The following is a 72,089-nucleotide window of genomic DNA, read 5'->3' on the forward strand; positions in this document are numbered from 1 at the left end:
TTAGCTTAACTGAATATTTGAGTCTGCAGGTAAGAATAGAAATCAGAATTTAAGATACAAATGTGACAGTTATCTGTTTATAGATTGTATTCAAACTATGAAACTGGTTTATGTCATTTTAATGGGAACACAGGAAGAAAAATATGCCAATGACTGCATGTTTTCTGGCAGAAAATAAAAATTTCAAAGTAGTCATACCTCTTTTCAATAGTTTAAATATAGACTTAAATGCAATAATATTTTTTGAACAGTTGTATGGCCGTTTCCTTACATAGTCAGAGTCTAAAAAGTCATGTTGTTCCACTGCAATTCTCGTTCACCAAATTCTGTAATAGTTGAACAAAAGGGCACCCTAGGTAGCCTGAAAGCTGTGGTTATAAAACAACAAAAGTTAAGTACTAATTTACACAGCGGGCGGTAAGTTCATGAAACTTATTTCCCCAACTAGTGGAACAAGCCAAAAATATAGCTTTCTATAAATTTTTAGATGATACATTCATAATAGGTTTAAAGAAACTAGAATGTTTGGTATATAATACTAACTTTCTTGAAGTTGAAATTGTGAGGAACGAAATGGATTTCTGCCCCCACAAAAATCTGTATACCTATAAAAGAAAAATTATTGGGCTAAATAAACCATGGGCCTAAAGTATTGGTTCATTTCCCTCTTTTCTGATAATGCTTTACATTACAAATACATGCAAAGAAAAATATACAACATGAATATTAGTCATACTGTGCAAAATGCTATCACTTTATTTATATGACACTGCCTCTTTTGAATTAGTTTAAAATACATGCATACATAGCCTATCTATAAAAAAAGAGATGTGTATCTCAAATTTTCATAAAATAAAATAAAAATTGTTGACAAAAGAATGTGGTTTAGTGAACTTGGCATAGACAGAGAGCAATAGATTGTAATCTTTAAGATTCTTTTTTCACTCCTGAGAAAATCATGTTATCTAGACTTTTAAAAAGAGAAAATAATAACACATGTTGAAAATATAATTACCAACAACTGCTGATGAAATGGCAGATAAGGAGATGCAATTCCATATACTGCTTCAAAACAAAAAGGATGCTGGACACAGTGTAACAAATAGGAGTTAATACAGAGCCAAGACCAACAAACAAAGAACAACACAAAAGGGACATAAATTAAGAGGGCATTTAAACCAGAGCTCTAAGACTCAACAGACTCCACAGTAGTATGTTGGTTTACTAGAACCTGATACATGCACAACTCATTAGAGCTGTCCCTGCCTATGCAAGGACAGAATATAATTTTAGTCTGTGAAAAGCAAGAAACAATTATCAACACCATTATAAAATAAATAAATGAGTAAATAAATAAATTCCAAAATTTAAGAACCAGGATCTGTGAAGGCTGTTTTAATATATACAATGGCCAGCATTCCTTCAAAAATCATTAATAATTGGACCCAACAGCTATTAATAGTCTTTACTACTATATATGACAAACTTATATTTTCCATACAAATCAGCAAACAGAAAAAAATTAATTTTTGTAAAAAGACACCATTTCATTGCATAAAAAAATTGGTTTCCAAAATAATATATTTTAAATAAGATATATATAATCTCTACTCACAAAATATAAATTTATCAATAAAAATGAAAGGCCTAAATAAAGTGGCAATATACATGTTCCTTTGTTAGATAACTCAATGTCATAAACATATCAAATTTCCCCAAATGGATCTACAGATTTTAACATAATTCCAATCAAAATATCAAGAGATTTGGAACAAACTAATCAGAAACAGTCTAAGAGATAAAGAGAAAAACTGAGGGTTGCTAGATGGGAGGAGGGTGCGGATGAGGGAAAAGGTGAGGGAATTAGAAAGCACAATCAGTAACAACAACATTGCCATGGGATACAAAAGACAGTTTGGGGAATATAATCAATAATGTAAAGATTTTGTAGAGTATCCGATGGGCACTTGTCTTGTTAGGAAGACCACTTCAGGGACAGTGTAGATGCCTGACCACAGTGTACACCTGAGAGTGAAGCTGAATAACAATGAATGTCAACTATAATTTGAATATATATATATATGGTCACAGGATGTGGAGTACAGCATAGGGAATAGAGTCAATGGAATTGTAACAGCTATATAAGATGCCATAGGGGTAGTAGATTTGGGGGTGGGCAGTTATCACTGTGAGGGATGTAAATGTCTAACTATTACATTGTTTCCTACACCTCAAACTAATAAACAAATATCAAGAGATTTGTTAGAGGAAATTAACAATCTGATTCTACAATATACATGGAAATGTAAAGGGCAAAACAATAGCCAAGACTTTCTTAAGGAGGAACAAAATAAATTTACCCTACTAGTTATCAAGACAATTTAAAATCTACAGCCATTCAGATCTCTGGTATTGAAGTAAAAAAATGATAAATAGGCTAATGAAATAAAACAGAAGACAATACCTAGTCAGGAAGACATACCTAGTCAGGACGCTCTCCAGTGTACATGTGAACCCTTCATTTATGACAAAGATAGCTCCCAAGTGCAGTGCGTTAAGGTTGACCTTTCAGTAAATAGTGTTGAGTTGCTGGATTTATATACCATATATAAAAATTAATTCTCTTTGGGTTGTAAATGTAAATGTGACAACTAACATAGTGACATTTCTCAGTAATGAAGTTGGAGACTATCTTTATGACTTTGCAATAAATAAATATTTCTTAAACAGGATATACTAATTATAAAGGGAAAGATTAATACATTGATCTATATTAAAATAAAAATTAAGCACTGTTCATGAAACGTATGTAACATTAAGAGCAAAGGCAAGCATCAGGATAGGACAAGCTATTTATAACATACAATCAATAAAGATTTTACATTCAGAATATAGTGAAGAACTTATACCAATTAATAAGGAAAAATTGAAGATAATACGAATTTTAAAAATAGGCAAGATACTTGAATAGGCATATCATAAAAAGGACATTCAAATTGTGAATAGATATATTGAAAGGCGCTGTAACTCATGAGAAGTCAGGGAAACACAAATTGAAAATGCAATGGAACACTAGACATAACAAATTGGTCAAAATTATACAGACTGACAATAGCAAAACTGTTGTTAAATGATTTGAAATAACAGGAAAACAAATTGTCGATAGTGGAAGTTTAAATTAGTAAAAACACTTTGAAAAACACTTATTTTTTAGATCAGTTTTAGGTTTACAGAAAAAAAAATGAGCAGAAAGTACTGAAAGGTACTTCAGTAATTAAACTTTTTAGTTCTTTTGGTTGTCTTATACCATTAACTCAACTCAATGTATGTTGAACAGTAGTTAGGATAAATGGAATCTTTGTCTTGTCCTTGACTTTAAAGGAAGTGTTTCCAATCTCTCATCATCATCTTTTCTGTGGGTCTCTTATAGGTAGGTATACTTTGCCTTAAGACTATCATTTATCAGATAAAGGAATACCGGCTTTAGTCCTCCTTTGAAAATTCACATTAAGAATTGGTATTCTCTTTTCTTTTAAAAAGATTTTTATTAAAATATAGCTAACATATAATATTACATCAGTCCCAGGAGTACATCATAGTTATTCAACATTAATATACCTAAAGAATATTAAGGTATCTTAATATGGTGCTGGATCACCATAAGTCCAGCAACCACCTGATACCATACAACGCTATCACAATATTATTGACTATATTCCCTATGCTGCACATTATGTCCCCATGACTTATTTATTTTATACTTGGAAATTTAAACATCTTATTCCCCTTTACCTTTCACCCCTCCTTTTTTAATTTTTCAATTACAGTTGACATTCAGTATTATTTTATATTAATTTCAAGTGTATAGCCTAGTGGTTAGACATTTACATAATTTACTAAGTGATCCCCCTGACTAGTCTAGTATCCACGTGGCACTATACATAGTTATTACCATATTATTGACTATATTCTCTATGCTGTGCTTTATATCCTTTTGACTATTTCATAACAACCAATTTGTACTTCTTAATTTCTTCATCGTTTTTATCCAGCCACACCTCCGCCTCCCCCTCCCCACCACCTGCCTCTGATCTAGCACTCATTAGCTTGTTCCCTGCATCTATGAGTCTTTTTGTGTTTTATTTGTTCATTTATTTTGTTCTTTAGATTCTACATATAAGTTAGATCCTATGGTACTTGTCTTTTTCAGTCTCACTTATTTTACTTGGCATAATACCTTCCAGATCCATCCATATTGTTACAAATGGTAAGATGTCACTCTTTTTATGGCTGAGTAACATTCCATTGTACATGTGTACCACATTTTCTTTATCCAATTGTCTATTGATGGGTACTTAGGTTGCTCCATATGCTGGCTATTGTAAGTACTACTGCAGTGAACATAGGGGTACACATATTTTTTCAAATTAGTATTTTGGATTTCTTTGGATAAACATCCAGAAGTGAAATTGCTGGGTAATAAGGAAGTTCTATTTTTACTTTTCAAGGAACCTCTGTACTTTCCTCTTCCCCAGAAAAGCTCTACAATATATGTCATCAGAGAAATGCAATTTAAAAATAACAATGAGATACACTACAAACCAAAATCCAGAGAATTGACAATCCCTAATGCTGAGAAGGATGTGGAGCAACAGGAACTCCCACTCATTGTGTGGAAATGCAAAATGGCCCAGCCACCTTAAAGACAACGGGCAGTTTCTTACAAAACTAAGCATACTCTTACCATGAGATCCAGCAATAGCACTTCTTGGTATGTCTACACAAAAACCTGCACACAAATGTATATTGCAGCTATATTCATAATTGCCCAAACTTGGAAGCAACCAAAATGTCCTTCAGTAGGTGAATGCGTAAGTAAACCATGGTACATCCAGATGGTGGAATATTATTCAGTGTTAAAAAAGAAATAACTACCAAGCTCTGAAAATACATGGAAGGAATTTAATTACATATAACTAAATGAAAGAAGTCAGTCTGAAAATACTACGTACTATATGATTCCAACTATACAATATTCTGGAAAAGGCAAAACTATGGAGACAGTGGTTATGAGGGGTTAGGAGGGAGGGAAGGATAAATAGGCATAGCACAAAGGATTTTTTGGTAGTGAAAATACTCTACCATACTATTAAGATGGATACCTGTCATTGTTAGTTTGTCCAAACCCATAGAATGTACAATACAAAGAGTGAACCCTAATGTAAGTTATGAACTTATTGGATGGTAATAATGTGTCAATGTAGGTTCACTGATTGCAACAAATGCATCATTCTGGTGGAGGATGGTGATAATGGGGGATGATATGCATGTGTGGGGACAGAGGGTATAAGGGAAATCTCTATGCCTTCTGCTGAATTTTGCTGTGAACCTAGAACTGCTCTAAAAAAATAAAATTATTTTAAAAATAAAATAAAATAAAGAATTGGGGTTTTCTTTCCTACTGTTTTCAGAGTGAACATATACTTTTTTTCTTAATAAAATGTAACGCAGAAAATTGCTTTAAATTTTTCCTAAATTAATTTATTATTGCATTTATGAGACGTATGTGTCATTATATATCTCATAATATTATTTTACTATGTAGCTGGATTCTATTTGCTAGTATTTGATTTTTAGAATTTTACATCTGTTTGTTAATGGATTAGTCTATAGTTTCTACTTTTATTTTAAGAATTTTTTTTTCATTGTACCACAACAGCAAATGATATTTCTTTGCAGGAAAACTGTTTTTCCTCCCTAGACACCTTTGAGTTTTATTTTTATCCTTAATATTTTGACATTTTACCACATTTTGTCAGGATCTGTTTTCTTTCATTCATTTTATTGCATGTTCAACAAGATCTTTCACTAAAACTGTATGTATTTTCTCAGCCCTTTGAAATAACCTTTCATTATTCGATTATTCATATTTTCTCTTTTTTTACCTTTGTTCTTTACAATTTATTAAGTAGATGCTTAAACATCTGAATTCGCCATGTATGTCTCGATTTTACTCTATTTTTTAAAACTGTCCTATTGCATTGCATTCTGTGAAAATCTCCTTTTGTTTTCTTCCAATCCATCTTTAACTTTATACATTCCATCTTTTGAAAGGTTTAAAATTTCAGTTATCATTTTTAATTTCTAAGAATTTTATGGATACACAGTTCTCCCAAATTCATCTCAAACTATTCACTACACTTAGTTGAAACTATTCTACTCCTTCCTACTCTAATCCTGTTTCTCAGGAATTTGTTCTTTTTTTATTGATTTTGATACTACCATTTCATGGTTTGGGTTTCAATCAAACCTTGGTGATTGTCGAGCGCTTGCTTATCTTTGCATTTGCCAATGCCCCATAGGCCTTACGTGGATATGGTTCTGTTCATTGTAGGCTGTCTATGATGATTTGGGGATGGAGACATGATTTGCTGCATTGCAGTTGTTTGTATTTCTCCTTCAGTGTCAGGGAAGGGAATTCTTTTCATTTTTCTAGATCAGTACCTATCCATTGCTTTGCTCTAATTCTCTTTATCTTGTACAAATATTCATTAATTTAGTCTCAGTTCAAATACCGCAGAAGAAAAAGGAGTATAGCAGAAGAAAAAGGAAGATAGCAGAAGAAAAAGAAAGAATCAACACACCTAACTGCTCAAAATGCAATTCCACAGTTATTCATCATAAGGATTTGTCTGGCATTCCACTTCTGTGTCTCATATTCACTCTGAGAAGGCTGTTTCCCTACCAGCAATCCTTCCTTTGCAGCAGTTTTCGCTTACAAGCACCATTTTGTTCTCTTTTGTTCTAACTCAGGCTAATTTCTGCCTTTCAAGAATTTCTAAGTATATATGATATGATGGCATCCATTTTTAAAAATCTGCATATTGAAATATTAGTACTGGCTTTAGATCTTTCTTTTCAACTCATGGTATTCGGAGGAGGAAAAGCGGTAGATAAATTCATCCACTCTACCATTTTGTCCCTAATCTTACTAAAATTTTGGCTATTTCACTGGTATAAACTCGATAGTTTTTCATTTCTCAGAGACTACCAAAAAATAACTATACCACCTGTAAACAGCATTTGTTTATAACTGCTATCCCTTTTACTTCTTGATTTCATATTCTGCCATTTGACAACTGTAAATTATTGTGTGCTTTGATAATCATGTAGAGCCTACCAGTCACAAGACTCTTCTAAACTCTACATAAAACTAATTGCTTAAAAAACAAACCTTTCAAATTTTGAAGGAAATGTGACTCTCTTTTCAAGAAGGATAACCTTAAAGGAACTATCTAATAGCCTCTGTGAAAGTCTCAGACACTTTTACCGGGTGGGATCTTGAGCACTGAAAATTCTCAAATATACATGTTGTAGAGAACATATACACAGGGTATGCAGTCATGCAAAATACTTAGTACTCAGTATGTATGAGAAAAGAATGATTTCTCTATTCAAAGAGTAAATTCAATAAGCAAATTATATTTCCAGGATCTATATTTTATTGAAATATTATGCCAAATATTAAACCAATTACTTTCATTCTTTTTACCACAGAATACTGGTACCTTGCTGAGTTCGGTAAGACTACTTTACCATTCCAACACACCAAGTTGACTTTCTGGAGCTCTATTCTGTCAAGCATATTAAGCAATGTGTGATAAATATATACTACATGACATTCTAGATTATGAGGATTTTCTTAAAACAAGACATAATTTATCTGTAGATTTCTAAATCAGGTCTCTATATTATAAGTAGTAAGTAGTTTTAATATAACATTATTCATAGAGTACGGAATATATTGAATTATTAATATTTTTAAGTTAAGAATTATTTTAAATTTAGATTAAAAGTGGGCAGAATTTGGAGATATAAAGCCAAAGATAGACATTTTAATTAAATGTGGATTTCATTCAGAAAATGAAGGGTTTTCTTTTATTTGCAAAATATTATACGTATGCTTAGGCCGTGCTTCACTGCCCTTGGTATCCTACATCATCGTTCTACTTACTAGCTATAAAACCTGAGGAACACTGATTATCTTAAATAGTATATGCTTCATATGTCATATCATGAGACTTATGTCAGATAAAACTTGTTAGGCACTTAGAACCATGCCTGACATATGGTAAGCCCACAATAAATGTTAGCTATAATTATTTGCATTATGATTATTTCCCACTATTCTATCCAAGAATCCCAGATTGTAGAAAGCCATTTCTTCTGGGATAAATATTGTGAGTTCACAGTTATTTTCTAGTAAGACATAAGAAAATAAAAACGTAGTATTTTTGTTCATGTATATTGTGTGGTAATCACATTGAAACACACAAAATAGTCATTTCTTTTGTGTCAAAAGATGTATGGAAGCAATTTGCAAGCATTCACTTCAGGATCTGTGAAGTTTTATCATCAATAAATGTACCTTTACAATAAAGGTACTGCTTTAGTCAGACACACAGCATCAAATTTTACCAGCATTAACTAGTTGTGAGACATTAAACTGGCACTAGTAACAGATGAAACGTCAGCTTAAGAAAACTGGACTAAGGGAAAGGTAAAGCACAATGTATAATTCAGATGGCAAGTAAACCACTGGAGACAGTGGGGTTGCAGGGTGAACGTGGCCAGGGAAGAAGAAGTATCAGGAGAAATTCTGAATGTCCAACATCATAAAAGACCAAAATAAAACTCATAGACTATCATAGCTCTTGGAAACTACATCACACTCCCAGACTCACATAAAGACTTAGGGAGGAGGATTCTTTACATATTTGCCACCTGTGCTACCTCCTAGCATGTGCACTTTGCAACTAAAAACTAACAGATAATTGATAATGTTTAGAAAAACAAAATAATAAGTAATCTGAATATCTAAATCAATATATTGCTTCTATTGAAACAAAGAAATTGAAGGGAAGTTCCAATGCCTAGAATAAAGATTAACGTATGTCTATAAATCTGCCACATAATAGGCACTCAAAATAGATGAATGAATGAAAGGAATAAATGAGTAAATGATCAAAACGACCAGTGGCGAAAGTGCTGTAACCATTTCTTAAGTATCTGAATATATTATGTTATTACAGGACTCTAAGCATTGCTGCTACTTGAAACACAAATGCCAAATTCCATTTGTTTGCAGAGTCTTGCACTATTTGAGCTATTGTTCTTTAACACTGAATTTAAGCTACCTCTTTTGTGGGTCTATTTGGATTGCACTGTCATTGACTATTACCTACTGGTATCTACAAGATTTTGGAATTACCTCTTTAATATCTTTCTTGAAGCATTTGCAATTATTTATCTCACAGGCCAATCAGTATCGTCCTGTAATTTTAGCTCTAACAGCTGGAAACTGACATCCCAATTTCACTTACCTGTATACATCTAAATAATAATAATAAATAATAATAATAGCAGTAATTAGAGCATTATTATCTACTACTACATTTTCTGAGCACTTTACTGCTTAATCTCTCTGAATTTCTTGATTTGTACAGTTTGTTGTTCTGATTGCCCTCCTTCAGTCATGTTGACCCTGCTTTCTTGCTAGTGAACCACCTGATTCCTCTGGTTTAGGACTTTCACTCTGATATCCTGACTTTTTCAGCTGAGCAAGGATGTCTTTTACACTCTTCTTCCAGGATGACAAATTGAACATTACCCAGTGTCCCAGACTTGGATTTTTTTTCTAACTCAAACCTTTGAGCGCTGAGCTCTAGATTCTTTTTACCTGATTCTAATGTATCTTCCTCCCAATTTCCCACTTCTCATGGATGGCGAAGAAATTTCTACTTTCATACAAAATAGACCATAATAATATCTAACTCTACCAACTCTAAGATTGCAATTTAAAAATTCAACTGGATCAAAAATTTCCAGAGCTCATTTCTTTATTCCTTTAAAAAAAAAAAAAGTCTACTTTATTCCTTTAAACATAGCTTGCCCACTTACACATCATGCTACAAAGGTCTGGAATAATAACAGAATTAAATTTTTACCTGAATTCTGTGTGTATTGGGGGGGTAGATGGGTGCAAATGTGAATGCATGCCTCTATGTTGCATTAAGGCCCCACACATATTCCCAACTTTTATTAATGTAGGGCAGAAAAGCATCTGAAAAGCACCTGCCCTAGGTCGTCATTTATACTAATGGTTCTTATTCCTGGCTGGGCTTTAGAAGCCCCTTGGAAAAATACCAATGCCCATCCAGACCAATTGTATCAAAATCTCTGAATGTGAGGCCCAAGCTTCAGTATTTTTTAAAGGACCAAAACTGACTGTAACATATACCCATGGTTAAGGACTGCTGCTTTAAACACACTTTCAGTCTTCTCTCGCCTTCCCTATCATGCCTTCATATGACTTGCCCCATAATCTGTATTACTCTGACCTTACAATCACGTAATAAGTGAGATTATATAATAGTTAAGCTATTCTGAGCTTATAAAACTATAATGACAATAAATTCCAGTTGCCCTATGGGGGGACACAGGGAGATAGCTACAACTTCAGAGTTAGAACAGGCTTCGGATCAGAACCGGCCCCAGGGACCAGAATGGCTATAGAGCTGAAGACAAAGGTGGAAATGGGAAGGGTAGAATGAGAGTGGAGTTTCTACAAGAGAAGATTCGATATATCATAGATGGGTCTCATAAACCTGGGAACAGGTCCAAACTAAATTTATTTCACTTTCATTGCCAGCTTACTTAGTCTATTATAAGTGTTGTAGCTGAAAGAGAATGTGCCTTGGCACTAGAGACCTAAGCCACTTGTCAGCTATGTGACCATGACCTATTTTTCTCAGTTATAAAACGAAGGTGATGGAAAGCAGTAATGCCATAAAGGATTAGGGCTCCTGATAGAGTTCCAGGTACACAGAAGATGCTCACTAAATGGTAACTATAATTCTTTGTTGTAGCTGAAGTAAAGGAACTGGATCTTATGTATTATAGAGCTTGTCATTATAAGCCAATCTTTAATTAAACTTTTTTGTGTTTTAATATTTTTCATTTTGATATTTTTGCATTTTAATAGTTTGGTTTTCTTTTCCATTGCTACAACTTTCCTAATAGGTTTCAATTTTAAAAATGAATGGGTTCTTAGCTTAAGTTAAGGAGAAAAATAATTTGCTGTGAGAACCAGAGAGAGCGAAGTGACTTTAGAAGACAAATATGGGGTGGTGGATTTACTCTTACACACTATATTTGATATGTTTGAAGTCCCTTTTTTATTATGACTCTTTTAAAATAGAGTTGTGTTAGTATTAGTTTTTTAAGTCCTAATATTTTTCACCCAACTAGCCTATGCAATTCCTTTTTTGACAAGGATTTGGGTCACATACTTCAGCTCTCTAATATTAGATGTATATAATTAAAGGCACAATAAAATATGCTAAATGGACTTAATCTACACTTCAGTAAAAAATCAGTTTCCAGGAAATATTACAGCAAAGTGTAACAGAAAAATAAGTAGATGTGAGTTTATTTGCAAAAGCATAGTTTTTGAGGTCTTTTACTGCAGACAAAACTGGATAGCTAGGATAAGATGCAATTAGAAAACGACTCATCTGCCATTCAGAATGCAGTTGCCAAGTATATCCCAGCTGAAATGCATGCTGTGACCACTCTGGAAAGAGAATAAAGGAAAATAAGTGAGGCCACCTCCTCTTTATAAGGTTGAGAATTCAATCTCAAAAATAAAACAAAGCTTAACAAAAGAAGATGAAACACAAGAACAGCCAGAGCAGATGAGGACATACAGTGAGAAATGCTTTGAGACTCCTTAATGTCACCCAATAGACGCAAAATATGGGTGCTTTCAATAGTGAAGGAAGGAAATTTACAGGAAGGTTTGGGATTCCAGACATTGTTATGTTTGAATTCATCATTTTGTTTTCAAAGACAATGTCAGAACTAAAAAGAGTGTTGGGTTTAGCTATGGAAATTCAAGGGAGCTTTTCCCTTTCAGTTCGCTTATTGATGACCAATGAAGAACATTCTGAAGAGAGAACAAGAAATGTGGAGTTTGGCAGCGTGATATATTGTGATGACAAGAAAGTTGTGCAGTTAGATTCCCAGGGAATATATGCCTCATGTCTCCAAGTTCCTTATTCCCACCTGAAGCTTTCAATCCCTTGAGAGTGAAAAGCAGTGCAGTATGTCATCATTTTCTCCAGGAACTCTTCCAAAGGTTAAAAACTATGGAATCCAAGTCAGCTGGAGAAGCTCACTGATTCTCTGCTCTGATTACAAGGCCTTAAATCCAACTCTAACTTCCCTTTGTCTCAGGTAGGAGCTTTAAACACCTATTGACAGTTAAAAATTCACTTTCTACAAAAATGCAGACACACACACACACACACACACACACACACACACACACACGCACACTAAACCACACTGGATCTGTCCTATAAAGAGCCACATTGCAGAAACAAAGGAGGGGACATTGAGAGACATAGCAAAAACAGAAGACAAAAAGGAGAAAATATAATTAATAAAACTGTATCTCATATTCACCCTAATGTTCATTTTTCAAAATGTGAGGTTACCAGAGATAGTAATGATCTCTCAGTTGACCTGAGATGCTGTACATGGAATCAGTAACCACAGGACACTAGGTTCTTATTTGGTTGTTGTTTTCTGTTGAGTGTGAAAACATTTTACTTAGAAAGAGCTGATAAGAGCTTCAAAACAGAATTCAGGGTAGAAAAATAATGGCAGGGGGAAAAAAGAGTATCTTTTGATATAGCAGTTAGTAGATATACTAATAAAAGTGGTAAAACAGTATTTTGGCCCCAACCAGGAATTGTATTATTAAAAAACAAATCAATATTCTCATTTTAATAATGATTATATACTCGTATATTTATTGATTACCAGTATAGGAGACCCCATTAAAGGGAGAAAACACCGTTCATGTTTCTCTATAATGCACAAATTTGCAGACCTGAATATGTATAAATGATCTTCAGTAAGAATACCCATCTACAGAATCTGCTCCATACCTATACAGAATAAGCAAACCATGAAGACATCATTTATTTTCTAGAGGTAACAAATCGTTTTGACCTATGTCCATTACTCTGGATGACTTATTTAATGACCTGGCCAAGATTTGGGGCAAAATCTATACACTTATTAAACTCACCGTATTTATTTTATTCACTTTTGCCAACTTATCCAATTAAGTTAATTCATTGAAGAAATAAATACAAAGGTATTATGCCATAGCCTACAGCTGTGTAGTTGTAAAACTACTTGATGTGAAATAAAAAACATGTTATCATATATCAAATTATAATAGCAAAAGTTAAGAAATAATTCCCAACGGTATGCACAAAAATCTTAAAAAGTACATACTATCTTTAATACAAGATATTACAAACTTACAACATTCAGAGTAACAGAAAAGGATAAAAATAAATCAAAACTCAGGTAATTACGATACTAAACTGCAAATATATAAAATGTATTTACAAAAAAAGATATTAACATGCCAATTTTTATTTCAGTTTAAATTATAAACAAACTAGATCTCAAAATATTTAATAACTACCTTTGCCTCATGTGGGGACAAAACCCCAAAAAACAGTTTCCAGGCTCTCGGCCTCACATAGAAAGGTGCTGGCTCGGGTAGTAAATGGCCATCAACTGTGATCAGATAGCCAGCAGCTGTGGCTAGTTGGCCGTCAGCTGTAACCCGTAGGCCATTGGCCACTAATATAACGGCTGTGGCTATGCTAGCAGGAAAGGAATGGGGGCTAGCAAGAAGATGGTGGCTGGCAAGCGCGGACTGCTGTTAGGCAGATTATGTAGATCCTGCTTCCTGTGTCTCCAGCCCAGCCGCCAGCGAGAATATATTGGTTTGACTCCCCTACTTATGGCTCCATGGTTGTTCCTTTTTGGCCTTACCGTGTCCTGCGCTCTTGGGCGGGGAGTGGGAGCTGAGACCCTGCATGACACCTCATTATTACTGATAAGACTACATTTTATTTATTGTAGATATTGATGGAGGAATAAGTTTATGATAAAATCCCAATATCCAATATACAACTTGTAATTTTTTTTAGAAATCATGAAACAAATCAAGTCTTTTATTTTCATTATCTTAACAGTTTTCTTCAAATAATTAAAGAAAGTTAGATTCAAATAAAATCATAATAAGAATTTAATGATGTAAGGAGATGTAAGAAAAATAACAATTTTCTATTAATCATTTTATCATTTGTCTAGAGAAAAATTATATTTATATTTTCAAAATCTTGCTCTTATTTCTATGACAACCTAACAAAAAACTAAAATAAGCACATTGAAGTCATCTGGGTTCTGCTGCCAGGTTATCTGTGTGCCCTGATTTGTGCTTGTATTCACAATTCAAATGGCAGCATAAAGCACCATTTGGGTTGAAGGTCATGACAAAACGGTGGACTTAATTTTAAAAAAGGAAAGAAAGGGAAGGGAAAGAAGGAGGGCAGAAGGAGAGATGAGAGAGAGAGAGAGAAAGAGAGAGAGAGAAAGCATTTGCTCCATGTGATGTAACAGCACAAAATGAGAGAAACTGGTAAACTGAATTTAACAAAACCTACACCAATCCAGTCATTTCTACAACCACAATGGTTTCACCAATGTACTAATTTCAGGATCCAGTTACATTAAAATTATGTTGTTAGTTTTTATTGGTTTGGTATTGATATTATTTGCATTTTTTTTGTTTTATACTTGCATTAAGGTTTAAGCATATGAAGTTTATTAGGCTGGTTAATCTGTAAAAACTTAAGTGATATTGTATTATAATTTTAAAAAAAATATTGTTCAACACTGGTGATTCATGAGAAATCCTTTGTTTAAGTGAAGTTGCTGTATGTCCATCTCATATGTTTCAACCCAAATCAGAGAATATTTTTAATCTCAACAGGATCTTAATATAGTGCAATGTGGGAGGAGGTGTCTGTATGTACACATGTGTTTGTGTAGGTTTTACAGTACTAAAATAAACAACATGCAAATAAAAGTATTTGTTTAACCTGTTACTGGTATCATGAAAATAAAAAGCATCTAATATCTACAAGTAGAAATAACATTTTATGTTTTGGAGGTATTTTATTCATTTCTAGAAGCTTCCTTTTTTATAAGTATGGCTGCATGTACCAGAAATGAATCTTTGCTCTGTTACTTGGTGGAGCAGAAGATATTGAAAGAAGATGTGCCATCAGTGTGGGATTTTTTAGTTTTGTTTATTAAACTTTACTTTTTAGAGTACTTTTAGGTTCACAACAATGAGAAAAAGTACAAAGATTTCCAATATACCCTCTTCCCCCACCTACGCATTGCTTCTCTCATTATCAACTTCCTTCACCAGAGTAGTACATTTATCACAATTGATGAACCTACATTAATACATCATAATCACCTGAAGCCCCTAGTTTACATTAGGGTTCACTCCTGATGTTGGACATTCTATGAGTCTGTACAAATGTATCCATTATTTTATCCAAAGACAGAGTCTTTTCACTGCCTTATAGATCTTCTGTGTTCCTCCTATTCATCACTCCTCCCATCCCAAACCCCTGGCAAACACTGATCTTTTTACTATTTCCATCGTTTTGCCTTCTCCAGAATTTAAGAGAGTTAGAATTATACAGTATAGAGAGGGTGCCAAAAAAATGTATACACATTTTAAGAAAGGAAAAAACTGTGTTAAAATTGTAATACTCAATGTGCACCAATAACAAAAGATGTATACAAGTCACATGTATACATTTTTTGGCACCCCCAGTATAGCTCTTTTCAGGTTGAATTCCTTCACTTAATAATAATAAGGTGACTCTGTGTTTTTTCTTTTCTTTTTTTTTCTATTTAATATATATTTTTTTCAATTACTGTTGACATACAACTTTAACCTAGTGTCAGGTGTTTATAGACATTCATATAACTTACAAAGCTATCACCCTGATAAATCTAGTAGCCGTATGACACCATATACAGTTATTACAATATTAGTGACTATATTTTTTACACTATACTTTACATCCACAAGACTATTTTGTAACTACAAAGTTGAACTTCTTAATCCCTGCCCCTTTTTCACCCATCCCCCTAACCCTCCTTCCATCTGGCAACCATCAAAATGCTCTCTGTATCTATGAGTATTATCTGTTTTCATGTTTGTTTGTCTTGTTCTTTAGATTTCACATATAATTGAAATCATATGGCATTTGTGTTTCTTTGTCTGAATTAACTCCACTCAGCACAATACCCTCTGGGTTCACCCAGGTTGTTGCAGATGGCAAGATTTCATACTCTTTTGTGGCTGAGTAATATTCCACTGTGTATATATAGCACCTCTTCTTTATCCATTCACCCATTGATGGATATCCAGGTTCCCTCCATATATTGGCCATTGTAAACAATGCTGCAATGAACATATGGTTGATATGTCCCTTTGAAGTAGTGTTTTGGTTCTCTTCAGATAAATATCCATAAGTGGGATTACGGGGTTTTTCTTTGTCTCTTGTCATAGCCTTTGTTTTAAAGTTTATTTGTCTGGTATAAATATTGCTTCCTCAGGTTTTTTGTTGTTTTTCCTGTTTCCATTTTCATCAAATATCTTTTTCCATCCCTTTGCTTTCATTCTGTGTGTGTCAGTCTCTTGAAGTGAATCTCTTGTAGGGAGCATATGTAAGGGTCTTGATTTCTTATCCATTCAACACCCTCCCCCATGTTTTTTCAGTGGAGTATTCAATTTACTAATATTTAAAGTTATTGCTAATAGATATTAGTTATTGTCTTTTTATTATTCATACATTTTTATTTTTTATTTATTCTTCTTAAAGAAGTTCATTTAAAATTTCTTGTAGTACTTGTTTGGTGGTTATGAACTCCTTTAGTTCTTTTTCTTGTCTGGGAAGCTCTGTATCTGTCCTTTAACTCTAAATGATAGCTTTGCTAGATAGAGTAATCTTGATTGTAGGGTCTTGCTTTTCATCACTTTGAATATTTCATGCCAATCTCTTCTGACTTGCAAAATTTTGTTGAAAATCAGCTGACAGTTTTATGGGACCTCCATTATAGGTAACTATAATAACTGCATTTCTCTTGCTTTTAGTATTCTCTCATTGTCTTTAGCCTTTGGCATTTTAATTATGATGTGTCTTGGTGTGGGCCTCTTTGGGTTCATCTTATTTGGGACTTTCTGCTGTTGCTGGCTTGTGTGTCTATTTCTTTTGCGAGCTTAGAGAGGTTTTCCATCATTATTTCTCAAATAGGTTTTCAATTCTTTGCTCTCTCTCTTCTCCTTCTGGTACTCCTATGATGTGAATGTTGGTTCACTAGGTATTGTCCCAGATGCCCCTTAAACTCTCCTCATTTTGGGGGACTGTTTTTTTCTTTTTGCTGTTCTGATTGGGTGTTTTCCGCTACCTTACCTTCTAAATCACTGATTTGATCCTTTGCTTCATCTAATCTAATGTTGATTACCTCTAATGTACAATTAATTTCAGTTATTGTATTCTTTATTTCTGACTGTTTTTTTTTTCTTATGTTGTCTAACTCTTTTTTTATGTTTCCTATCTCTTTGTTAAAATTTTCACTGAGATCCTTGAGCAATCTTATAACCAGTGTTTTGAACTCTGCATCTGGTAAATTGTGTGTCTCCATTTTGTTTAGTTCCTTTTCTGGAACTTTGTTCTGTTCTTTCATTGGGACATGTTTCTTTGTCTTCTCATTTTGGTTCCATATCTGTGTTTGTTTATGTGTATTAGGTAGAGCTGCTATGCCTCCTGGTCTTAGTAGAGTAGCCTTATGTTGTAGGTATACTGTGGGGCCCAGTGGCACAGTCTCCCTGCTCATCTGAGCTGGGTGTGTCAGATGTGTCCCTTGTCTGGGTTTTGTGTGCTCTCCTGTTATTGTTCAGCCATGGTTGCTGTTTGCATATCAGTAGGAGGGATTGACCCTCAGGCTCATTAGTTGTGAGGACTGGCCCTGACTACAGTGGATGAGCTGCTATACAAGAGCTGACTCTATAGAGCAGGATTTGCTTTAGTGGGGCTCTGGTGACTGCCCAGTCTGCTCTCTGGGTTTGTGGTTCTTGGAGGTGGCCAGGTAATGCTCTGGCCCAGTCCAAAGCTGGCCACTGTGCCTGCCAGACCTGGGACCACCTGAGACGTGACCCACTGCAGACAAAGTTCAGCTGCAATTTGTACCCTGCCTGGGCCACTTGGCATGAGCCAGAAAGCAATCCAGATATGGCAATGCCCATGCTGTGGCCGAGATATCTTTCCTGATTTTTAACTGCCACATGTAGGTGTGGGACCATCCCATTCTGCATCTCTGCTCTCCTACCTATCTCCATGTGGCTTCTTCTGTATTTTCTATTTATAGGACTTCTGTTCAGTTAGAATTCAGGTGATTCTCAATGATGGTTGTTCTGTAGTTTAGTTGTAATTTTGATGTGGTCCTGAGAGGAGGTAAGCACAGCATTTACCTACTCCACCATCTTGACCAGAACTCTGATTCCTTGCATGTTCGTGGCTTGATAGTTCATTTATTTTTAGTGATAAATAATATCCCATTGCATGGATGTATCACAATTTATTAATGCATTCGCTGGCTAAAGGGCACATCGGTTGCTTCTAAATTTTAGCAATTATGAATAAAGCTGCTATGAACATCCAAGTTCAGGATTTGTCTCCTCATTCTCTTGACTTCGTCTTTCACAGAGCAGAGGTTTTTAATTTAATCAAGTCCAGCCTGTCAATTACATTTGTTCATGAATTGTGCCTTTGGTGTTATATCTAAAAAGTAATCACCATACCCACTGTCATTTAAGTTTTCTCCTATGTCAGCTTTGTGATTCATTTTGAATTACTTTCTGTGAAGAGTGTAAGGTCTCTGTGTTGATTTTGTAATTTAATTTAATTTAATTTAGTTTAGTTTAATTTAATTTACACGTGGCTATCTAGTTTTTCTAGCACCATTTGTTCAAAAGACTATCTTTGCTCCACTGGATTGCCCTGCTCCTTTTTCAAAATTCAGTTGACAATGTTAATGTGGACATATTCCTGGGCTATTTATTCTGTCTCATTTATTTAGTTGTCTATTCTTTTGTCAAAACTGTCAAAACCACACTCTCAATTACTATAGCTTTATAGTAAGTCTTGATGTTGTGTACTGTCTGTCTTCAACTTTGTTCTCCTTCAATATTGCATTGGCTATTCTGAGTTTTTTGCTTCTCTATGTGAACTGTAGAATCTGTGTGCTGAGATCCACACATAACCTGCTGGGATTTTGATTGAATTGCACCAAATCTATAGATCAACTTGTAAAGAAATGGCATCTTAAATTATCAAGTTTTCTATCCATGAATATGGCATATGGAATATCTCTCCATTTATTTAGTTCTTTTATTTCATTAATGAAAATTATGGAGTTTTCCTCATAATAGATCTTTACATATTTTCCATCAATATGTTTTTAAACATCTACCTAAAATTAGGACTCTTACATCCATAAAAAGTTTGCAAAATTGGAAAAGAAAGATACTGAGCTAAAGTAATAGTTATGACAATATTGGTCTGCAGAAGATTGGATACTAAGATCACCTTTAGACTTCTACTGATTAACCTGAACCAAATATTATCTTCTGATGTTGTACTTCAAGTTCTAAATAGTTCCATGTCAATCTTCATTTCATACGTAAATATTTCTTTCATATCACAAACCCACTATTATTTCACCTTCAAAATTTCCTAGATGACCATGCCACTCCCTCTGGACCCCTCCTTTTATAAAGAACTCTCCAAGCTCGTTTGTCCACTATGTCAATGTCTTTTGGATTTGTGTTTCTTCTTTATTTATAAAAGCAGGTCCAATGAAACATGTGACTAGGCATGGTATCTCCTTATAAACATTAAAGAAAAATCAAAACTTAAAATGAAAGAAGGAAGATAAAATACATGATAAGGGAGAATATACCATGAAATGGAAGTTCCACTTAACCATAAGTAGCACTGTACTAAGATTCTTATTCTTACTCAGCCATTAACCTGAATTACTCTAGTCTAGTCACACAACCTCTATTTTAGTGGTTGCAAAGAAAAGTGGAAGTAAATAATGTTTTATTATGGGTTAAGTTTTCTGAACTTGTGCTTCAAGTTATTACTTTATTCCCTTTTTAAATTTTATTTTAAGTAAAAAAATAAACATATTTTTTTTGCACAGAGTGAAAATTTAAAACTACAGAAGTTAGTCTCCTTCTAGGCCACAGGTTCAGTTCTCCTCTACAGAGATAAACAGAAATGTTAGTGCAATCTTCCATACATTTTTATTTATTTATTATTTTTTTTATTTTTTCAAGGGTTTTTTTATTTCATTCATTTTTATTTTATTTATTTTAATTTTTATTTTTATTTTTATTAGTTTCAGGTGTACAAAACAATGTAAGACATGTATCATTTATATCCCTCACACAGTAATAACCCCCTGCCCCCCATCTACTACCCCTCTGATATCGCATACAGCTATTACATTTCCACTGTCTCTATTCCTAACGCTGAACTTCACTTCTTGTAAAAATATACATATATATATATATATATATATATATATATATATATCTTGTAAATATATATATTTATATATAATATAAATCTTGTATATATATCTTTTATATATAAATATATATATAATTACAATAAGTATATATATGTGTGTGTGTATATATATAATTGTAGCTGACATTCATTAACAGACATATGAAAAAATGCTCAACCTCAATAATTATTAGAGAAAGGCAAATAAAAACCACAATGGGATACCACCTCACTCCAGTCAGAAAGCTATCATCAATAAATCAACAAACAACAAGTGCTGGCGAGGATGTGGAGAAAAGGGAACCCTCGTGCACTGTTGGGGGGATTGCAGATTGGTGCAGCCACTATGGAAAACAGTATGGAGGTATCTCAAGAAACTGAAAATTGAACTACCTTATGAACCAGCAATTCCGCTCCTAGGTATCTGTCTAGAGAAATCCAAAACTCTATTTCAACAAAATGTATGCACCCTGATATTTATTGCAGCACTATACACAATAGCCAAGACATGGAAACAACCGAAATGCCCATCGGTAGATGACTGGATTAAGAAACTGTGGTACATTTATACAATGGAGTATTACTCGGCCATAAAGAAGAATGAAATCTTACCTTTCGCAACAAAATAGATGGACCTAGATAATGTTCCACATATTTTTAAACAAATTGGAATATACTGTGTATAGTGTTGTTAAATATATGTTTTCCAGTTAACAGCATATAGCGGCCTCTTTTTCCATATTAGTTCACAAAGGTGTAACTCATTATTTTTTGATTGCAGAGTGTTATTCTATTGATTTTATCATTTATTTCAAGCTTCAACATAAATCATAAAAAATTAACCAATCTTTTATAGTAAACCACATAATAACATAAAGCAGAAACCATTAACAAATGGTATTGAAACTTAACATTTCTCTAATACTTTATGCATGAAATTCCAGCCCAAAATTAACTTTCAATTTCTAACTTTATTACTCATTCCAAAGGTTTTTAAAAATACATAATATTTGTGTTAGTCTTCAAAGGAGAAAACAATTTCAATATTTTAAAAAAATAAAATATTAGCTAAATGATAATGAATTTGAGAAGTTAACTGTGAAAAAACATTCTCAAGTTTTATAGGAGTATCCAAAAGGAGAATTATATAACTGAAGTTTTACTAAATAGGATTCAAGAACAGAAAGTTACAGAAATGAAATTCAAATTTCTAAAGAAGTTTGGTTCTTACTATTCTTTGGACAGATTTGCATGTGCATTTCACTTTATATGCTCATTTACTGTTGGTCATGATTTGGTGCAGGTATCAAAGACACATGCAGCACTGGGTCACTGCACTGAATTAAAACCCACAGGTAGGTCATATTTGAAGAAACATATGTATGTTTAATTACCATGCTTATTTGAAAAAATTGAAAACTAAGGCAAGAATTCACTTAAATGTGAAATGGTTCAGAGTGAAATCCTTTTTATTTAAGAAAATTCAAATGTATTCATAAAATATTTGAAACTTGTCAGACGCTTATGGTGCACCTGTGCTATGCACTATTCCACATCACATATAATTCCATCAATAACTATGTAAGGGTCATTATTATTATTGCTATTAATGTTTTTTGTTATTATTATTGTTATCCAATGATTGCCTTTACAGCTGGTACATAGAAAGCACTCTATAACTACCTACCAAAAAAAAAAAAATGAATGAATGAATACAATTCCATTTTACAAGTGAAGAAGCAAGTTCAGAGTGAAGAAGCCAAGGGAAATTGAGCAATTATACATTAAGAAAATTAATGCCACTATCACCTCCTTATATGACTCTCAGAGAATACAATATTGCCCGTAACATTCACCTTTGTGGGACAAAATTCACACTCATTTCTGGTGCTTTAAACATGGTCGGCAATCTCAAAAACATTCAGCAAACATATTAAGTAAACCAAAATTTGGAGAATTTGATGCTAGTATTTGACACAGTCAAAGATGATACTGGAGGTGAGCTTGGTGAAACTCCACAGATAAACATGAAAAAGCTACAATAAAATTTAAAGGAAATTTTCAACCATTTGGTAACTTGATGACCAAGTATAAAAACATGCAAGCAAAGAAACAGAGAACTACATCGACAAAATAAACTATGAAATGTATACCAGTTACTACAATGTTGACTTCACAACATGTTAGAAGCATGATATAAACAGGGAATTAGAAGTGTAATTTTAATAACATATTTATATTCCCAATGTAAACAATCAATTGGAATCATTAATAGACAAACTTGATCGTAGGGGAGAAAATAAATAGATGACATGATCAAGGGAAAAAAAATACTTTACCCAAGTGGAAGTATTACAGAATTCCAAACCCAATTTTGAGAGAGAAATGTGCTTTTGTTTTGACAGATGCTATCAATGTTAATCATCAGGTAATATAAAGGTAGCATGGTATAATAATGGTTGGGAAGATAACATTTGTTGGATGCATGTTTTGTGGTAAGGTACTTTAATGTGATGACTTACACAACACTGCAATATAGGTATTATGATCCCCAGAATACAAATGAGGAAACCAAGTTAAACTAGAATCATAAGAGCATGATTCTAGTGCAAGTCCTTCCAGTTATGAGCTCTGTGGCTCTGGGAGAAACCACAGCCTACCTGGGCTTTAGTTTCTTCACCTGTATTATAACAATTTTGCTCTGCTGACATTCCACAGTTGTTTTGTCACAGCAATTAGGTAACATATAGAGCTTCCATGTTGTAGAAATCACCTCACAAATATAAGGATGTATTACAGTTACAGAAGTCATGCTAATAGAATCAAGAGGAGCAATGGCAAAGGGAGCTCAGCCCCTGGCTACCCAGTAAGTGTACATCTTGGCTATGTTATTTTTCACCTGTGTAACCTTAGGAGAGCTGTTTCATCAATTTGTACCTCAGTTTCAATATTGGCTTAATGAGAATAATAATATCTTAGAGAATCATTGTATTAAATGATACAACATTTAAAATCATGCTAATTTCTATATAGAGAACCAGTCTCTGGGCATCTTTGCCAGTCTTCACCAATGACTAAATAATTTGTGTATTTAATTTTGCTTATATCAACAAACATATATTAAAAATCAACACTGAAAAATACTATGCCAGATAGCTCAGGGGATGCAAGATAAATAGGTTAGAATCTTTGCACTCTGAGAACTCAGACTGCCGAGAAAAATAAACACATAAATAATCATAATAAAACACAGTGTGATATATGAGAGTATCAGAGAGAAATTCTTACTGTACCTCAGAATGAAACAAATATTTAATCACCTTCATTCATTTGAGTCAGCCCAGTCCCTTGGTCCATGGTAACTGAAGGATAACATATAGGGAAGTATTTTCAAAATTGATGAACATAATAAAAATGTATACTCATAATCTGGGTCTTATGTTCCAATATGAAATGAAGATGTAACTTTTACCTGAGAGTATTAGCCTTGGGCTGTCCTCTGGAAATTAACATAACTTGTCCACAGACTTGGGGTTATTTTTCTGAGTGCAAATGGATATGTGTTGATCAGTTCATGTCCTCTTATTACTGTTGCAACCCACTTTAAAGACAGGTGCCTATGCTTGGGAATCAGGCTTTAAGCATGGTACCAGTCAAAGATAAAAGACATGTCAGAGATTGAAACTGAAACCTCATTTCTCTAGGTTGCTGCTATGTAATCAATGTGTAGACTTCAGATGCCCAGACACCACACTGAAAAGTTGTTCTTTTTCCTTTTCCTGTGCAAGGTCAGCAAGTATTTATTAAAGATCTATGAAGCTTAGATTGAGTGCTTCAGCTCTTCATCAAAAATTCAATTAAACCATCAATAACATCACTTCAATACCATCCCATTTATATTGCAGAAATAACCTTTTCTTGGTTCTTTGTTGGAAGTTTTCATGGGTAGCTACTACTTGAAACAAAATGTAAGCATCTCACCTAGATTTGTGCAATAACAATCCTCTTAATTGGTCATAGTCTTACAGTTTCTCTTATTTTTAAATTGATCCTGGACAAATTTTTATAGTGTTCATCAGTTTTCAAAGTACTTCCATTATTTTACATTACATTTTCCTTCAGTGACCAAGGGGCTGGGCACCTCAAGTAAGTGAAAGCAAGAAAATGTTTGATTCATACTTGAAATATAGTAGGGTTTTCTCTCTGATAACCCCCTATAACATAATCTGTCTTTAATTATAATTGTTTATGTGTTCATTTCCCTTATGAGATTATGAGTCTTCAGAGTGCAGGAATTCTATCTTACTCATCTTTGCATTCTCTAATGTGCAAGTACATTACAATGTGCAAGTTTATTACAATCCAGATCAGGAACTCTCAGTGGTCACTTAATAAGAGTTTATTGGAAAAAATCAAACTCTACAATATGTCTTCCAAAGACCTAAATTCCAATCTTATCTCTTGCTATTCTCCCATAAATCACCTATGCTCAAGTGGATTCCAAAAAGGAGTAAAAGGAATGAGAAAAATAGACTATTTTGTTTCATCTCCAGACATTCTACATTAGTAAGTTGTAGGTAAAGTCCAGAAGTATATATACGAGTATATGTATGGAGAGAGAGAGAGAGAGAGAGAGAGAGAGAGAGAGTTCAGAAGTATATACATATAACATATATGTATTATACTGAGGGTGCCAAAAATTGTACATATTTTGAGAAAGGAAAACCGTATTAAAATTGTAATACTCAATATATACCGATAACAAAAGATGAATACAAGTCACATTTGACTTCTGTAACTACAAGAGGTGCTCAAAGTGGTTACCATCAGCATCCAGATACTTCTGATTATAGCAAACTACTGCTTGAGCAGCGCTGCCCAAAGTGTCCACTTGTATACATTTTTTTGGCACTCCCAGTATTATATATATATATTCCCATCTCTAGAACAAGTAAAACTATTTTCTATTCTCCATGGCTACTCTGCAATTTCCAACACCTTCTGTTTTTTTTTTACTATTATCAGCCGAGAATGGTCAGTTCCTTCTCGATCACTGCTTCTCAATGCCCATCTAAATAACACCTCCTGAGTGAAGGTTTTCCTGATTTACTATTTCGCTAAGAACTTGCATGACATTTTATTACACTTCTTTTTTGATTCTTACCATAGTCCACCTTGTAATATAGGCATCTGGATAACTGTTATCCCATTAACAAGTATAATAAATATAATCACTTTAAAGGCAGGAACTGTCTTAAACTTTTTAAAAACTCAGATTGAGTATAATGCACAATATATAGATAGCGTGATTTAAAAAAAAAAACACAGGTATTACACAGCCTTATTCAAACATTATCGAGTTCCTAGAATTGTCCCTGTAATTATCCAAGTTACAGTTAGTTAGCAACTGCCATACATAGTTAACACATCACATAAGACCCTTACCAGTCAAAAGATATAAGTAAGCAGCCAAACTCCCCTTAAGTGTGTCTTTTGTCTAAAGCAAATGTGTTAGTTACACTACTAAATGCCAGCAGGCCTATTTTGTTCCACTGGGCCACATAAAGCTGCACTCTGAGAAGTTTCTAATTACCGGCAAAGCAGCATACAGCTTTTACATAATAACTTAGTTTTATGCAGCGTCATTGTTCTGAACATGGGAGAGAGGTTAATAGGCAGAGTGCAGGATGCAGCACCTTTCAGCACTGCTACTGTTTCCGGAAGGGGTGCTCAGAGTCCCAGGCATGGACCTAGAAATAAGGTTCCCAACCCCGTAGTGCGTTAGCGTCTGAGAAAAAGGGCAGCTTGCTTAACCAAGATTGATTCTGACACCCATTCAGCGGGAGAAATGAGTCCTAAAGCTAAAGGGAGGACATCCATGAACCTCTGCTCCAGTTCTTTACAAACCAATCTCCCTGATGCCCTGAACTCTATATCATAATGGAGTTATGAAGAGCCTTCCTGCTTATACTCTCTGCTCTCTTATACCATTATAATCTTACACCATTTCAGAAATATGAGTCACTGAAGTTCCTTTTTCTTCATTCCTGATATTTAAACATCCCTTCTGCTCAGCTTCCCAAAAATGTCTATTTCCTGTGATACAAATGATTTTTATACAGCCAACAGGACCCTCTCGTTGCCCTACAAACTATCAGGAAATATCACCAAGACCGTGAGGTATTCTGGTATCATGGGAACAGGCAATGAAATTTTCTAATCCTAGTTCAAAGGAATATATGTTTCCAAGGTTGGTAAAAGATCACCTTACACCCCCGCAAATGAAAACAGCCCTTCTCATATCATTGTAACAATTTTCCTAGTTATCTTTTTCCTGCCTCTTTACCATTAACATTACAACCACTCCTGTGAGGTGTCAGGAGCCTAAGCCAGAGAATCAGTAGGAACAGATATTTGAATCTTTATCTCCATATAGAGATATTGGTCTGCACAAGAATTTTTGGCATTGGGTGACCTAAAACAATTTTAAAATATATTAAAGAAGAGTGGTATATTTTACGTTTATAAAATAGGCATTGGTTTCTAATAGTTGAAAAAGTGGACAGTGTGACAAAGGAGATGACTGATAACAACAAGGTAAACTGGAATTCAAATCTAATTAAAACTCATTATGACTGAGAGAGTCTGAATTAATAAAATGTACTGGCCATATGTGGCAAATTAAAGTTTTCTGGAAGTTCATGGAAAAAAATCTAATACTTTTAAAATTGTATTATTTATCATATACACTCCTAATTCCTAGTTCCCTAATGCCCATAAATTTAATTTTGTTTTCCTGGGTACAACTGAAAAGTTTTACAATATCAACTTGTCATTAAATGTTTCTTTAAAATATCTGACAGGTAGTTGATTACTTTCAAGCTAAATTTTCAGAATATATCAAATTGTTTGCAGAATGAAGCATACACCCCCTCTAAAATTTTTCTACATACTTAGGGGATGGCCACTCATTTCCAGGAGAAAGCAGAGTAAATCTAAACTTGAAAAATCTCATAGGTCAAGGACTGGGGATGTGATTTAGGATTTATGTGATTTAATGAATAATTTGACCTTCTCCTTTGCATCAATCTTTCCCATTCACTGTGACCTTGGTCAAATCACTAAATTTATCTAGTGTTCAGTTGCAACTTCTATAAAATGGAGATTACAAATTCTGCTACACACATTGTAATAGAAATATGTAAAATGAACATGAAAAAAATGTTTATAAATTATAAGGAGCTATACAAATGAAAAAGATAGACAGTTCCTTCTCTAGACCCTGAGCTCTTGCCTCTCATTCTTCTTTGACTTTGTGTTTTGGCTAGATAATAATTGTAATTGGTGAATGGGCCTGTTTACCCCATTTTTGTTCCTGAAGGCGCTCTTTTGGGTGCTTCATGTCTAAGAGTAAAACATATTACATAGGAGTTGCAAATAAGCATCGCTCTTTCTTTCCTCTTTAATTTAATTGGTTTTTGTTTTATATGTTGGCCTATTATTTATATCGGGTCTTTAATCTATAAATGAAACCCATGTAATGCTTATAACTCTAACATATCATCTCGTTGTGTCTCATTGGTACTTTTCCTTTCTAAATTCAACACACCACACACCACATAAACACATACACAGAACAAGCAATTCTTGTTAGAAGTAGCATAATCAGGCAGTACTTCTTTGCACAGATGTGTAACTACTTAGGGAGCTATAAATTTAAAACACCATCTATCTTTAAAACCAGATTGGATTTCTAAGTTTGCCGTTTATTAACTTATGTGATCTTGAACAGAATGTCTACTCTTAAATTTTGTTTTTACAGTCTGTCAGATAGGAAAAATAATGTATTTTTTCTAATAATCACAGAGTTTTAAGGAGAAAATTTATGCAAGTGCTTTGTAAATTATAAAGCAGTCTAGAAATGGAAAGTATTGTTGCTATTACAACAATAATAATTTAATATTATCTATCAAATGAATAAACAAAGCTTTAATGATACTGCAGTTCTATTAACCTCTCATCCTGGATTCTGGATGCTGTACTAGACACCCTATTATCAACACCAGAACCAGTACCTCCAGCTGAGGCTGCAGTCACAGACCGAGAAGTAATTATAAGAGTCAGCACTAGGCATATAGTCAAAAGTTAGATAGTCTAGTTCAAATAGGACAAATGAAAAGGTAGAACCAAGATTCAAGATCAGTTACTTTTGAAACTAGGGAAGATGAAATCCTATTGAAGATGGTAGTGCTTAACGTGAACAGAAAGAAACAAGAGTGGAAAAACTTTTTAAGCTAGAGTTCTGGGGTTTATGTTGGCTATTTGTGAGACTACTACTGGCACAGCATCCTGGGAATATTACATAGGGCATGGCATATTGAAAAAGGCAGATCACAGAATCAGACTATGTAGGCCTACCAACCTGAATTACACAGATTATAACCTGGGAATGGAGATGGGGAAATTACTGGTGCAGAGACACATAGTTGTGGTAGATCATACATTTGATCATGAATTATTTTAAGCTTGACGATTATGAAAATATTGTAAGTGGATTGGACTTTAGGTGATATTGTGTTGTAGCCTATTTTCTTTTTAAGTTTGTAAATAGTATCTCAGAATCTATCTTCTTTCTCTTATTTTCTCTCCAAATTATTCTTTACAGTAAGCTTCCAAAGTGCCAGTGAGAATCAGTAGAAGTATTGCCATACATAAGGGGAAAATGCATGGTGTTTATTGCATTATGGCATAAATCATTTAATAAAACTAAAAAAACTAAAATATCCTATAAACTCTACCTTCGCTCTTACTTCAAAAATATTTACTTATTTTATTAATAAGATGACTCATTAACAATTAATATTTAATTATTATTAAAAGTGTTATTAAGAATATGAATATAAAACCATCTTTCATGTAATAAATATATGTATGTCTTTTAATGAGCATATTATTAATACAAGTTGACTCAATAAAGAGTTGTATTATTTTCTTTTTAATATAAAATTTCTATGATTTCAAAACTTTTACACTGCCACATGATTCTAACAGTTTAAAAAATATTAACTGAGTAGTAAGGCAGGAAAGTAGTAGTCATGAAAATTAACATTTTTACACTAAATATGTGTATTCTATAAAAATACTGATAATAGTTTTTTGTTGTTTTACCACTTATTAACTATTATTAATTATTAAAAATATTAAAAATTATTAAAAATTATTAATTATTTTTTTACCATTTATTATTTACTCTGTGTGCAGTGTTTTCATGTATTGCCTTATTTATTCTTCATCAGAATGTGAAAGAATCACAGAAATGTAGAACCCTGAGGAAGCCATATCTACAAGCCATCCTATCTATCATTGGACTTTTCAGTTACTTAAACCAAAATTTTTTTTTTCTTCTTTAAGCTTATTTGAGTTAGCTCTCCTGTTACTGCAATTGAACAACATAAAAGAGAGAAAAAAGTCAAGAAAATCATAAAGTCATAAGACTTTCTTGATACTCCTGATGCTTTTCTCTCTGAGCTCCCCTAGACTCTTTGGCTGGCAATTTACACCTTTAGAATATGGTCAACCTCTTAATTCTTATTTCCACTCCTTGAGATTACAAGGAGTTATAAGATTACAAATTCCTTGAGCAGAGGTTTTGTATTTTATTCTTTTCATATCTTTCACTGGATGTAGAACTTTATCTTGGGTATATCAGGAAATAATTTGCCAATTACGAATTGGTAGTTTCACATAAATGCTTCTTAGCTGAAAGGATAAAAGAGTTTCTGCATATTTTTGTCCTTGATGTATTAAATCTCCTCTGGTTCATGTCTGTCAAGTAACTTGTCAACACATAAAAGTTCCTGTGTGTTCATTCAGTCCCTTCTGAATCTTCCTCCCCAGACAGGGTGGCCAGGAAACATGACAGCACCCAAGAAGCTCAGCCAGATCTCTAACAAGTGCCACCCCACTCTGCACAGCCAGAGAACCAAAAGGGAAACAAGTACATCAAAGACATAAACTGCCAAAAAAACTTCAGCGTGCCGTGACAGAACCACAGGAGCCATGTCTGACTAATGTAGCAGGAGAGTAGTCCTTGGGGGTCAGCAAATCTCACCTTCAAACATCAGAAAAATGACAGCGGAAAACCTTTCATTAAGAGTAGAAAGACAAAAGATTGTCAAATTCAGTGAAATTAAATTGTTACCTTAGAATTTTTAAAAAATTATCATTGACTTATTTCTAAATGAACCAGTGAGCACGTGTTTTTCCATCCCTTCCTCACCAACATATAGAGACAAAGAATTGCGTGTGATTTATCAAGAGGAAATACAGGAAAAGCACAGAAGGAAGCCATACATAGTCATGGCATGCCTATTCACCCGAGTAGAGCTATTCCTTTTGCTGGCTGCTTTTTTCTCTTTGTTGTCACAAAAGATTTAAATGTCTAAAGAGCATTTCATAAACATTCTTTCTCTTTATGATATCTACATTTCCACAATGTAAACAAAACACATCTTTTTTTTTCCCTGGGAAATACAAAATAACTGGCTAAATTGGTAAATTGGCAGCCTGACAAATTATAATATATTGGAAAAAATAGTCAGTGTCTACTAGCTGCACCCCACTACACACACACACACACACACACACACACACACACACACACACACAGTTGTTTTTAAAACACTCTCCCTGTCTTTAAGGATTTCACTCTACTTGGAGTGATTCTTCCTGAAATAACGGCACTCATACCTTTATAACTTCCATTCTCCCACTTCACTCTTGACACTAGCAACACACCCAATATTTAAAATCACAAATTAAAACAAAGCTGTATTTTTGTCCCTATATTTATAATGGATAGAGGATCTTTGGAGTAGAATTATTTTCCTCAAAAAATGTAAAGCAGAAAAATTTCTGCTTCAGAATAGTCTTTCTCTGCATTTATTTTTCTAGTAGCATCCTGATAGTACTATTTAAAGGAGATCTTAATTATAAACATGTACCTTGAGTTAAATATTATTGATATCAATGAAAAATCTGGTTAACGTTTGCCCAGTTAACACATACAAACATTCTACATAAACGAATGCAGGTCCAACGGTATCTTTAGAAATGAAACTTAATTTATTATATTAGAAAAATGTTTTTTTCTAATAGAAAGGCCCTACATTAATAGAAAGGTCTTGCATTAAGAAATAGAAAGACCTAATAGAAAGGTCTTGCATTAAGGTCTTACGACAGGAAACCATGTCTGTGTTCTTCTAGGAAACACTGAGGTAAATTAACCATCACCAATTGTTTAGATTGGTTTAACAATTTACAGATACTCCTTTCGAATGCTAATCATGCAATTTGCTTTTACAAATCTACGACATTCTCAAGCAGTTCACCTATAAACAGAAACAATTGCCTATTGCTCCATAGAGAGAAGAGGCAAACATTTTAATTCAGGTCATAAATGTAATTTCGGTCAGTATAGATGTTGTCAAAAAGTGACTACAATAAGCAAAGAAAGTCAAGTTAAAGAGGAGATTAAAAAAATGAGATCATGTCAATTTATGAAGGACTCAATATTTAAAGATAGTGACTGAAATTTGGTGCTGCATTTAATCAAATTCAATATTTAATAAACCAAAACTTTGAATCCAATGATGATACTTAAAAAGAAGAAAAAGAAGAGGAACAAGAAGAAAAGGAAGAAGAAGATGATGAAGAAGAAGAAGGAAAAGAAGGAGAAGAAGAAGGAAAGAAAAAACTACTAACCCTGCCTGAGAAACATACTAACCTACCAAATACTAACCCCCCACTGAAAAACATTTGTGAAGTTCACAGTCCAGAGGCATAAGGTCATCCAAAACCTGAGATATAATCAATCACAAAACAATAGAGCTCTTCCCATTACTAAGTATCTATCTACAGCAGTTCCTTTTACCTGGTATATCAGCTGAGAAAATAATCTCTGACCTAAAGAATATGTCAATAAAAACCTCCAAAACTGAAAACAGAGAGAATAATAGACCTACATAAATATGGTTAACTGATCTTTGACAAAGGAGCAAAGGCAATACAATGGAGCAAAGATAATCAAAGATGATACCGGAACAACAGGACATCTTTGAGCAAAAAAAAAAAAAAAAAAAGAATCAAGATACAGACCTTACACGTTTCACAAACATTAACTTAAAATTGATCATAGAACTAAATGTAAACTGCAAAACTATTAAACTCCAAGAAGATAACGTAGGAGAAAACCTAGATGAACTTGGATATGGCAACCAAAGGCATTATCCACGAAAGAAATAATTGATAAGCTGGGTGTCATTAAAATTAAAATTTTCTCCTCTGTGAAAGATAATGTCAAGAAGATGAGAAAATAAAACATAGACTGGGAAACAGCATTTGCAAAATACACAACTGCTAAAGGACTATTATCTAAAATATACAAAAAAAACTTAAAATTCAACAAGAAAACAAATAGTCTGATTTTAAAAATGAGCCAGAAACCCTAACAGACACCTCACCAAAGAGGATATACAGATGGCAAATAAGCATATGGAAAAGAGGCTCCACAGCATGTCATCAAGAAAATGCAAATTAAAACAGGGAAGAGGTACCACTACACACATAATAATGGCCAAAATCTAGAACACTGACAGTATGAAATACTGGTGAGGATGTGGAGCAACAGGAACTCTCATTCACTGCTGGTGGGAATGCAAAATGATATAGATATTTTGGAAGACAGTCTGGTGGTTTCTTAAAAAACTAAACATACTCTTACTATACAATTCAGCAAATGTGCTTATTGGTATTTACCTAAGGAATTGAACATTAATATCCACACAACAACCTGTACATAGATGTTTATAACAGTTTTCTTTATAATTGCTAAAACATGGAAGCAACCAACATGCCCTTTAGTAGGTGAATAGATAAATTAACTGATACATCCAGGCAGTAGAATATTAAGCACTAACAGAAAGTTTTTGAGCCATGAAAAGACCCAGAGTAACCTTAAATGCATATTGCTGAGTGGGAATAACCAACATGAAAAGACATACTGTATAATTCCAATTATGGAAAAGACAAAACTATGGAGACAGTAGTAAAAAGGTCAGTGGTGTCCAGAGGTTGAAGCCAAGTCCAAGACTCTTGAGTAAAATGTGAAATTAGGATGAAATAAGAAAGATGAAATGATGAAAGATGAAATGAAAAAATCTTTCTTATGAAGTAAGAAAGATGGGATGGAGACGTCTAAATTCAGGAATAACACTGTAATTGGACACTTGCTTTGGTATAAGAGTTCAGTGTAGCATTGGAAAAAATATAGTTCATATTTGGTATAACAGCTCAGCGTAGCCATACAAAAATATAAGAGAATTGTATCAGAAATATCAATGCAAACATGATTGTAAAAAAGATTGTTTTCTGGAAAGACAAAAAGGAGACCAGTAGCTTCTGTGTCATCCTAGTCTTTTTCAAGTGCTCATATAAAGCAACACATCCAGTATTCAATTATCCATATTCGATCCACAGCTACTCTCCAGCAAAGGGGGCCAGGTCTTCTTGGAAAACAATTGACTCAACCTATGTAGGCAAGACAACTCAAAAGGAACCTGAGATACCTTGTATACCTTATTGTCAAGGCAATTACATGTTGGGAATAACAGAAATAGTTTTATGCAGGACAAAGAGATGAGTCTCAAAAGAGAACTCCCAGTGGCCAAGTTATATCAATAATCCCTTCAAAACAATCCCTTCTCTACTATGGGCTCCTTGTAACTGTAGGACAATACCATAAAGAGTCTTAGAAGCCCTGCTGTTTATTTAGAAAAATCTATGAAGCATGCTCTTAAGATACTTAGAAGTCATTGTGTCTTTATGAAAGTTTCTAATGTTGCTCTATCTTAAATCATTCTAATGTCTTAACAAAGGTTCTTAAAATTTCACCCTTGATTTGATCTTTGTGTTTTCTTTTCCTACTTTGAGAACCCTTTATTATCTGACAAAATCCTTTTGGATCTTTTGTATTTTTTTTCTGAATTCCATTTTAAAACTGAATAGTTTGTTCTTTAATACATCTCTCTCCTTTCTCATTTTATTATTGGTAGCTAGAAGAAGGTAGGTGGCACCTGTGCCTGGAAATACTCTTAGCTATATGATAAAGTTCATTTGGGGCATTTCTCTTTTTTTCATGCTAATAAAGGAAACAGTTTTGTTAATTTTCTTTCATCATATTACTAGGGTCACCTTTACTCCAGCATTCAAAACTATCTTCCTCACTTTCCTTCAGTCCTCTGTAACATCATCCTTGAGTCCATTTGCTTTCCATTAACACCCACCTCAAGGCGCTTCGGACTTCCCTCACAATCTCCTCAAGGCCCTTCCAATGTCTACTGAGGACTGGACCTAAATCTAGTGCCACAAGTTTTCGTGTTTCGTTTTTGTAGAGCCCCACTTTCAATTCCAAAATTCTGTTCCAGTTAATATTGCTGCATAACAGGTGTTCTAAAAATTTAAAACACCAAAAATCATTCTATTGTCTTCCACGGTTTCTGTGGATTAGGAATTCAGAAAGGGCTCAGCTGGATAGTTATGAGTTGGATTCTCTCATATGATCACTATCTAGACTTTCTAGAGTTGGAACACTGGAAGCTGGAACATCTGGGGACTAACCAAGCAACTTTCTCTATCTACACATTGTTCCAGGACTTCTCCATACTATGAACTAGTTTAGGCTTCATTTGCCCAAAAGGCAAATGCGCCAACGAGTTCAACAACTTTTCCATAGAGACTAGTTCTAAGTTTTAGTGTGAAGATTAGTGGAGAGGTATATAACAAGTCATTTACTCAAATGATGGTTGAAACCATAAAAACTGTGATAATATTGACAGTTAATAAAACTTAAAAATAAAACTGAACACATATAAGGTTATCATTATTATAATATTACACTTATTCACTTAGAGAGATACAGGTGGAATTACCGCTACTTAATATGCAGTTTTACATATTATAAAGCCAGTTCTGTCTATGCCAAACCCTGATCGCTTGATATGATCATGTTTAGGATGTGAGTATTGCCCCTTACGGGTTTCAGGGTGGGGTAGTATTGAAAACTGCTGTTGTAGCCAGTGAGAAGCCACTGAAAACTTGAATGTTAATATCAAGCCATTTTCCAGATCTTAGCTTTATCTCATTGAGGCTAAATATAATTTCATTCATTCTTTTTGCTACCATTGCTACAATTTATTTTACCTATAGAGGCTATTCCAAACCTTTTATTATTTTCTCAGCCCCTTAATTCACTTACCTTTTTCATTACCAACAGATGGTTTCAACTCATTCTTTTTTTCCCTACCAAGTTAACAGTATATCCATCAACCAGTCACCCAAGATAGACACTTCAGTTTTCCTCAACTTCTTCAATCCCTAATAATCTGTTCTGAAGGCTTACACATTCTGTATCTAAAATACCTTTGTAATCCTCATAGCCTGAGTTTAGTCCTTCATCACCCTTTACTTGAATTATTTCAATAAACATTTAATTTGTCCTCTTAAATCTCTGTTCTACAATCAATTATACTTGCTTCATTGCAAGCAATTCACATTGTTTTCTTCAGTTTTTCTAATCATGGAGTAGATACAGAAGACAAAAAACATAAAGGTAAAGAAGACTTCCCTCTATGTGGCACCAATAAAATATAAAAGCCACTCACTTCATCCCAGATTTCTCAATCTATGAAATTCAGCATTCCATTATTGAAAACATATGAGTATATATTCTTTTCTGAAGTTAAAACACAATGTGTTTGTTGTATGGGAGGGGAATGTGGGTTAAAATCACCACATTATGTCTAGATAAAAAATAGTCATCTTAAGTATGATAGAAGCACAGAGGAAATAAATGTAAGATAGTTGATGAGCATGGTGATGTATCTAAAATTTCCTCACTAGCAATCAACTTTACCAGTCTTTGAATACACATTTTAAGAAATTTTATGTTCAAATATATAGTGACTCACTTTCTCATATCTAATATTTCATCATAATCTTTGCTAATATTTGTGTTTATATATCAAAAATTATCTTTGTTGGGTGATAGTTAATAAATAAAACTTAAAATATTGTCACAACATTCAGCCTTCAAAATCAAAACAATCAGATGCTTCCTAAGCTAATTTATGTTTTCCCTGGACACAGAAAGAACTTTATGCTCTTACTGCAATAGATTTTTCACCATTTCCTACATAGAATACTCCACAGAAATTGCTCATCTCTGTATATTTGCCTAAGCTATTGTTTCTTCTTAGAATCTACTTTTATTACAGCTGTGACTGACATAATCCTACGTATATATGAAAGCTAGCTATAATTGGAGGCTTTGCTGATAGGCCAGATATAATTAATTTTATGTTTCTGGGTGTGCCAGGATATTTCGTCACTCCACTAGAATGACCTAGGACACAAGCACAATGTTCAGAGACTATTCTTGGGATAGTTTGAATCTAAAATGTAAAACTCTTAGGTCTGGGGAAACTACTAGTACTGGGGAATAGTGCATACCTCATGGATGTGTTCTCTAAGACCAACTGGTAAGTCAGTGACAGTGACTATTCAAACAAGGGAGTGTTGAGTTCCTATGTCAATGATTTGATATCAAAAAAGAAATGATTTCTGAGACTAAAAATGACAAAAGAGTGAATACCCTGGCTCCTCTGGGATAAAGCACATCAACTTTGAAGTGAAACTAAAAGGAGAAACATATGTAACAAAATATATATCACATACAAAATACAGAGGGTGCCCAAAAAAATGTATACACATTTTAAGAAAGAAAAAAAACTATTAAAATTGTCATACTCAATATATACTGATAATAAAAGATGAATACAAGTCATGTGTATACATTTTTTTGGCACCCCCAGTATGTACAACACATAATATGTAATGTGTCATATGTAATACTTAATTCATAATATATAATTAAAATTATATTTACATACAATTATATGTAACTATATAATATATGACATAAAATATATGACATAAACCTTCTTAAAATTATTCTTTTAATGAACCACATTTTATCATTGCCAGTGCTGAAGCTCAGAGAGGATCAGTAACATGCCCAACATCAAATGTCTAATAATTGGTACAGCCAGCACTGAAGTCAGACTTTGTAACACCAGTTTTCTTAAGGTTCCCTTTATCATACTACACACTCACCAATGTGCAGTTATTGCCCATGAATTATCCAATAAAAATGAAGAGACATGGATACATTTTCAAGAGTAGTCCAAGTAAGACAGAGAGTTACAGCAATCCAATGGAAAGTAAGAAACAGCTCAAGCCTTACATGACACCACGACTAAAACACATGACTGATCCCTGATCAGGGAAATGTGCAAGGCTGAGATAATTGGTTTCCCCAGCTCTTCATCCAAAACCAAATACAATTTACTAGTGGACACTAAATGGTAAAGAGAGAGAGGCTTGTCAGAAGAAGTCACTGAAGTAAATAGCTTATATCGCATGGAGGTTACCTCTAATACTCAGAACACCAGAGTTTTGAAATAAAAAATGATTTATCTTCACACCTATGCTACTAACTTGATTAAAAAATAAGTTTGGAAGGCAGCTACTATCGAAGAGAAAAAGATATGCTTTTTTTTCTGCTTCCTAAAGAAAACATCAGATGTCATTACAGCATAAAAATAATAAATAAAATTTAAAACAGCCCAGAAGCTGAAATTGTTCTGCAAGACATGACTGATTTTGATCCTATTCTAGTTAGCATCGTTCTGTGTCTGTGCACAATTCAACAGAGCAAACAAGATAACAAGAAGCTCAGAATGATTTTTTAAAAATGAATATTCTGATCTTCTGGGTGTAACCTAACCTTTAAGGTATAATATTCATAATTAAATTGTCAACATATTATACAACTAATTTTTGAATTGCAATAATAAAAATAAGAAAATAAAGACACGATCGAGTAAACATACCTACAATTTAGGGAACATTAATTGTATAGTTAAATAAAACAAAATACATAAATTAGTGGAAAATCAAAAGAAAAGGAAGAATGTTTATGAATATAAAATCTGCTAAAGTATTCCTAGACTTTTATAAAAACATAAATGTTTTTATAAGTTTGGGAACACTTATTGAGGTATTTAAAATAAAGAGCCAGATCCCCACTTGATAATAGCTGGAAAAAAACTAAAAGAATTCTAATATTTATTTTCCCAAACTTTTCTATAAAGAAGATGACATTATTCTATTTATTTGCATAGCAACTCTAAATATTTTCACCTACAAGAAATAGCATTACCCTCTAAGACTAATGTTACATATACATCTTTCTGACGAACATGGACCTTAACTTCTGGAAGTCATACAATAGCTATGCTAAAGAAGACTGTGACAGAGCAGCAAGGTAGGCAATTGAGACGGATGGAGAATCTACACCTGCTCCAGACAGACAGTAAGCCTTTGCTGCCCCTTGACGGGAGTGCCATGATAAATCATAGCCATTGAATAAAATCTTCCTGCTCTCTAGTAGGCTAATAAGACCGAGTCACGCTCAGCTTTATAAAGTGGAGAGAAAGATTGTGAAAGAGAATGAATGAGTCTAATTATATAAATTTATACATTTTAATACTTTTCATGTCACTTAGGTTATAGCTAAATGAAATCATCTGTCTGCTCATACCACTTCTCACCTCTCAGAATCCTCCATTTATTTCCATGGTCAGAAAATGACTTTTGAAAATGGCATAAAACTTTGAAGAAGTATTTTAACTCTATAATTGTTTTGTTAGGGTGCATAGTTATTTTGTTACGGTGAATTTCCAGCTGCAAGAGACAGATACAATTTTCAGAGTCATTCCTATGGTAGAGGGAATTAACAACTACATCAAGACCCCAGAGGAAGTTGGTTAATTAAACTTGCACATAACAAGCTACCTTCGGTAAAATCAGGACGTTCTGTTGCCGTAGCAAAATGCCTCACAAATATGCACTTTCTTCACCAGTCTTTTCTTGAAGTCAGTCCTTCCCTTAAATTACTCCTTTGATTTCTGTTACCACAACTCTAGAACATCATGTGGCAAGGTAGAAGAGTGTAGTTGTTGTTTAAGAGAGTGAGCTCTGGATTAAGAATGCCTTGTTTCAAAGCAGAGCTCAAGCATTCCACCTTAGAGTTGCAACATTACCCAATACCTCTAACTCTCAGGTTCTTTGCTTTTTATCCCTTTTTGGTTTGTTTTAATCTCTGAAAGAGAGATAATAATATTTGCCTTTTAGGATCAGTCAAACAATGAATTTTTAAAGATCTATGTGGAATACTTAGCATCTTACCTGAAATAAGTGCTAAATAAACGCTCATTTTTTTTTTATTACTCTTGTTCACAAAAATACTCCCCAGCTTTCAAAATATATTTGGCCTAAAATCCATCATCATTACCAAATATTAACTGAATGTCTACCATATGCTAAGCACTCTATCAGGCTCGGGGCTTTCACAGGCATTTCTACATGGAACAATTAAAAAATTGTCCTTAGAAATATTTGGAATCTAGTACACAGCCAGCTCAGTGTTTCCTCCATGACCTTAGGAACAAAACAAAACAAAACAAACAAAAAAAAAAGATTTCAAAAAAATGTCAGCAGGCCCATTTCTGTGCATGAATATTGACATTAATACATTCATCTAGTTAAAAAAAGAAAAAGAAAAATGTTGTACTTAAAATAAGATATCAGTTGAATCAAACAGACCACAAGTTTTCTTTACCCTTCTTGTTGATTTTCCTGATAGCTATAATCCAAAACATGCACAGTCCTCCCAGGATATGAGATACAACCTAAGCCATAGAATTTTAACGTTTGCTGCTTTGCTTGGTTTGATCATTGAGTTGTCTGAAAAAAATTATTTAACAGATGTTTAATATTTAACATGTCTTGACAAGTCTGCTAGTCTAAGGATTTTATGGGTTTTTGAACTACAAGGCTTTCATTGTTTTTCTCCTTTTACTATATATATATATATATATATATATATATATATATATATATATATATATATATATATATATATATGTACATGTCAATATCTGACATCAAAAAATATAATTACTAATTGGTCATTTAGTACTCTATGAATCCAATCACAATATACTGTTTCATCATAATTTTACCTTGGTGGAGATAAGTTGAAATTATATGGTTTCTCTCAGCCTTTATTACCCAGTGATCACATTTTTTTTTCTGACTAGAGAAAAGTAGATCCAGCCATTTAACCCCCAGAGTCATTAGTTCACTTTTACTGTCTGATAATTATATGGAAAAGGATCACACAGACAAGAAAAAGATCATTAGTATGAATGAAAATATAATGGAAATTCCAAATGAGAAATAAGGCAGTAAATCCTAAAGAGATTTTGAGGATGGCAAGACCTCAAGGATTGCTTGAAAGGGAAAAATATGGCATGTCAGGAGGTAAACTCAATCTCTTCTTAGCTTGTTTGGTCAGAAAGTTTATCATAGATGCTCTCCGAATTAGTAAAATTCAAGAACACCGTAGAAATGTTTTCTGGCATCTAAAGCTATAACAGATGGCACACCTATCTGTATGTGCATTACTGTGAGCTGATATATGCTTGCAGGAAATCAGGGTTATAAAGTGGTAGGCCCACAGGAGGCCTTCCAGTATTGTACTGCTCACTTTATTTCTTCTGTAAATAAATATGGTCTTTCTATACTTTCTATGAAGGGTCAACATCCTTCCCTTAAAATATAAAATAAGAATCTAGCAAACTTTCAGACTAAAAAATACGTAAATTGATTCATCAAAAACACAAATATTATAACTTGGATATTTATTTTCCTCTTCAGATATCCCTTAAGCTTAGGTCTGCATTATACCATTCTACAGCTGATCATTCATAAAAGAAAAATCTCCTTTCCCAAAAAAGCAGTTTGACATTTATGTTCATATCATTTTATCTCCCTTAAGGAGCCAGATCTGTTTATAGGCATCTCATTTAAAGAACATTCTGATGTGATATGGAAGAAATTAAGAATGGAGGAAATTGATCTGATTTAATTTGAGGTAACATAAGCCAAGTGGTTTATTATAGACAAATTTCCTCAACTACCCAGTAAAGGAAGTTTTGTATAAAAGATTACATGAATGAGGAGATGTAAAAATCTGGCAGACACAGTCAACACAATATTAATTTTTTTTTTGATAAATGGTACTTCATACCCCTGCAACCCATTACATCAAAAAGAAGTCACTCAAATGCAAATCACAAAAATATCCTTATATGTAGGTGATAGAGTTAACTACTCACATCTGGAAATTTATGGCGGGATACAAAGTCAAACTTTAAAAGATATGAACCACAGAAATCCATTAATCTCCAATCCTCTATTCTATGGATTGAAGTCTCCTCTATTACAAATATTCAGCTATAATCTCTAAAATGCCTCGGTTAAATTGTACAATAAATGAAAACAGTGAAGACAGTTCCAATCAAAGATATTGCTTCTCTAATTCCCACCTATTTGGATGAGAGAGTTGTCACTCTGATTCTTAACAAGGCACATGCATATTTTTATTTATTTTAATGGCAAATTGTGGCAGTCTGGAGTCTTGGAGAAGCTCCAGACATGCGAGAAGCTCCAGACATTTGGATCGGACCAGAGCTACTTAAACTGGGGGCCGTGGACTTATGTGACCCAGGTAAAGTAAGTTTAGAAAGTGAGAGTCAATGTTAAAGCCTTTTATAGAAATTTGATATTTCCAGGATACTTTTATTATATTTTACAAAGGAGTTTGTCCTCAACCTCCTGTAAATTTAAGATGATGACGATGATGAAAATTTGGTTAAATTACACAGGTCCTACTAATGTTCTGATCAGGGTAAAATACAAAATGAAGACACAGTAAAGGGGATTTGTGTTTTCTCTATAGTTTGATATAACACCAGCTCGGGAATGGATGTTCTGGATTCAGATTATGGGGCAGGAGGCAGAAACACCAGTCAGAAAGCCTGCTGACTAGAATCCTTACTAACTGTGTCACTTTGGACAATGTGACCCTTAAATTTAGTGAGCAACCCCCCTACCCTGGGACCATACCTAGGAGGCCCTACACTTTGGAGCACCCACAGGATATTTAAATACATATTATTAGTATCTTTTATTATTATAGGTATCCTTGAGCTCATGTAGTTTGTATAATCAAAGCTATTTAGGCATGCCTGGGATACAAGAGAAAGTATCTCTACAAGGTCGATAACATTCTGTATTCTTACATTGTGGAACTGTTCTTTGAATAACTTAAAATATTGCAATATTTTTTGCAGTCCAGGAAGGGTGTTCCACACCCAGATCTACCTCGAAGTTCCCTGTCTGATCACCCACCTCTCGCCTGTTTTTCCCCTTCAGGGATCTTTCCAGTTTTCTATCTACATCCCCATCCCATCTCCCACATGTGGGATTGGCCAGATGCCCCAGGCAGATACAACACTTATGTCTATCATTTCCTTCTGGAGCCGCATGGCTGGCAGTTATAGGAGAATGGCCTAGCTCGTGGATTACTTTCAAGTAATTTGAGATGTCTCAAATTGTTTAGACAGGGCCCCTGCAAAAAGTGTTTGCCCCTACACACACACACACACACACACACACACACACACACACACACACACTCTAGAGGGTAGCCCAAACTTTGAACAAATTATTTAACCTTTCTAAACCTCCATTCCCTTGTTGGTTAAATGTGGAAAAACAGTCTTTACATCACAATGTTGTTCTGAGAATTAAATTGTGTAAAATATGTAAAGCAGCCATTACAGTGCCTGTCTCAGTGTGGTCTGTCATTCTCATTCCTCTAAATGAATTGTAGCACATATTCAGAGATGCTGCAAGCCAATTGGCTAGCAAAGCTCATTTCATTTCATTTGCATGCATTTGCGTGTCTCCACATGGAGTAGGTACTCTCAAATTGGTGGCAGACCTTTAATCATTCTTTGTCTTACACTGGTCACATTCACAGAAGTATGTTTCTTGTCACACCCCTGTAGGCATTTGAATTTATGATTTTTATACCTCAACTCCTTTAGCTTTTATCCTTATTTACTATTGAGAAATAGAAGGACAAACTTTTGACTAGAGACAGACAGAGGCCCCTTTGCTTAGACAAACACTTGATACCCCCAACTCGTGACTGTCTTGGTATGTGGTCCTTTGCTGCCCCCTAAGGGCGTCTGCTCTCTTTACCCACTTGCCTTGACTATAGGCTATTTAAAACCATTAAGAATCCTTGTCCTGACTTTAGTGTGTAGTGCAGTGTATGGAGTGTATCCAGGTATAATTACAAAGTTTCACATTGTAAAGGATAATAAGTACCGTGTTTCCCAGAAAATAAGACCTAGCCAGACAATCCGTTCTAATGCGTCTTTTGGAGCAAAAATTAATATAAGACACAGTCTTATATGATACTATGTGTCTTTTGGAGAAAAAATTAATATAAGACCCGGTCTTATATTAATCATATCATGTAAGACCGGGTCTTATATTAATTTTTGCTCCAAAAGACACATTAGAGCGGATTGTCCAGCTAGGTCTTATTTTCCGGGAAACACAATATATACTCCTCACCTGAAAGTTCTCCTCTCATGAGGTCCTTTCCATAGCACTAATCCCACTTTCTTGAAAATACATCATTGCTTGTCTATTTATAGTCCCCACTAAATAGCACAGTAAGAGCCACATAATCCAGCTTGGACATGAGGGAAGGCCTCGCACAGTAATGGTAGCACAATAAATAATACTACACACCCATGACAATGGCAATTAGAAAAACTGACAACACCAAGTCTTGGTAGGGTATAAACAATTAGAAATCTCATATGTTGCTAAAGGAAATGTGACATGATACCGTCTCTTTGGAAAATAGTTTGGCAGTCTGTAATAAAATTAATATACACTTACCGTGTAAATCAACAATTCTACTTCTAGGTATTCAACCAAGAGAAATGAAAACATATGCCCACTCACAGACCTATAAACGCTCAAACAGCTTTATTCAGAATAGTCAAATACACTCAAATGTCCTATAATAGGTAAATTGTTGCATATTTATACCAGGAAATAATAGTCACAAATAAAAAGAAATGAACTATTGAAACATACAATAACTTAATGTAAAAAGAACTTCACTAAGCAAAAGCAGCAACAAACAAAAGTGTGCATACTGTATGATTCCATTCAATCTGAAGTTCTAAAAATGACAAATCTAATATGTAGGAAACAGGTTAGTGAGGGACATGTTCTATATCTTGATTGTGATAGTATTTATAAGGGAATTTTAATTTGCCAAAGCCTATTAATACTTAAAGAGATGCATTTTATTATTTAAGTCAATAATGTTGACTTAATACACACAAATAAATAGATATCTAAATACTCGGTAATTTAAAAGGCCAGAACCAACAACTTATAAGCTCCACATGATGAAGTTTCTTTGGCTTACTTACCTCTCCGGAGCCTATTTTAATTGAGTTCTAATAGCAAAACATAATGGCATGTCTCAACAGTATTATGGACAACAAAAATCAATTGTAAATTTTATAAAACTAATGTGTGATAACGAGGGTTAGTGCCCCTCTACCTAAAAAAAAAAACAATTAGTTCTAATTTGTTCAGAATATTTTCAATCAGTGAACCTTCATGTAGATATCATTCTTTCTAATAAAGAGCCTCATTGAAACATCGCAAAAGTCAAAACAATAACAAATTAATGTGGCAGAATGAAAAAGAGGCTGTACTAATGATAATTGTTAACACAACCATTAAACAGATGCTCAGCTCTTTCCAGAATCAGCCTTACCCTTGACTACATCTTCTTGAGCCTTTCTCTTCTGGCTTTGGACCATCTGTCATTTGGCAGATATGCCATATTCTGAGACATCTGTATTCAACCACCATTCTCAAACCCTGCAAATATGCACTAATTCTAGGCAAGACAATGATGGCCTATTTTAATATTTTGTTTTCCTTATTTTCATTTAAAATCCTATCACACAAAGGAAAAATTTAGAAAATTTCAGTGGTAAAATGTAACATAATTGCCTCTAGGTAGTTTCCCTTACCTTTTGTAAGCTTTTAGTAGCAATTCAATAAAATTTCAAATTTTGCAAAGAAGAATACTATATAATTTCCTCTAGTCAATAATGAAGATTTGCTGGGGATTCAGCTAATTCAGAAGCCTCACAGATTTGGAGCATCTGTAGGATTTTTTTTTCCTTACCTACATTTCAATCTCAATCCTGAATATAATATTTTAATTAATTATGGCCATAGTTATCATTCCCCTGCTTTCCAAATTTTATATAACACTTATGAGAAATAGAAATAAAATTCTCTTTTTTGATTTTTGAAACAGTGTTGAGTACCCCGTTGATTTCCAAATCTACTTTCTAAGTTGAGTAAGGGAACAAAACAAAATAGAACCAACTTGATGAGCTAAACTGAGCTAAATAGAAAAAGTTCAGAACTGAAATGAAGCTCTTGTCAAATTATAATTTCCAATACATCAAATCAACAAGTTCGTGGACAGCCTAGAAAATCATACACTCTAAACTTTTCTCTTAAACTCCCATTGAATGTATTACCTAAGGTGAGGTGAGAAATGGAGAAATGTGGAGTTATTGTAATATATGACTATTCCTAGGAGTTTATTTTGTTCAAAATAAGCATACCAAGTTATTACTCTCTTGAGAAGCTATCCAGTTTGCACTTAGAGCAGTCAAAGTACTTGATTTAAAAAAAATAAAATCAAAAGTTCTCTTACACGTGATATAGCTATCTTCATTTTAATTTAGAAATTGAAATAGACCCTACCACATGCCGCCCACTGTTTATGCTCCTATTTGATGATGTTTTTACATTCCAGGAGAGAAAGGCCACTTTACGTTCTGCATAATGCGAACATCTGCAATGACCACAGAGCAGTATGCAGGAGGTTCTCAAAACAGGAAAATTACCTTCTTTCTTCTGTTTCTATCGCTTCCCTATTTCAGTTTAGGGTGTTGATTGTTAAATTATCCGTATGCATAAGAATCAGGGGATATAACTATCCTAAGGGATAAGCGTTGTGCTGTAAAAATGATCACATAAGAGGCCAGGTAGCTGGTGCCCCCATCACTAGAGACCAGTCACAGCTTTGATTTATTTGCAGCTCCTGGCACATTAACCACTCACACAGTTAGTAAACTGAACAGCTAGCCAAAGTTTAACACAGTTCACATGTTTGAATGCTTTGCTTACCAAGAAAGCACCTACTAGAGTTGAAAGAGCCTTTACACCAAAAAACAAACACAGCAGATCCAAAGGCAATGTATATTTTAACTACACTTCCTCTGATGAAAAACACTATTTCCATTAAGCATCCAAAGAGATTCACATTACTGCATGTGTTGGTAAAAGTATAGTTGCAAAAAATGGAGGCCTCACCATCAGAAAAATGTAAAGGCTAACATAGCCCTTCCCTGTGACTTCCTGCTACTCCTTCTTTCACTTCCTCCTCTTCTAAAGACCACATCAGGAAAACTCAAAATGAGGATGATATTTGTCTTTACTGATGGAAATAGAGTTTTATGATTATGCAGTTTTATAACATACCCTCAAAATCTTTTTGGGGATCATTTCATTAAATAAAATAGATATCCATTTCAGTTTTCAATATTGCCACCACTAAACACACACCCCCCCCACCCACCCCCCCCCCACACACACACACAACCTAAAATATATATATAAAATTTTCTGGGAACCTCAGATATCCAGAGCACACATCCATTTCAGCTCACATTCCTGTGCAAACATGTATTTGGCCTCTCTCTCAAGGTGTAGTTACTTTTGAAAACAGTTATGATGAGCTTCATTTACCCTTGAGCTTTTGACCCTACTTCATCACAAACCTCACAAATGAGGCACAGAGGACTCTTACGTTTCTTACTGCCCACAGTAAGCACTAAATATTTAGAATGAAACTGGAGAAGCCCTGGCCCTAATGTTAACAAACACACAAACCAATTAAAAATAAAACAAAGCAACCCTTCCCCCCCCCCAAGAAAAAGCCCCTGACTCTAATTCTACAGTAAGCATTTACTTCTGGTGCCATTTTCAACACATAAAAAAGTATAATTAAAAAGTATGGTGAATGTTTAAATTAAAAAAAAAATTGTTACAGTAAAGGACACATTGCCATTAATCCCTCTGAACATACTCCCCCTCACTTCAAACACACTTATTCCATCATTCTTGCCACTTTCTGAAGCAGTTCTGGATGTCCTCTTTTGTGAGTGTCTTCAGTTGCACTGTCATGGCTGCCTCCATGTCCTGGATCAATTCAAAACATTTACCTTTCACAGTCATTTTGATTTTGGGGAAGAGCCAGAAGTCACATGGTGCCAAATCTGGTGAATAAGGTGGATGAGGACACACCATAATAATTTTATTTGACAGAAATTGCCATACCAGAAGTGATGTGTGTGAGCGTGTTGTCATGATGGAGACTGAAGTAAAGACACTCACAAAAGAGGACTTCCAGAACTGCTTCAGTCAGTGGCAAGAACAATTGCATAAATGTATTTGAAGTAGGGGGAGTATTTTGAGGGATGTTAATGACAATACGTCTTTTACTGTAATAACGTGTTTTCATTTAAATATTTACCATATTTTTTATCACACCTCATAGGATCAATATCCTAAGAGAAATGCCACAATAAAATTAGTGCTATTAATTCTCTTTAGTCAAGAAATTACGAATAGAATTTCTATACGACCCAGCAATCGCTCTCCTGGGTATCTACCCCAAAAATTTGAAAGCATTTCTCTATAGAGACATGCGTACTCCAATGTTCATTGCAGCTTTGTTTAAGGTGGCCAAGACATGGAAACAACCAAAATGTCCTTCGATGGACGAATGGATAAAGAAGTTGTGGTACATATACACAATGGAATACTATTCGGCGTTAAGGAAAGATGATATAGGAACATTTGTGACAACATGAATGGATCTTGAGAGTATAATGCTAAGCGAAATAAGTCAGACAGAAAAAGCAGAGAACCCTGTGATTTCACTGATATGTGGTATATAAACCAAAAACAAGACAAACAAATGAGAAACAAAAACTCATAGACACAGACAATAGTTTAGTGGTTACCAGAGGGTAAGGAGGTGGGGGAAGGGAGATGAGGGTAAAGGGGATCAAATATATGGTGATGGAAGGAGAACTGACTCTGGGTGGTGAACACACAATGGGATTTATAGTTGATGTAATACAGAATTGTACACCTGAAATTATGTAATTTCATTAATAATTGTCACCCCAATAAATAAATTTTAAAAAAAAGATATTTGCTTATTTCCTGTGAGAATAATTTTTAGGGAACAAAATGTGATAAAAAGCCCAAAATTAGAATCAAATGATAAGTTTCACAAACAAAGCTACATGGTACATTTTTCTATAGTTTGTGTGTGTGTGTGTGTGTGTGTGTGTGTGTGTGTTTTGTGCCTGTTTTTCTAACCTATGACTAAAAGAAAAATAACTAAATATATTTTTGAAGGAATAATTACAACTGGTAACACCTTTTTCTTAACTGAGTAGAAGAAACAGGGAACAAAATTCTATAGCCATTGCTGGTATTATAATTGCTGGATTTTGCTTTCTGTTTTAAGACTTACATTATTGTAAAATGTTATTAAGTACTAAGAAAAGAGATTAAAGTACTGTATTAAGTAACAGAAGTAACAGAAAAGATTAAAAGGTATCAGTCCATGGAAATCCAAGATGGCAAGTTAGATAAACACTGTGCTTGCTTCCTTCTGTGAACACATTAAAATTACAATTAAATCATAGAACACTCAATCTGGAGAACTATCTGAAGTCCAGCTGCAAAGAAGTTTTATGACTAAGGATATCAAGAAGAAGCCACGACAAGACTGGTCAGAGGGGTGCAGACACAAAATGGTCTGTCCCCAAACCTCCATGTGATGGTTGAGAATCAGAAGGGATATCTAGGCTCTGAATGTTACCCAAAGAGGAGCAAGGGACCCCATCCCAAAACCAGACTCCTGAGTCAGGAATAGGAGCCTCCACAACACCTGGCTGTGAATAACAGTGAGAATTCTGACCATCCAGGTGGGATGGAAGGCTGCAGGAAACCAAAACATTCTCTTAAACAGCCTGCTCATCCTGGGCTCTGGTAGAGGGACCCTGGAGGGCCTGGGAGGCATACAGGGGGAATGCTGAATTTTGTGGCTTTGGGGCAAGGTCTGGAGGGCAGTTGTCATTTTTTCCTGTGTGGGGTCCTTCTCCCATACAGCAGTCAGGTGGGTACCATCTGTCCTATGTTGAGCCCTCTCCCCATGCTCATGGCCAAATCTGAATCTGAATTGGTTTGGTGAGCTCCATTGGGACACCACCCCACCCAACTCCCCCAATGCCAGAGACACTTTCTTGATGAGCAGCCAGCCCTATCTGCATTGCACTCTTTTTTGGAAAACTATCAGAGTCTGCATGACCCAGGTAGGCAGCAACTGGCCTCGGTATGCTCTGAGACTTTTGCTGAGTAGCTCCAGGATCAGTACTGGCACCAAACCAGAATCTACGTTAACCTGGTGACCACAACTCTTCTCACTCTAGTGTCTCACTGAGACTCTGCCCCTTCCAACTTGCACACCACACGAGGCTTTATCAGTGGCTGAACATTAAAGGTGCCAGGAGGTATCAGCAAGCCTCAGGGTGTCCTGGATTTTTGTGGAGATACCCCAGGCCTGGTAATTGTGGCAGATCTCCCTGGTTCACTGGTTCACTGGTTCAAGTGTGGCCTCTCTCACACGCCTAAGGTTTAGCACAGGCAGCGAACAACCACAGATCACTTTGTAGCTCCCACCAGGTAGTCCTTGGCCAGACATAGGTGTGGGTGACCTGGGCATGAACAAGAGCCCCTCCCAAGAGACCACATAATCAGCATACTTAGAGGTTAGCTTCATACCACAGCAGAGCACCACCCAATTAGCCTCACAAGCAGCACTCAGAAAGGGCAGTCTCAACAGGTACCAGAGCCCAACAGGGTGAATCCCACTCAGGGGGATAAGCACTCCGCACAGTAGCCTGTAAGCTGTGGACATAGGCAAAATGCACAGCCAATCAGTCTGAGGGTGAATTACACCCACTAATGCGCCAATAGCAATCAAGACTCAAGTATAACATGAGGGCACACACAACCCACACAAGGGACACTTCAGGAGCACCCAGAGGAGATGACCAGGGAGACCTTACTGGGGATTCACAGGGATCCTACTATATAAGATTACACAGCCAAGACTGGAAGACATAGCAGAGCTACCTAATACATAGAAACAAATACAGAGAGGCAGCCAAAATATGGAAACAAAGAAATACATCCCAAATAAAACTGGAGAAGACTCCAGAAAAAGAATTAAATAAAAAGGAGGCAAGCAACCCAACAGAGATAGAGTTCAAAACAATGTTTACAAGGATGCTCAAGGAACTTAGTGAGAACTTCAACAGAGAAATAGTAAGCATAAAAAGGGACATAAAAACCATAAAAAAGAACCACTCAGAAGTGAAGAATACAATAACTGAAATGAAGAATGCACTGGAAGGAATCACCAGAAGACTAGATGAAGCAGAGGATCAAATCAGCGATTTAGAAAACAAGGAAGCAGAAAACACCCAACTGGAACAGCAAAATAAAATAAAAAATAAAATAAATAAAAATAATCTTAAAAAGTGAGAATAGTTTAAGGGGTTTCTGAGACAAAATCAAGTGCAGAAACATTCACATCATAGGGGTACCAGAAGGAGAAGAGAGAAAGCAAAGGATTGAGAACCCATTTGAAGACATAATGACTGAAAACTTCCCTAACCTGGTGAAGGAAATAGACATACACATTCAAGAAGCACAGAGAGTAACAAACAAGTTGAACCCAAGCAAGCCCACACCAAGACACAGTATAATTAAAATGGCATAGTTTAAAGACACAGAGAGAATCCTAAAAGCTGCAAGAGAAAGACAACTAGTAACTTATAAGGGAGCTCCCATAAGATTGTCAGCTGATTTCTCAACAGAAACTTTTCAGGCCAGAAGTGACTGACATATTCAATGTGATTAAAAGCAAGGACCTACAACCATGACTGCTCTACACAGCAAGGCTATCATTTAAAATTGAAGGAGAGGTAAAGATTCTGAGACGAAAAAGCTACAGGAGTTCACCAACACCAAAGCAGAATTACAAGGAGTCTTAGAGGGATTTTTTTAAGATGGAAAAAAGAAAAAGATTAAAATTATAAATAATAAAATGGCAATAGCAATATATCCATCAATAATTACATTTAATGTAAGTGGATTAAGTATTCGAATCCAAAGACATGGAGGACTGAATGGATAAGAAAACAATATATGCTGTCTATAAGACACTCAATTCAGATTGAAAGGTGCACACACATGTAAAGTAAAGGGATGGATAAAAATATTTCATGAAGATGGAAACAAAATGAACAAACAAAAAGCTGGGTAATAGTACTTATATAAGACAAAATAGGCTTTAAAACAAAAGCTATAACAAGAGTTAAGGAAAGACCCAGTAATCCCACTTCTGTGTATTTATTCGAATAAACCGAAAATGCTACTTTGATAGGACATGTGTATCCATATGTTCATTGCAGCATTGTTTACAATGGCCAAGATATAATGGGTTCTTGCCATCTGCAGCAACATGGATGGACATGGAGATATTGTGCTGAGTGGAGTGTCAGACAGAGAAGACAGGTGCAATGTGATTTCACTTTTGTTTGGAATCTAAAGAACAAAATAAATAATCAAAACAGAAAGAAATGTATAGATCCAAAGAACATTTTGATGGTTGCCAGTTGAGAGGGGTTTGGGGTATGAGTGAAAAAATGGGAAAGGATTAAAAAGTACAAATTGATTGTTACAAAGCATTTATGGGGATGTAGTGTATAGCATAAGGAATATAGTCAATAATAATGTAATAACTATTTATGGTGTCAGATGGGTACTAGATTTGTTAAGGTGATAGACGGGAGAAGTTTTAGGGGCAGGGTAAAAAAGATGAAGAGATTAAGAAATATAAATTGGCAATACAAAACATGAGGATGTATAGTAAAGCATAGGGAATATGGTAATAAATATGTATAGTGCCCGGTGGGACTAACCGGGAATCACTTCTTAAATTATATAAATGTCTAACCACTATTCTGTACACTTCAAATGAATAAAACTGTAACTGAAAAAATGTTTTTTAAAAAAGAGTGGGTAGGGAGGCCTGGCTTGGCAACAGTTCCTGTGAAAAGTGACAGGGCATCTTAAATGACCACAAGTTTTGTTGAGACAGCAATATGTTGTGCTAGCTGTAAATGCTAATGCCGACTTAGTCTTCATCAATGAACGATCTGAGAATGGGATTTTCTTGCTGTGCTGTATGCATCTAAATTACTCCCAGCATATTGTATTCCCTTTGGGAGCTGGGCATCGACAGTGTAGGAATAGGAGACTAGGACAGCTATGGATCAGAACATCCTGTCAGTCATTGAGTAGTTGAAAGAATTGAGAATGTTTTGCTTGTTAAGCATCCTAGAAGAGCTGAAAGGAATGTACACATGAAGGAGGGAATATATTCATGGCTCCAGATGGCAAAACTGCAGACCTTGGAAAACAATGAGATGGGGGTTCTCTTTGGCCTAATATAATGTGTGTGTGTGTGTGTGTGTGTGTTACAAAATTATCAAGATTTTTTAGTAATGGAATAGAACTCAGGAAGGGGTAAGTTTCTGCTCACTGAAGGTATTTAAACTGAGATTGAATGGGTCACTGCCAAGAGGTACTGTACAATGCATTTCTTCACTGGATTCATTCACTCACTCACTCACTTGCTTTTTATTGAATCCTTCTTATATGCCAGGCACCATGCCCAGTACTCACTCAATAAATAGAGATAAATACCGTGGGAAGGAGGTTGGATAAGTGACTTTAAAGATTAAAAACAAAAACAAAACAAAACTAATCCATGACATTTGTTAAAAATGTGTTTCAGAGAAGGAAAATTACCACTCTCTTCATTTTCCTGCTGCCACACATGACAGTCCCCCAGTCCCCACACTGCTCCTACCCAGAACGAGGACCTCCCTAATCCTGGTCCCACCAGCCTTGAGGTATTCTCTAAAAGACCACTTCATTATTCAACCTGATTCCTTCCACTCTATCTACTCTAGGTTTGCAGGTCCTCTACTTACAAAGCTTTTTCCGAGCTTTTAGTCGACATTTGGAAAGAAGTAACGTCTTTGTGTTCTTCAGTCCATGCTCAGTCAATAGGACATACCTATGTGCTCTGCTGTACCTGAATTTACATGGATTCAAAAGTACCCTGGCAGTCACATCTTTTCACGAAACAGGAAAATTGTCCATCAGTTCCCTCTAACGCACAGGGAGAGAGAAGACCAACGATCCAACACCAATGCCACCAGCTAGTTCTCCCTCAGGTCCTTTTCAGCCCCCACACAACTGTTACAGTGCTAAGAGGGAAAGCACAGCTGCCTCAGTTTGACTCACACCTACAGGAGTTTTCTTCATTCCCACTCTAATTTCCATGGACACCAACTGCTTGCATCTCTCCTCCCCTTTTATGGGTATTAGAGGAAGTGCAAGTCTGTGGGCAGAGTGCCCTTTGTCTTCCTATTTAGATCAGACATGTAAATAAACACCATTTTGGCAAGAGCACAAGCAAAGTCTTAAATAGCAGCATTGCCTAAAAGACATCACCAAGTTCTGCTAAAGAATTATTACAATTAAGATTTCTCATGACAAGGCAGCTTTCACACAGCTAATAAAAACAACAAGTCACCATTTCACAAACCCACTTGCCTGTTTTTTGCATATGTGAAAAATGCTTAAAGAGCCATCGAAGGCAAGCAATTGCGTATAACAGTCAAGTAAATTCATGTTCTCAAAACAGGGCACTGTGGAGAAAATCACAGTCCTTTGAAATAACAACCCTCTCTAAAGCAGATAAAATCCTTTAAAAAAAAAAAAAAGAAAATCTGCCTCAGAGAATTGAAGTTGTTTTCATGAATCTCTCTCCTCCCAATCTACTCTGTATTTGTTCATACAAATGGATGTAAATACTAGGTATACATTTTGTTATTTGTGAAAAAACGTCTCTTGATATCTGGATTGTCTACTTTATTGGTTCAGAACAGATGATTAACCATTTTCTTAACTATCTTTCTTAAAGGGAAAACTAATGGTCCCCATTTATTTCTCATGTTAAAAAAAAAAAAGAAAAGAAAAACCTGAAACCCTGATCTACACTTATATGACATCAACACAATTTACACTTATATAACACAAATTGTTCATTTAGGTACTGCACAAACATTTTGAAAAGCTTTTAGCCCTACTTTTCTGTTTTCATGCCCAAGGCCAAGTACAGTGCTGCCTGGAAGAATGAAGTCCGGTTCTCTGTCCTATAACTGTGCCCATTTTTCAGCCAGCTTGGCATGCAGGCAAGGACTAATGGCTGGTTTGTAGCGACTGCACTTGGTTGCACTGTGAGTTAGAATACACTGCTTTGCACTCTTCCCAAGTGTTAATCATCTTTTTAAATGTCACAGTGCCTACCATGCAGACAGACAGGCAGGATTCCACCAGCCAGACTCCCTAGACCAGTTTACAGCACCAGTCCACTTTTGAGTGGGGCTGGGCCATGTCTCTTGTTTACTTTCTCAGTGCTACAATCGTCACAGAACACATGATGAATCCTACTCCCCATCCATCTGGCACATCCATGCTCCTGAGGTCCAAGCATCTCCTCTACGGCAAGGCTTTGCTAATGCCAAACAAAACTGTTTATTTTCCCTTTTCCAATGCAGCAGCAGATTCTGGACTCATGTCTTTACTTCTGCTAAATCCCTGATTAAACTGGGCTATGGTGATATTTTTTGCATGTCCGTCCTTCTCCCCTGCCTCCAATTTTGCTCTTAAGTTTCTTCCTTGGGTTTAATGTCAGTGCTCACCAAGTAGCCCTTCCAGGTCAAAGTTGTTTCTTCTTGTTAGATGCTCCCATTCTGCCCTGTTCTCTTCCTTTACATAAAAGCACATTTGTTCTATGCTTTAGATTCCACATATAAGTGAGATCATATGGTACTTGTCTTTCTCTGTCTGACTTAATTTTCACTTAGCATAATATTCTCTAGGTCCATCCAGATCATCGCAAATGGTAAGATTTCATTCTTGTTTATGGCCAAGTAATACTCCATTGTATAAAAACTAATAAATAAATAAATAAAATCATGCTGGAGAGGGATTAAAAAAATATCACATTTGTCAGCTACTTCTGTTTCCCAGAACTTTAAGTTCTGTGACTGTAAGGACATTGATAGCCTTGTTTATAATTGCATCCCCAATGCCTAAGACAGTGCCTAGACTCTGTTATTTCTCTACTGTTTGAAAACATCAGGTAAATAAATGAATCCATGGTAGCTTTTTGACATCTAGACCTATACATGTAACCCCCGTATAACACGGCACTTTTATTACATGTTTTTGCTCTAACATGGTTCGAGAATTGGGGAAAACCCTTGTACAATATGGCATCCTAGAACATGGTTTGACTCTAACACCGTTTGAGAATTAGAGAAATCCCCAAACAATACAACAACATGGAGCATAGTAAGAGCTTTTAAGAGCAAAAAATATCTCATTCGATATTAGGGAAATCCCCACACAACACGGAACATAATAAAAGCTTTTAAGAGCAAAAGATACCTCATTTGAAATTTTTCTTTCAAGCATGGATGTCATATCAGATATGACTTCAGAATTTTAAAATTTATTAGAATTTTTTAAAATAGCTCAAATCATTTATTTATTATAAAATAACTAGTCCCACATGCAAATAATTACTTTTAAGATTCCAAAATTAGGCAAGCTCTAGTAATATATCTCCTTCATTATCAACATCAATGGAAGATTTCTTATTTTAAATCGAGTTTTGTTTTGTTTTGAAAGTACTGTCCAGCATACCCAGGATATTTACACCAGAAAACGCTGTGTTGTCTGTCCCTGATGGAAAGGGTTTGTGCTCAAGCATATTTGGGAGCTAGTGTCAGCACTGATGGGCGAGGCCAGAGCAAACAGGGAACCAGCCAACGTATTCTCCAGTGGTTCTTAGGGCCTCTCTAGCCTTCAGTGGAACTCTGGGTAATGTTCTGGCCTGGCCCATGACCTTGGTCTCATGTAGGTGTTGTGTGACCTGCAAGGCAGGCACCACCATCCCCAGAGCCTCCATTCCTCACATCCCCTCTGGCATTGAGCCAAAGATGAGGACACTGCTCTTGCAGAATGGGTATTCCATAGTGGCCTGTGTGAGTTCAACTGCTTGATGGAGACAAGACAACTGCTCAAATATTCTGTGCAAGCCGGTTCAGGGGAAGCTCTCCTGTCTCTTGAACTACTTCTGGGGCTGGAGGAGGTACCCTTTAAATCCATTTTGTTCATGGAGTATTAAGTTCAGAGGATGAAGATATCTTGTTAAAAAGAAAAAGCCCTCGATTAATGGTGCTTAGTAATGATGACGAAGAAAACACTATTTAATGCTTATTAATATGTTATACTTTTGGTAAAAATTGCTTTAATAAAGATATTTCTCTTAATTATAGCAATATAATAGTATGTTCTTTTAATTTTTGGAAACTAACCCCCTCTTTTGTACTAGTTCTTTGTTTCATGTAATAAAAATTCATGTAACACAGCATTTTTTAGGAACCTACCAGTAACAACCATGTTATACGGGCGTTGCCTGCATCTTATTCAAGTTTTTATGCCCAGTTTATCCAAGTCAGTGAGCAACAGTTTTTTGAATCCATGATCAACTCAGTAGATTGTGTGTTATTTATTTATACTTTACAAATACAGTCAAGTTATAACAAACTTGATTCTCAAGAAAGTGTATAACCTAATTTCCCAATATGTATAAAGATCACAGACATGGAGGAAGGAAGTAAAGCATTGGGAATTTAGATTTTTTTAACTCTTTTTTTTTTATAAGTTTTATTGGGGAATATTGGGGAACAGTGTGTTTCTACAGGGCCCATCAGCTCCAAGTCATTGTCTTTCAATCTAGTTGTGGAGGGCGCAGCGCAGCTCCAAGTCCTGTCACTGTTTTCAATCTTTAGTTGCAGGGGGCACAGCCCACCATCCCATGTGGGAATCGAACCAGCAACCTTGCTGTTGAGAGCTCATGCTCCAACCAACTGAGCCATCGGGCCACCCCTCCAGAAGCTCAGTGGTAACTCGTTGTCTTCAATCTAGTTGTGAAGAGCACAGCTCACTGGCTCATGTGAGAATTGAACTGACAACCCTGTTGTTCAGAGCTTGTATTCTAAGCAATTGAGCCATCTGGTCACCCCCAGAATTTAGATTTTTAAATACAATTTATTTTTAACTAGTAGTATCTTGAAAATATTGTACCATTCCATAAAAAGAAAAAACAAATTGCTCTGATGTATGTCCAGCAGCTGAACAAAGCTAATCCATATCCATACATGTGTATTATCAAGCATGGCAAAATTAAATCACAGGTAATTCAGAGTAATTCAAAACTTCACTTTAGCTTTGCTTCCAATTGCATATTTTTGCTTTACAAGTGCATATTTTTAGAAAATAATCAATTAGTCATAGTCAACATTTTTGTGCAGAGACCACATTAGACAGTATGGAGAAATGCAAAAGAAACAGGAAGGAGACAGATGGTTCCATGTAATATATATAATAAAATGTTCTGCTTTGCTCTGCCTTATTTGGGCATTATGCATTCAATCTTTAATGCTTTGTAGTATAGATTAGACCTCTGATTAGATCTGAAATTCCTTAGCAACAATACCTAGATTTTTAGTTAACTCCTGTTTATTATCATTTGTCCTTCTTTCTTACCATATCAATTTATACATTCATTCTTCAAATATTTACTGAGTGTCTGCTACATGTCAGTTACTCTGCTAGACAAAGGATACACAACAGAGAACAAGACAAAGTCCCTGCTGTCATGGAGTGATCCAGAACGTGTACATGGGTGGTGGAATGGAGCAAAGATAAAACAAGTAAACAAACAAATATGAAAAGTTTAGCTGGAAAAAGTGTTATAAAAACACATACAGCCGATTAAGGGGCTAGAAACTGATAAAGATGAGAGTTATTTAAGAAAAAATGGTCAAGGAACATTGAAGCAAAAACCTAAATGTATTGAGGAAAGCATTGAAAGATCTGAATAGAAGAATGTTTTAGGCAGACAAAAGAAAAAGGGCAAAGGCTCCGAGGTGGTAATGAGCCCAGGGAGTTCCAAGAACATCAGAACAGTAGTGTAGCTAGAGCTGAGTGTGGGCAAAGGGCTATAAGATGGGGTCAGAAAGGGCCAGATCATATAAAGTCAACATACTCTTTGATAAGCCATTTAGATTTTGTACTTATGTAATGAGAAGCTTATGGAAGGTTTTGAGCAAGAAAGTGACATAATCTGATTTGTCACAATATTATTCTGGCTGCTCTTTGGCAAATGGACTAGCTTTTTGCAAAAATGGAATCCAGGAGACCAGTTGCTGGACTAGTCAAGAGGTAGTAGTGAGTTTGATTAAGGTATTTGCCTGGAAATGGGTGGTAAGTGGTTAGATTTGAATGTATTTTGAAAGCAGAGCCAGAAGATAGGACTCGCTAAAAGTTTGCATGTGAGTTGTGAGGAAATAAGAATTAAAGATGACCTCTAGGTTATTGGTCTGAAAGGGAGTAATAGTAATACAGTTATGAGATGTAGAAGACTAGGAGAAAAGCCTAGAATAGGGCTTCGAAGAGCAGATGCTCCATAATTACTAATTTGGTAACTGAAAAACAGAAAAGCACAAATTAATACCATTGCAAGCTCTCTATATAAGTGATAATAAGTACATATCCTTGAATTCCAAATCTGTAGCATTTCAGAAAGTAGCAATAGTAATCAGAGCAAGAACTAAGAGAAAACAACATCCCGAGAAAAATCATCATTAGAAAGGATAATTGAAAATTATTTCAGACAATAGTACACTTTAGCTTCAAATTTCACAAATTCTAAGAGCTCTTATATTAATTTAAATTGGTTTGAAGTTATTTGTCGAATGATTAGTAATTGTTTAACTTATTTATCTCTCACTTATCTAGCAGAAGGCATTACTGTTTAACATTGGAAAGAATCTCTCACCTCTAGATACTCATGTTTTCAGAGAAATTACAACAGACAAGCTAAATCATCTTTATTAATTGTCACTATGGTAATCAGCTGAGAACTTTCAACTTGACCTCTATGTAGCATTAAGAACAGATGAAGATTGGTTGCTATGATATCTTAATAATGTAAATATCCATTCCATCAAGTCATGCTTTTGAAATTCATCTCAGAGTTTAATAGTGAAGTACCAGTTCCTTAATTGGTAAGGTTTGATTAATATGTCCTTTAATACATCCACACGGCCCATTTGCTGTAGGTTAAATTTGTTTCATTTTTCAAGTTACAACAGTTTGGGGATTTCTGCTTCCCTTTCATCTCTGATATAAAGTATGGCACCTAGGCAACATATCCTAATCTATTTTTAGTGATGTTCTAGAAGCTTAAATTCAAGACTCTACACATTTAATAAAGCATTCTTTCTTGGTGGTTTAATAAAGATCCAAAGACTAGACACTGGCGCAAGAAGCATCATTTCGTTTGTCTACATTTTTTGAGGAAGAAGTTTTCTTTTGGTGTTTATTACCTAAGATTTGAAAATTTTGCCATTACACTGCCCAGTAAACCCTAAGGATAGCTTCCAATTGGTTTGAGTTACAATAATCTTGTGAAGATTTACTGCTGAGTTTCATGTTATTGTAAATGAAAGGAATTCTACTGACAGTCCAAATACCAAATGCATCTTCACATGGGGTCAGGCAGCATCAATGTGCCACAGGCTTTTATCATAAATCAGATACTCTGGAGCAAATACAGAGAGTTGTCTTCCAAAGTTTCCATGTAATGTACTGTGCCTTTTTTTTTTCTTTGAGCATAGAGAGGGCAGTTGTAAATCACACACTGCTCTACAAACTAAGAGACCATTTTTTCCTCCCTGGAACACAACTGAAGTTAATGGCTGATTCAAGGAAGTACTACCATTGGAAGGGAGTGGGGAATCCTTAGAAGATAGGCAGAAGCATATTCAATCCCTGACCATTTCGTATGCAACTTGCATAGGCAAATGCATAGGCTGTCAAGAAGCATTTGTATGAGTAAGAATCCCTATCAACTTTTTTCCTTCTTTCCCTATCAATCCAGCATTTCTCTTCTTCTGGGATTGTCTCTCCCTTTGCAGACAGTTTATTTAACATTGACTTTTGAAAATGTCTCTAACTCAGCTCTCTTCTGAAATGTCTCCTTAGCCCTGGTAAAAACTTGGCATGTTTACCCAAAGCTGCCACAAAACATTGTGCCCTTTGTTCACCACATGGTGCTCTACAAATGAGAAGCTCTTGTTCTTGACATCAAACTGTGCACCTGGAATAGGGCTGTTTGCCTGCAGCAAGTTGTATTTTTTCCTAATTCTCACAGTGGACTAGCAACAGCTCTGTTTTGCACACAGGCTAGACATACTGACTTTCTGTTCACTCTGCCACACAGGCAATTCCAACCAGCTTCTATTCTGGAAACTTTTCCAAGCTAATGTCTGTTACCTGCATTTGTTCCAAATATACCAGGGTATACAACCAAGTTCTCCCACTGATTTCCTATTATATCCAACTCTGATCTCATAGGAAAACAGGGGCCTACCCTAATGTGAATGGTGAATATAATGAATTTAAGTCCTAAAGAGTATATTAACTAATCAAATCCAGCTGTATACTTAAAATTAATATCCTCTGTATTTACTCCAGGAATATATCTGTTACAATGGGAATTTATTAATGAAACTCCTATTACAAACAGGTCAAATAAATGAATAACTCAAATATTTTTTAATACATTGAAAAAAATGAATTTGAAAAAATTTAACATCTAGTCCTAAAAGAAAATCTCTTAAAAACACAAATAGAAAGATGTAGTAGGTTAAAAATCTATCATAACTCTTCCAGCCAGCATTATACTTAAACATTAGTGCCAGATAGTAGTGATAGTCTGCCAAAGACAATAATCATTCTCTCCACAAATAACGTTCACATGATTATTTTGAGTCAGTCAGCACAATTCAGTAAAATGATGAAATGTAAGTGAAAAGTATTGAAATATAGGAAGACATTTAAATATTTATCTACCTAGAAAAATATAAATAAACCAACTATGAAGCTATTAGAAATAGAAAATGAATTCATTAAATTAGACAATTAAACCAAAAAATTAATGTTTCCAAAATTAGAAAATGTAAAGCAAAAATACTTCACATAGAATAACATGAAATGTAAAAGAACAACCAAGGGAATCAATTTCATAAGAAATCAGATCAACTATTTGATGAAAATTGTAAAATTTTACTCAGAAGCATAGGTGCAAAATGAATATGTAAAAAACATACAGATTATGGGAGAAAGGAATATCTTCATAAAGACATAAATCTGCCCCAAAATTAAGCTATAGATTTATTTCAGTTTCAGTCAGAATACTAACATTTTTCCAGTAAATAGATAAAAATTATCCTAAAGTTCTCTGGATAGGCAGGAAAATTATGAAAAAAGAAGAAGAATGAGAGCAGACTTGTCTTCCCAGATTTTAAAAAGTAGATTAAATTTATCATAATTATGAAAGCGTGGCACTTTCAAACTAAAAAAGAATAACACAAAATATATAAAAATTGGTAGATAAAGATAAAGATGGCTTTAAAAATTGACACACTAAAGATGAATATTTTAATAAATGGAGTTGGGACAATGGGTGAGCAAAAAATCAGGTATATCCCTGCATCATCCTCACCCCAAATAAGTTGGTAATAAATTAAACATTACATTTAAAATGAAACCATAAGAATTCTATAAGTACATAGAGGTGATATTTATATACTTGGTATAATACATTATATATGTATATTATATATTGTATTATATATGTATGTATATTATATTACATTACATTATAATATTTGCAAAATAAAATCATGATGTAAAAAGAAATAACCATAAAAGAAAAATATCTTTGACCTCACTTAAATTTAAACATGAATTAGACACCTATTAAAAATGACAGTGCTTCTCATTTGTTTGTCTTGTTCTTTTGTTTTTTTTGGTTTATATACCACATATCAGTGAAATCATATGGTTCTCTGCTTTTTCTGTCTGACTTATTTCACTTAGCATTATACTCTCAAGATCCATCCATGTTGTAACAAATGTTCCTATATCATCCTTTCTTACCACCGAATAGTATTCCATCCAAAAACTCATAGACACAGACAATAGATTAGTGGTTACCAGAGGGTAAGGGGGATGGGGTTGAGAGATGAGGGTAAGGGGGATCAAATATATGGTGATGGAAGGAGAACTGACTCTGGGTGGTGAACACACAATGGGATTTATAGTTGATGTAATACAGAATTGTACACCTGAAATCTATGTAATTTTACTAACAAATGTCACCCCAATAAATTTTTTAAAAATGACAGTGCTGATGTATAATTAAAGCAAAGTTTATGTGCATCTAGAGTATGATCTCATTTTGAAAAAAATTAATAAATACATGTTTGAATAAGAGGCCTATGTTATACAATTACAAAGTTGGACATTTTAAAAATTAATGTTTTTTTTTTCTTCAATTGATTTAATTTTCTAATTCTGGATCTCTAATCAGCCAGCCTTATATATCAGGCAATTTAATTTAGTTTTTGCATCATCATTCTGATACATTATGTAACGGTCAATTTAGATTGTGTAAATTAGTTAAGTTACAATTTGGTTCAATAATGCATTCTAGATATTTTTCCCACCTCATCTTCCAGCTATCATTGTTTCAGAGTATCAAACACCTGCGTTCTGCTGAAGCAGCTGGCCACCTGTCTGTAGTGGGGAGAGGTTGTGAAGAAGAGTGGCAGTCTACTTTCTACCCTGCATTCCATGGCTGTGTCATTATAGGCTGTTGTCTTGCAACCATGTCATGAGGAGCTCAGCCAGAGGTCACATTTGGCTGCAGGTAGCAACCTGGAAGGGTGATAATCTCAGCGATGAGGCCATTATGCTCCACTCTCCTCCTTTTGCCCTGCCATCTTACACAGCACCTGCCTCTCCCAGGTAAGTCATGAAGTCCACATTTAGCCCATTTTTACAAGCAACTCCTTGACATGTCATTTTTGGACCAGGTGATACCCTGGAGACTTGGGGGTCTTGGAGGCCCCCTCATGTCTAAATGAGCCACGAGTCCATCTCCCTTTCTTTACCAATGCAGGATGGTGTGGGAAGCATCTGCCCTGCTGCCATTTTTAAACTTCAACCAGAAGGCAGTGTATCCATCTACTTTTCTCACTTATCTGCATACTCCTTGGGTGCTTCTTCTGCTACTGTTCTGCTTTTCCACTTGGTATTAAGCACAATGGGTCAGGGAACAAAACAACACCAGGCTGGTTTTCCCTCTCTTCTTCATCTAAAACTCCATTTCTCTCTCTCTCTACACTCAACATGGTTCAAAACCCTTTATTATGGGAAGGGAAGTGAAAAAGGGCTCCTCATCTCTTCTCCTCAACAGATGTACTTGGTCTCAGAGGCCTCTTCCTGTTCCGCAAGAACTCATGATCTACATCGGAGATGGCCATGTGGAACAGAAGAGATTGGTAAATGTTTGATATTGCAAATTATTATGACACATCGTTATTTTAAATTTCATCCTTCTACATATATATCTGTGTGTATATATATATATATATATATATAATATTGTTGCTATTATATATATACACAAATATATATATATATAATATTGTTGCTATAGATATAGACATTAGATAAATGATAGATAAATAGATAGAAATTAGCCTGTAGATGATGCTTATCCAAATAATAGTAGAGGTTGAGAAGTGTTTCACACTTGTCCGATATTTATTACATTCATAGATAAACACTAAAAACATTTTGAAAATGTGATTTTCTAAATTCACAGCTGTCCAGGTAATCTAATTCACCTGGGTAACAATTCATGTATGAAAAGTAGTGAGAAAACCATTGAATTATTTAGGCTCACCTCATTGATAACTGTGGCTTAAGCCTGGATTTGAAGAACTATTTCTAGGAGAAAAACAGACTAAATCAGAATTTGTACAATTATGTGTTTCATTAGGCAAAAGAGAAAGAATCTGTAAAATCCTGCTTACTCCTCTAGATACTAAAGCCACTAGGCAGTTAAGCAGGATTACGAGGTATTCTCTTTCTAATTCCCACATGTGCTGCAATCAAAAACTCTTGAGTGTCATTTGATATGTGGTAGCATAAAGTATGAATACTTTGTCAATGTAAACTAACATTTGTTTTTAGTATACACTTATCAATTCAGAACAGAACTAGTAACATCTTTCCTTTAAAATTGATTGTGTTTGATCAGAGCAGCCCACTAATTATAAATCTTATTTTCCCCAACGATGAAAAAGAAAATTATGATTGACTCACCATACTAACCACAAATCCAAAGCCACAAATATTAAAGGCAGCTATAATTAAGTGAACTGTAACACTGAGATAAGCTAATCATAACTCAAACACCATGAGACCCAGAGTGCTGATTTAGCACAGATAACTTTCCTGTGATGTTTCAAGAATCATATTTTCTAACTGAATAATTTGATTTCTTGCAGGAAATATACCAGGATCGTACTTTGGAATAACCAATGATGTTAGGAATTGGCTCAATCCTTCACCATTTCAGACCTTTAACCTTAGCTTCCCAAGGGACAGTACCTATAAGAAAAAGGGGAAAGCAAGAAATAGCCCAGTACTCTGATTTTTAGAAACTACAAATTCACATGTGTGGCAGAAAATTCTAGTTAAAGAGAGTTGAGATCAAGAATAGAGTATGGAAGCAAGAAAATCACTCAGGACTAAGTGCTCCTGCACAGCCAGACCCCACATTACTCAAGCAGCATTAAGGCCACACTCCTGCACCCCCAACCCACTCCATCCTGACCCCACTGCCAGAGCATAAGCAGAAAACTTAATGTAACTTGGTTCCACAGTTATTTTTCCCTTGGTGAAGATTTACCCACTTTGATCTATTTTCTTAGAGTCCCCTAATTTCTTATAAGGGGGCATATTATAGAGTATGTTTCAGTTAAATTCCACTATAGGGCAAATCTTATGTGTGTGTAAATTGTAATAATTCCTATGTCCATTTAGCATTTTATCAAAACACCTTAAAATATATGATTAATTCCACGTGATCCTCACAATTCTTTAGGCCAAACATCAGAGTTCAACACAATAAATAGAAACATTTTAGTTGTGTTAAGAGAAATTAGTTTAATACAAGACATTAGATGCTTACAAAATAACTATTAATAGAAGATTGGAAGGAACAGGCTCAATGCTAGGCCTCCAGGAATGACCCCTACATGAACACTAAACAACTGAAACACTAGTTGGAAAGTAAGACTCAGGAGGCCACCACTGGAACTAATATTAAGTAAAGAACATTTTGCTATGGCTATGATCTGAAAATGAGAAAGCATGTCTGCTCCTGTCACCTTAGCGACTAGCAAGAGCTGGATGCTGGGATTGCTGGATAAAAACCCTATGTATTTGCAACCTGTTTGCTGAAAGAAAGAAAATATGGCTTCCACGTTACTCCCATTTTATTTTATTTATCTTTTTTGTTTTTTGGTTTTTGTTTTTGAAAGCAGTCACTCCCAATTTTTAAACATTAAATAAATACTTCTAAATTATGAGATCTAGTTTACTTTCAAACCTTAGCAGCAAGGGAACCTGGGAATAGTGTATTTTTAGCTTCCCAGCTTCTGCAGGACAAGAAGGCTCAGAAGAAGGAGTTAGAAGTGGATGCTGAGGACAGACCAACCACAGCCACCACAGGCAGGAGCTCGTACTTCCATTTCACAAATGGGGAAACTGAGATTTAGAAAATTTAAGTGACTTGCACCCAGCTGCAATGGTAAATGAATTGAATCACCGGGAATAGAACTTAGGAGTTTCGATATGCCACATCCAGTACACTATCCAGTTTGTCAGTTTGTACTAATGATAAGGATTATTAAAACCAGAAAAGGAACAAGAGCTCATTCCCCAGAAGGGGAACTAACATTTCCTGACATCTATTTGCTCATCTGTTAGGCTCTTATTATGTTTCAAAGAGGTCAATTTAGGAAGAATATCTAGATCTCCAGCACTCCTCAATGATGATAAGCAGATGATAGCATTTAAGGTATAGATGAAGCAAGCTTGCACACAGAAAACTCTTGTCTGCCTTCAAAAATTCAAAAATCATTCAAAACCTAGAGACAAAAAAATGTATCTAAAAAGGCAAAATTCATGTTCATTATTTTTTATCCTAGGTTCCCCCCCCAAAAAAAAATTAAAAGAATATTTTTAAAGATTTATAAAATGTCAAGGAGTAAAAGACAAATTTATTTATGGTATCTGAATTAAGTCCAGAATTGCTATCTGAATCAAATGTAATATAAATGTAAGTTAACTAAATACTTGTGAAATTATTTCTTAAAGAGATATTAGCCTTAAAGATGAAACTATAGAGCTACCTTATATAATTTGGCTTTTTTTAAAATCAGCTTTCTAACACATATCTCCTTTTTAGCAACTTTTAAAATGAATTATTATTCATATCTTCACATACAGATCTTAATTTAATCAAATGTGAAATTTTTCACTTACTTTTTAGGATACTCTAACTCATTTCAAATTCACTAATAGATATACAGAAGATGGTTTTGCTGTCACTTTACAGATCTCTAAGGCAGTATTAAGTGCTCATTTTTGTGACTACCTCTTTAAGGGGAAGCATTTTGGAAGAGGTCTCCTGAGAGCATTTATAATAAATCTTCCCTGCCTTTCTTTCAAGAGGGAAAAAGAAATCCATTTAAGACAATGCTTTAAGGCAAAATGTTACCTGACTTCAGATTCAAATTTTCATTTATTAGGGAAGAAGATAAAGTCCTCAGGGTGTGCTGAATCAGTCTATTCTGAGAAGTAGAAATGGAGAAGCTACTTTAGGTAAATGATATCTAACCCTGGCAGCAGACACAAGTCCGTGCTCTGCCAACATACTCTCTCCTAGAAGTACCACCACTCCACTCCTCAGGAAATGTATATTTATTGCTCAAGTGAGATAAAGAAGAGGGTGAAGAATTATAGCAGCTTTTATTTATTTATTTTTCATTATTTAGAGCATACTTTATTAGTTTATGTAATCAAACACATGTAGGTAAGAACTTACATATTTCATACAGTGTGTTACCCCTGTACCAATGGAAAAATTGTTTAACATTTCTAGACTAATATGGCTGTTAATTTCTGTACAATGCCAACCCATCATGGTACAACTGGGATACTTTTTCCAAAGTTGACAGCACAACAGCACAGCTAAAGTTTCTAAAAATTCGAATTACACACACACACACACACACACACACACACACCAATAACAGTATGTTATGCATTAATAGCAGCAACAACTTTTTCAGGCTCTGCTGTCATCTGAACAAAATTATAGAGACATCCAGCATACTCCATTAAAAAAACAAAAAAAAGTAAAAAACAACCAGAACCAAAACACCAGAACCAGCTAAGTTCTGTTACTGTTGTGGTACCTGGCACTATTTTTTTTATTAGCTTCTCAATCATAATCTAGAAAGAAAACATTCTAGAATATTATTAAATACAGCCCTGATAAAGTATGTTCACCATTACATATCATAAAGCAGGTACAAATTTTTTATATTCACAGAGGTATGATACAGTACTATCCTACATGTATTATACTAGAGGATACAATTTAAAAAGGCATTATTTGAGACTTGATTCTATTTTTCCAACAGAGGGCTCAAAGGATGGTACAACACAGCTCTGGTAAAGAAATGCACTTTCTGGGGTGGCCGGTTGGCTCAGTTGGTTAGAGTGCAGTGCTCATAACACTAAGGTCACTGGTTCAATTCCCACATGGGCCAGTGAGCTGTGCCCTCCACAACTAGATTGAAAACAACAACTTGACTTTGGAGCTGACAGGTCCTGGAAAAACATACTGTTTCCCAATATTACCCAATTTAAAAAAAATAGAAATGCACCTTCTTAGATAGGATTTCCTTTCATCAATGGCACAGTTGTAGGTACTCATTATTCTTCATGAAAATAAGCTAAAAACCATTTTAAAAAGACAAAAACAAAACCAAACAAAGAAAAAATACAACCCTATTGGAGTCATACAAAAATGACAGGGTAGAAGCAAGCATGATTCCATTTAACTAGTATTTTACCATATCTGTTGTTGGAATGGCAAGAGCTCCATGGAAGAAAGGAGATGCCAAGAAGAGTTCAAAGCTTCAGGCCACAACCAAAACACAGCATCCTTTCAAACAGAAGCAGTAGACAACACTGCCCACTTAAATATGCTCAAGGATGCTAGCATCACTATTTCATCAGGAGCAGCTTTTATTTGTTGAATCCTTACTGTATGCCAGCCATGTTAGATGTTTTATATACATCATCTCCCTTAATCTGTAAAACATTACAATAAACTTTAATAATCCCATATTACAGAAAAGAAAACCAAGGCTCATAGGAGCTACAAACGTGCCTGCCCACACAGCTAGTAAGCAGAGAAAGCAGTTTGCTTCAAAGTTTGCATGTCCTCCCCCAAAGCACAGTGATGAGAAATCCAGTAACTCAAATAAAGGCGACTTTCTATTTAAAAGAGTTACTCAAATAGAGATTGTCTGAGGCAAGCAACGTAGATTGACATAATGACCAAAACCTACACCGTGTAAAACTGCAACACCACAGAAAAAGCTTCACAATTTTACCTCGATGTCTATAGCAATCAATGTAAAGGTTATTCAAGTTCAGCAAACTTGCCTCTAGCAAAACACAGCTAAATTTGTTCTACTTATGGGAATGGAAGGAGAGTAAAGATTACTGTTTCCTCATTTGCAGATCTATCCCAAGTTTGAATTTTCACCTTCACAGAGTTAATGGATTCAATATAGAAAGGGGTGCACAGCTATGAATAAACAAGTTATTCTTGACATGACAATCAACACCCCTTCCACTCCTCTATGCATCTGATTATTTTCTCAAGAAAAGATTATGTTACTGACACCAAAGTGCTCATTTCTAGTCAGTTTTCTCGTGTCCAGATACAGTTCCCTATAGTCATTTAATATGTGTCTTAAAACCATTATATTTTTATGATTGTTAGGGTAAAAATTCATTTTCCAGTTGTAGAGTCAAAGTTTATTAATCTATTTCACTTTTTGTTTGTTTGCTTTGTTTTTGGTAGGGTGAATATATTTTATGACTAAGGCTTTTGTTTGTTTGTTTAATTGTGTATTTTTCCTTTCTATCACCATTTCTCCCAACAAATGTCTGCAATCTACTGTTATTCAGATATTCAAAGTCAGATGTGATATCTGAAGCATTATAAGTGAATTGTGTGGGAACACAGACTCAGGACTGTGATTATTCTTCGTTTCTCCAAAAACCATTCAGCTTTTCTGATGCCACATTGCATTATAAATTAATTTTGCTTCCAAGTAATGCATACCTTAAGTTTCTTTGACTTTACTATACTAACAGGTTATCTTTACTCAGACTCAGATGCACTAGGCAACAATCTCTCTGGAAGCTTTCAGATGCTACAACCCTGTAGAATCACCTTAATTGTTTGAACAGTTTCTGCCATATTTCCTAATTTGCCTGGGGAACATGGAATCACATAGGAAAGAATTTCTGATATAGTGAGGTGGGATGTGGTATGGAAATAAATTGTTAGGGTGATGTAATGAGTCTGAACAAATATATTCTCTACCAGAAGTAATACTAAAAGTGAGTAGTATTTCTAAACGCAGTAGGAGACTGTCCTTTAATTCACCCCACTATTGCACAGACAGTTCCTACCAACACCATCAATAACACCCCACACACACAAATGACCACCATGCTGTTATTCTCCATTTGCCGTTCTCCATTCTCTCCCAAACTGGATCCATTCTCTGTTGTGTTCTGCGTATACCAGAAAGACTGACACCTGCAAACTACATTGCCTGGGCAAATGAGATACCAGCAGGAAAACAGAAAGAGGGAAAAGAGATAGGTCAGGGTTATTCTTGACGTGGTCATGCCAGCTTCAATCTAGGATTCTAACAGTGGCTGCAATTGCCTCTGACCACAACTTTGGCCAGGCAACCTTTCAGTTTTGTCTTTCATGGGGTTTTGGTGAGCTGTTTCTCCCCTCCAGGCTTAAGGATGGTAACTCCTTCCAATGTTGCTAGCCTGACGTACCTCAACTTCTCTTGTTTGTTATCTTACCCAATGCCACATATCTGTAATGAGGACTTTCATTCAATTCTCCCCAGAATTCCACAAGTGTGCCTTCTGTCTCTTGCTGGACCCCTGGTTAATACAGTAATAGGTTCCAAGAATAGCCTCAAAAAACAGACCCTCAAGTTAAAATTCTAGTGTTGATTCCACATATATTATTTTACAACAAAGAAATGACTTCCTATTCAGGTGGGAGAAGGTGGGAGGATAACCAGTGGAGGGAAAGTTTTGGGAGATTAAGTATCTGTGCCATTTGATTATTATGGTAATAAACATTAGAAGCTGCTTCTCACTCTATTGGGAGCTTACAAAAATGAAAATACAAGCTTAGTGCCTTGAACTTTCAACTCAAGGCATGATGGAGATCTGAAAAGGTTCTAATCAGCTTTAAATGTATCTCTCATGTTGTGTGTATGTAGGGAAAACATAATTGATGATCAGAAAACCATGAACTGATGGTATAGGTTGCAGAGTTGCAATACTCATTATATATATGTATTATATATATGTATATATATATTATATATGTATTATATATATGTGTATATATGTGTATATATATATGTATATGATGATCAGAAAACCATGAACTGATGGTATAGGTTGCAGAGTTGCAATACTCATTATATATATATATGTGTATTATATATGTATATATTATATATATGTATTATATATATGTATTATATATGTATTATATATATGTATTATATATGTATATATGTATATACATTTTATTTATATATATATATATATATATATATATATATATATATATATATATATATACATACATACACTCAGTGGGCTTTGAGAGTCTATATTAGAGTTAAGATTAGCAATCTA

The sequence above is a fragment of the Rhinolophus hipposideros genome (assembly GCF_964194185.1).
Source record: "Rhinolophus hipposideros genome assembly, chromosome: 3".
Classification (NCBI taxonomy): Eukaryota; Metazoa; Chordata; class Mammalia; order Chiroptera; family Rhinolophidae; genus Rhinolophus; species Rhinolophus hipposideros.